General features: G+C 40.9%; 3 protein-coding genes and 1 long non-coding RNA gene across 6 annotated transcripts in view; 2 read left to right on the top strand and 2 right to left on the bottom strand.

Moving 5' to 3' along the window:
- Positions 1-27,234: 27,234 nt before the first annotated feature.
- Positions 27,235-53,404, top strand: LOC119736012 (monocarboxylate transporter 13-like). Its single transcript, XM_038209992.1, has 5 exons — positions 27,235-27,612; positions 30,008-30,277; positions 45,308-45,451; positions 46,163-47,095; positions 50,020-53,404. Exons 2-5 carry the CDS (start codon positions 30,079-30,081, stop codon positions 50,154-50,156), a joined length of 1,413 nt encoding a protein of 470 aa, XP_038065920.1. The 5' UTR covers positions 27,235-27,612; positions 30,008-30,078; the 3' UTR covers positions 50,157-53,404.
- Positions 53,405-56,355: 2,951 nt separating this feature from the next.
- LOC119735124 lies at positions 56,356-59,920 on the bottom strand. Its single transcript, XM_038208817.1, has 2 exons — positions 59,600-59,920; positions 56,356-58,162 (listed from the first exon to the last, which is right to left on the bottom strand). The coding sequence occupies exon 2, from the start codon at positions 58,148-58,150 to the stop codon at positions 56,645-56,647; it is 1,506 nt and encodes a 501-aa protein (XP_038064745.1). The 5' UTR covers positions 58,151-58,162; positions 59,600-59,920; the 3' UTR covers positions 56,356-56,644.
- A 3,648-nt stretch (positions 59,921-63,568) lies between these two features.
- LOC119735405 lies at positions 63,569-68,160 on the top strand. Its single transcript, XM_038209105.1, has 2 exons — positions 63,569-63,746; positions 64,796-68,160. Exon 2 carries the CDS (start codon positions 65,344-65,346, stop codon positions 66,316-66,318), a length of 975 nt encoding a protein of 324 aa, XP_038065033.1. The 5' UTR covers positions 63,569-63,746; positions 64,796-65,343; the 3' UTR covers positions 66,319-68,160.
- Positions 68,161-69,997: 1,837 nt separating this feature from the next.
- Positions 69,998-72,089, bottom strand: part of LOC119736061 — a 10,414-nt gene continuing 8,322 nt past the window's right edge. For 2 of the 3 annotated variants that reach the window (XR_005272266.1, XR_005272267.1), the window contains exons 2-3: positions 71,078-71,250; positions 69,998-70,960 (exon numbers count right to left, since the gene is read on the bottom strand). This is a non-coding gene — a long non-coding RNA (uncharacterized LOC119736061). Of the gene's footprint in view, positions 70,961-71,077; positions 71,813-72,089 lie in introns of those variants that run through there. The other variant, XR_005272265.1, reaches the window with a different exon arrangement.

The following is a 72,089-nucleotide window of genomic DNA, read 5'->3' as shown; positions in this document are numbered from 1 at the left end:
TTGTAAGCAATATACAGGGCGAGTCAAAAAAAGGAAACCCAAAATGGCAGGACCAATTATTTAACGAAGTTCTGCATGTAACACATTCAACATATAGGATATGAAAGCCCAATTAATAAGCTTTCTTTAAGTACAAGAATCATTCAAATCACTTATGTACTTTTCAAGTTACGGAATTGTAAACTTGAAAAGTGTTCTTTCAGCAAAACGAAAACAAATCACATAGGGAAGTATGTGAATTGTTTTCTTTTTGCCAAAGAACACTTATCGTTTCTGTGATCCGTGGACAGAATTTTAAAACGATGGTTGTGTTTCAAATCCCGTAACTTGACGAGTACACGAGTGATTTTAATGATGCTTGTACTACAAGAAAGCTTATTAATTGGGCTTTTATATCCTAGATTTTGAATGTGCTACATGCAGAACTTCATTAACAAATTGTCCTGCCATTTGTGTTGCCTGTTTTGTTTACTTACCCTGTACTTCGGATAACCTGGTTTTTTTGTATACCAAGTGTTTCTTGTGCTGAGCAGCACCATGAAATACACGGTAGCCATCTTAGGGGTTGTTGGTTAATTTACTTCAGTTATGGTGAATGCAGAAATGTCTACCTAGGCCTATGCGTATCTACAGGGCGTCCCAAAAAAATTGTACAAGCAGATGTCCTTTAATTTCTCGAAAACTACTTAACATGAGTATTTCATCTTGATGGAGCATGTTAATTATACTGTAAATCAGTAAAAATGCCATGGAAATCCATTCATGCAAACCAGAGATCTAACAGATTGTAAAAGGCTATGGGTTTTTCACCCATTCCAATGGGATGGGATTTACATACAGTTAACTTAAATTACATCAGAGTGAAAAGGCCCATGACAATCTGATGCACTGATATCACTGTGTAAATCCTATTTGAATGGATGAAGAACCCATAACCTTTTACAATCTATTAGATCTCTGGTTTGCATGAACGGATTTCCATGGCATTTTCAGATATTAAACACAAGAGTATCATTGATATGCTCCATCAATACTCAGTTTTAAGTATAGGTTTTCCCAGCTACTTTGAAAGATTTCATCCGAATTCACCAACTCTAACATTCAGTTACGTCCACGAAAAATTCACTCACTTTTATCAAAACCCACTCCGTCATTTACCATTCAATTTCAAAGTTTGGTCACCCTCTTTATTCACCGGATCGAGAATATTCGTCAGTACAGATCGAATTCGTCTTATATGAATCAAGTAGACGAATTTGATTTCTGAATAACACGGTACGTTTGGCGCAGATGAGACGAAATCGAATACTCCGTGACGAAAACGTGTGCTCATTGTTTGAAATTGCTTGAATTCAATTTGCAATTGTCGGAGAAAAGACGAAATTAAACATTGGGAGTGTACGAAATCGATGTCGATGGACGAATTTGAATACTAGAAACGGTGAATTCGAATGAAGAACGTTTTAAAATAGCCGGGAAAAACATAAAATTAGCATACAAATTCAAAAAAAAGAGTAGAACCCCCCCCCCGTGACACCCCCCAAAAAATTATACTGGTATAATGTCCGCCTGTTCAAAATACGGTACACCATTCTGTAATCTAGTGTTAATAATCGTCGAATTTGAACAGCACCCCCTATTGAAATATTATACCAGCCCCCCCCCCTTCCCAGTTTTTGATTTTACGGAGGCCAAGTGTCCGGAGAAAAAAACCTGTGTACATTTTCAGATTTGTTTGCTGATAAACCCCCCCTCCCCCCCCCCCCCCCCTGCGAAAATTCCTGGATCCACCCCTGAGGCCTATTTGGATCAAGACAATACATTCTCAAGATGGCTGACAGGCAGCTGTGGTCTGTTGCTTCCTTTAACTTGTCATGAGGTTCATAATGAACTCTTTCCAGCAAGCGAACCTTCAACTTGAAACAGCACAGGTGAAATAACCAATCTATCACCTGTAATGCAGACGGTGATTCATCATATTAATTTATACCGGACGGCAAAGCGAATCAAAGCACACAGTGCTGATTGTCACTCGACTCGGGGGACCGTTGAGGGGGAAAATAAAGATATCCACGGTACGGAAGTGGGCAGGAAAACCCCAACCGAACCTGAAGAATAAGTTTCCTCGCAATAAGGGAGAGAGACCTGGACCAGGAATTGAAGATAATAATTGCATCTGATCAGCTGTCGGCGAATCTTGTCAAACAGCGCACATTTGGGGCCGAAGTGTCACTGGGGAGGGACTTTTCCTCTGCTCTTCACAATTGTTGAGTCTATTACTTTTGCGTCAGCGACGTCTAGGTGGCATGCAACGTGTTTGCTCAGCACAGAATTGAGATATGTTTACACGTCAAACATCTCCCGAATGCAGGCCAAACCAGTAATTATGTCAACTCCTGTTCCGAAATTGCGAATTTGGTTGAGTACAAATTATTGTTACGAGGAATGGTACCGTAGGGGGACATTCCCATATAGGGTTGGGAACATTTTGTTTTTCCAACTTTAATTCCCCCTAACCCCAGTTTCCTTTATCCCACCCCCACGAATTCTCGAATTTTGGTTTGGACTACGAGCAATCGAATTAGCCAATTTGCGACAATACAATTTTGCCTCTAAATAGGAGTTGTGACATAAGGGGGACATTGAAATGTCTCCTTAATGTCCGGTGTCTCCCTAAGGTATACCTTATGACGGAAAATGTCTCCTGAAGGGTACATTAACATGAATTTACTTTCTTGCTGCTTGTAATAATGATAATAATGATAATTACCGAGAATGGGTCATTTGGGAGACATTCCCATAGACTTGTGCACAATTTTTTTTCAAACTTAAATGTGCCCTAGCCCAATATTCCCTTGTCCTTTTTCCACGAATTTCGGTATTTTTACTAATTAGACCACGAGCAACAAATATAACGTGATTGCGACTATAAAATTTTGCCTCTGAAGGGGGGCTGTGGAATTAGGGAGACATGAATGTGTGTCTCCCTATTGTCGAAGAAATTACGATAACGTGTGTCCCTAATGGTACATTAATTTAATTTGTGGGAATAATTAAATAATTATAATAATTACTCTGGATGCTGTACAAGGGCGACACTTCCGTAGACTTGTGCACAACATTTTTCCATCTTAACCCCAATTGTACCTTATCCTACCCCACGAATGTCGGTATATTTCAGTTTTGGGCCACGAGCAAAACCCCCTCTGGATCCGCACCTGGAAAGTCATGGCAATTTAAGTAGCAAATGACACATTCAAACGCAGGTTAGAAGTTATGTTACAACATGTGATATCCAAACACGTATAAGTTTTATATTGACGATTATGCCTATTAAGATTTAAAAAAATAGACAGCTCAAAACTGACCTATTTACAATTGGTGTGGATGGTTCGAACCCCCCTCCATTCCTACGCTTCCCAGACTACAGGCTGTGGCCTGTACACTCGGGATCGTTGTACCAATGCTCAATCAATAATCTGTGCGGGGAAACAATCCGTGCGTTGAAACTTCATTTACGACATAATTGTGAGAAACTTAATTTTTGATATGCATAAAGATAACGCAAATTCAATTACGAAAATATACTTAAAGCGTACACAATGTAACAGGTGCAACGACTTCTACTATGCATCAGTTCGCCTACGGGTTGTAGATAATGGTACGATAGGGAGTTCAAAATACACATTTTTCCAGCGGATAATTTTCTGTTAAAAAAGTCAGTTATCAACATGCCTTGCGTAGTACCTGATGCTGGAAATGTAACCGTGGGAAAAGACCCATCACGCGTATAGTGTAAACGATATCTGGCCCAGTCAGTAAGATCGAACTAGCTGCGGCCATGTTGTAGACATACAACAGCTTCATAAAATCATCCCTGCAAGGTAAAAGAATCATGTGGAAGTCCGTGAGAGGAAACACCAAGTGTAAGTTCAAACTCAATTCACATCAATTTTGCTTTCTGGCGTGACATACTGCTTAACTATTCTGTACAGCGGTGATCTGTTGCACGGTACCCTGTGGAGACATGTGCACAGACATGTATACGTCTCCACAGGGCAATTTCTATAGGTGGACACGTCTCCACAAGGTTAACACGAAATGGATATATGGAGTTTACTCAAAAACTAGGAATTTCCAAGGTGTGTTGATCCGTCGCAAATTGAAGTATTTTATGTAAGGGATATTAAGTCCGAATTTCAGCCCAGGAAATTAATTCTGGTTAAAATAGGATCATTTTGAAAGTACACTTTCAAACTCGAAAACTTTAGTACACAAGAACAAACAAGGATGTGCATTTCAGTATTGGTGGCCACTTTCGTTTACAAGAGAATGCCTGGACAATATTGCGTTTACGGGCGTGTTCTATAAATGGGAGTGTTCCTTGTCGAATAATAATAATAATAATAGTGGATATTTATAAAGCGCACGTATCCACCAGGACTGGTGCTCAAGGCGCTACATCATTATTACCCCTGCTCATTGGGCACATGAAACATTCCAAATACCATCTCAGCTCCCTGGGGAGTATACAGCTCGATGCAGCCTGTTAGGCGCAAGGAAGCTAATTCAATCACAATAACCATCTCTGCCCTCACAGGTACCCATTTACTCCTGGGTGGAGAGAAGCAATGAGTGACAAAGTGCCTTGCCCAAGGGCACACGCACCATGACCCCGCCGGGACTCGAACCCACAACCTGCAGCTTTACCCGCAAACCACGAATCAGTGCCCTTAACCACGAGGCCACAGTACTCCACTTCGAATGAACATATTGGATGACGAAGTATCGATGCTATCAGGTTGAGTCAGCAAAATATCCTGTCGGATACACGGTTACTTGCGCACTGCGTGTGGAAATAGACTAGCTCCAAAAGTTGTAATTGTATTATTGAAGATTGTTCACATGTCCCTTTAATTCAGCTAAGGTTGCGCTGTTCACAGCAGCCGAGGAGAGTGAGTTCTGGTGTTTAACAGTTGACACGAAGAATGAATCTTGGAAGGCCCTGGCTTTGTGACTGACTTGAATGAGTTTTTGGTTGTTTCCCCTTGTATCTCTGGTATTAGGCTGAACATACTTGTGAAGTGGACTGTCGACCAACTCATTTTTCATTTGATACAACATACATAATTTCTGTTGGTTTCTTCGGTTTTGAAGTGTGTCCCATCCCAAATCTTCCAGAAGTTTAGTAAGAGTTCCCGTATCTCTTTGGTAGTTTCCCGTGCAAAATCTAGCTGCTTGACGTTGAACTCTTTCAAGTGAATTAATGTTCTGCTTTGTTGAGGGGTCCCATGCGGATGCAGCATAGCGGCCTCACCAAACTCAAATAGACAGTTGCTTTCACTTCACTATTACAGCTCCACAAATTCCTGCGGATAACATTCTACACTCTTTGAGCTTTCTTGATTGTCTCTTGAATATGGATGTTCCAACTGAGGGTATTATATATGTGCACTCCCAGGTATGTTTGAGATGAAACGCTGTCCAAAACTTGATTGCAAAACTTATCTTCATGCTGAGGTGGGTTTCTTTTGCAACGCATTAAATGCTTCTTATCTGTAAAACTTCCGTGTCGCAGGTTTGAAGGCATATACATGTAGGATAATTTACTTTTCATGCATTTTGTTCGTTTCAAATAGTAACTACTAAAAAAATCAAAAGAAATATGTTGAAACCCCAACCTGTTGAAGTTTCAGCTCAGTGGATATTTCACTTTTTGAGAAAACAGTGAAAAACCATGCACAAACTTGTGATCATAAAACACGATTTCGTCAAGAGCACTCTGTATTTCCAAATGTGAGTAAATTGAATGATCGTTGGAAATCACCTACATTTCTTGATTTCTTGAAAACGACGGCACGCTAGACGGAATAATTTCAGGTAAGCGTTTACATAATAATTCGTTAGATTACTTTTGCTGGGATACATACAATGATTATAGCCCTCACTTTGATATCTACTTGGAGCTTCTGGTTCGCTGATATTATTGCAACTTTTTTGGCAGTGTTGATAGCTTTACCGGGGTGCGTACCTATGTTCCCCGGCCCCTATGTACCCCGGCCCCTATGTTCCCCAATCCCTATGTTCCCCACAGTGACTCCATTCATATATCCAGTTATATGGTCAATGTTCATCCAAAAGTTCACCCCAACCCCAACCCCAATCGCAGCCTTTTTCACAACATGCAGGATTCCACACAGCTTACACAAACACAGTACTGGAATTCATTAATGCAAGGAACTTGGCCACAGTGTCCAAAATGCCGTTGTGATTAATTGACCATTGTGCAGTGATGCTTTAGGGAAATTAAATTAAACCCATAGGGGTGTAGGCCAAGGATAAGCAGTATCTGCAGAACTACAAAAAAAACTCGTGGTTTTGTAGTTATTATAAAAAATATTCAGACGGACGCTTTTTCTAATCATAGAGCAATTTCATGGGCCACTTTCATCCAAATTTCACAGCTTCCAACTTTTTTTTTATTTTACAAACCCTGAAGTTCATGGCACACAAAATGCTCTCATTTCGAATAATTTGAGGGCATGCTCATCGTAGTTGGCCTAGGTAGGCAATTTCGGACTTATTTACTGGCCCACACAAACCCTGAAGTTCATGGCACACAAAATGCTCTCATTTCGAATAATTTGAGGGCATGCTCATCGTAGTTGGCCTAGGTAGGCAATTTCGGACTTATTTACTGGCCCACACCCGTAAGAGAACACCGGCCCAACCGTGCCTGATTGCACCAAAACCCCCAGCTTGTGAGTTGTTTCCATAATGTGCCATTGCTTAAACTGGACTTGAAAATAGTATTAACGCATTAATTATAGGCCGATCTTTTTCCCGATCCAATCTACCCGTGTAAATAAATATTGTTCAAACTTCATTTTCGTTCAAATGGTGGAACCATATTGAAGTAGTTTATTCCGCTTATTGGGATTATTACAATTTCCAAAATGGCTTTTCTCTTGTTCGTTTTCGTTTTGAATAATAATTATTATCGAGAAGTTCAAGCATGCATCTGCGTAAATGCATACCAGCAAGAGTTACCAGGAATTTCGGTATTTTAATTTGCAATTTCTTATGAGAAAAATCAATAAGGCAACGGTAATTACAGTTTTTTTAATGGTGATAAACTTGTTGGCTATTATGTACCTCGCGTTCTCACAACCAGCAGAATTTATATTTACCATGACATTTAATCTTCTGGTCGGAAAATTACAAGGCCTAGTACACAGAGTGTGCCAAAAAAGTGCAACATTCAGAAACGTTTAAATGTTTTTTCTTCAATGAAATTATAATGCTACATTAAAGCCTGACTGTTTCTCAATCCACTCCTTTTTACCCTGTTCCCTTATTTGGTCCCTAGATCCAGAAATACAACCAATTAAGTGAAAGGGTGTAAATTTGACTTGGGCCACTCTCACCTGTGATGTCACCAACTTCAATGCCTATCCAATGCTTAACCCAGATTCAGCATGTCCAGGTGAGAGTGACCAAGGTACATTAAATTTTAACAAGGAGTGACCCAAGAAAAAGGTGTGCGTTCTTTCAGCAAAACGAAAACAATTCACATACATCCCTATGTGAATTGTTTTCGTTTTGCTGAAACAACACTTACCTTTTTTTGTGATCCGTGGACAGAACTTTAAAACGGTGAACTTGAAAAGTAACGAGTGATTTGAATGATTCTTGTACTAAAACAAAGCATGTTAATTGGGCTTGCATATCCTAGATTTTGATAGTATTACATGCAGAACATCATTCAAAAATTGGTCCTGCCATTTGGGTGTTTTTGTTTTTTACTCACCGTGTAGAGGGCGCCGCGTAACTGAACTAGAGCTTGGAAGGTCCACATCGCTGGTGCACAAACGATGTGTACCGTTGACCCAAATGAAACCAGCGTCGACCTGGCAAAATGGCGTCCGATGGCCCTTCAATATTGGCGCTTAATGTCTCGATTAATATCATCGTTGAGGGGGTACTTTCGCGCAGAGTATGTACGGACTCGTCCGTCTTGTCCCCCGCTTCCTATTTAAAAACAAAAATATACCATCCTCTTATAATTTGTTACATAATCTAACTGATCTAATAGGGCCTGTTAGTTTCGCACAGTGATCCGGATTGCGATCAGTGATCCAGCGCGTCGATAGCTGCTCCGGATTACGTTTTAACGGATCCTGCGCGCGAGGTGGATTCGCAAGATCAAAGATGGCGACGTGCGCGACGGACGGGGGCGAGCTAGAGAAAAAGTGAACTTATGAATAATATGCGCGTTGTAACTTTACTGCATTACTTCAGTGTGTATACTGAATGTATGTCGACTGTGCTTAATATTATGCATGATGCAGCGGTATGAATATTATATAGCGTATATTAACGAGGCAGTATTGTGCATTATACCATTGAACCGTTATTACTAACGGGGGCAATAAACAGCCATATTGTCTCCGTATATGTGTGTACAATGCTATAACCACGTTATTAGAGAGAAGAAAGGGCACGATGTGATGTATGGAATTCCAGTAGCGCATCCAGGATTCTGCAGTTATTGTGTGTTGACGTCCAATTTTTTAAATGGAATCTGCTGATCTGTAGGCTGAACGACTGAGCAAAATATAACCAAATTAACCAATTTACTGAACTGGATATGTATCTCCGGTGGCCTTGTCACACTGTGTAACTTCCCGACCAACGCGGTTCGTGCCACTTCTTGATTGCACATGTTATAAAGGTTTGTACAAAGTGTGCCAAAAAAGTGCAACTTTCAGAAAACAAATAATTAAAACTGTTTCTTGTTTTATTTCTTCAATGAAATTGTATATTACATTAAAGCCTGAATATTTTCTCAATCCACTCCTTTTTACCCCATTCCATTTGGAAACTAGGTACATAAATACAATCAGTCAAGTGAAAGGGTGTACAGTTTACTTGGGCCACTCGCATTGAAGTTGGTGACAGGTGAGAGTTGCCCGAGAACAATTTACACCATTTCACTTAATTGATTGTATTTATGGATCTAGGGACCCAGGTGGAAGGGGGTACAAAGGAGTGGATTGAGGAATAGTCAGGCATGAATGTGATAATTGAAGAGAAAAAAACACATTGAACAGCTTTAGTTATTTGTTTTCTGAATGTTACACACTTTTGGGCAATTAACTCTGTAAGATCAGCGTGTTGTGCTAAAGTTTGCCAAAAAACCTGTATACCGGCCACAGTATGTCCCAACAAAGTGTCCGCCTGACTATTTTTGAAATAACTACAAAACCATGAAGTCAATTTAAAAAAAAAATGTTTGATTGTCCAGATACTCATTATCCTTGGCATAAAGACCCTATGAGTTTCATTTAATTTCAGTCACGCATCACTACACAATTGTCAATTGATCACAACTGTTTTGGACACCGTGACTAAGTTCCTTAATTGCCTTGACCAATTTCAGTGTTGTCTTATATAAGGTGTGTAAAATCCTGCATGTTGTGAAAGGGGCTGCAGTTGGGATTGGAATCATTTGCCTGGCTATCAGTCATCATGGCAAGACCTCAGTTTAATGCTCAAGGGCAAATGATTCCAATCCCAAACCACATCAGCCTTTTTTCCACAACACATGCAGGATTGTACACAGCTTATGTCACACAGCAATGAAATTGATTAAGGCAATTAAGCAACTTGGTCAGAGTGACCAAAAATGCTGTTGTGATCAATTGACCATTGTGCAGTGAGGCGTGATTGAAATTAAGTGAAACTCATAGGGGTTAAGGCTAAGGATATAAGGAGTATCTGCACAACCAACATTTTTTTTCAAAATTGACTTCATTGTTATAGTTATGTAGTTATTTTCAAAGCAGTCAGACGGACACTTTTTTGGGACATACTGTAAGATATAGCATGCTGACCTAATTATGTGCAGTCAAAATATGAAATGACCTGCATTTTTTTTAATAATTGGCTATTAGTTCAGTACTTCAGCATACTCATAGTTTCAAAAATATAATTACTAAGGTGTGGCTAAAGCAAACTCATTACGGGGGATGGAGGAATAAAACCTGACACGGGTACCGCCATAAATGAAGCGAAGGTAATTATTTCTAAATGTTACCGCGTGTCTGCGATCGGATTGCGTCAGTCGGGAATGGTATGCGATGCCTGTGTATCAGAGCTCCCTCGTATGTCTGCGACAGTCTGGAACTAATGCAAACGGCTGAGTTTGAACTTCTTTTACGAGCGAATTTGTTTTAAACACGGATCCTAGACACCAGGATAAACGACTGTTCTGATCTGAGCTCTAGTACAAAATGCACTCAGCGGACTTGCCTTAATTGGTTAGACGCGTGATAACGGGCATTAATACCCGTTGGCGCGTAATCGCGAATTTTCCAGGTTGCCATTGTGTTGGGTTTTTGCACGACATCTAAAACGGAAATATTCATAAAACTGTAAGTAAAACTACTTCTTATTTAAGATATAATTGTTCCAAATTATTTTAAAAATAAATACTTCAGGATATAACAGATGGTATTGTGCAGTTTTTTTTTAAAGATATAATTGTTCCAAATTATTTTTAAAATATATACTTCAGGATATAACAGATGGTATTGTGCAGGTTTTGTCGTCATAGATGAAGTATTTACCCGGGAAATAAACGTCGAATTCCGAGGAGAACACCGTTTACCCAAATTTCGTTTTTAATTAGGCGTTTATTAAAAAGTTTTAGAGAGATAGGATGCCGAACCGATGAAACAAAAGCGACATTTCATTGTTCATCTTAAAGCTAATTAAAGATATTGTGCTCGGCATTTACATGGTTATGTAGTTATCACTTATCAGAATTCAATAATAAAGACCAAAAACGTAGACTCATGAATATTCAAAAATATAATTCGCTGGCTTGACCGACTTCGAGGCCAGATCGGGCGAAGGATTTTTAAGGATTCAAACTGCGAAGTACAGCAGAGATTTATACAAATGTATAAATGTTAGGCTCTCATCAGTATCACAGTTACTCCAATGCTTTGGACGTTCTAGGTATTTCTAGCCTTGAAACTAGGAGAGACACCTTACTGTATAACTTTGGCACAAAACTATTACATTGCCCCAGATTTACAAATATGCTCCCCCCTCTTAAATTGAATAACACCACTACCAGAATACTCAGAGACAGTTCCACGTCTACGCTAGTTGTACCCAAGTGCAAGACTGATAGATACATGAAGTCTACAATTCCTGTCTTACCTAAACTTTTGTAATTCTTAATTGTTTACAATGTAGGTGCAAGTGAGTACTTCTTATTAGACCATCTTCCCTGAATGATCTGTCTTCAATTTTTAATTTTTAAAAAAGTTTATAAATCAGTTTTTTTTTTTAAATATTGTGCTGTTTTGTGCTGTATATACATGATCCTATACTTTGTTGTAATTTTATGCTTCTATTCCTTTTAACTGCTATTTAACAATTTTTAATTCCTGTAAAGTGTAAACGGGGTTATATCAGCGACTCTTTTGTGGCTGCCCTACCTCGTTTTTTTAATAAGAATAAACCAGAATAATAATAATAAAAAAAAAAAAATCTGAAAGCCACCGCGCGCAGTGGTCTTTGTTGAAAAGTATTCATGGTATGTGCCACCAGTACAGGCCGTTATCACGCGCCGTCTAACCAGGAGTTTTTTTAATTCCTGTAAAGTGTAAACGGGGTTATATCAGCGACTCTTTTGTGGCTGCCCTACCTCGTTTTTTTTATAAGAATAAACCAGAATAATAATAATAAAAAAAAAAATATCTGAAAGCCACCGCGCGCAGTGGTCTTTGTTGAAAAGTATTCATGGTATTTGCCACCAGTACAGGCCGTTATCACGCGCCGTCTAACCAGGAGTTTGGCCGAGTCGTTAATCCTTGTGTGTAGGATCCGTGTTTTAAAGGGATTATACAACATTTGGTTTTGCTCTAATTTTCAGAAATAAATGGATTTGGAGGATTAGTATGCAATAGAAAATATTGTCAAGCTGACTTGTTTCATCTTTTGGGCTTGTAAATGCTGGGAAAAGCAAGTAAACCAATTTTGTTCTTGTAGTCTGGCTCTCTGACCCCACTTAAGATGAAACGGAGCAATTTTTCAGACTTTGGGGAATTGTAAGGTCAGAGAATCAGTCTAGCAGCTTGTACCCCTTCACAGGTATGTAATCAATTGCAAAGAAAAATGCGGAATAACTAAATATAAAAAATTAAAAGCAATTTTTGAAAAAAAAGCCAGTTTTCTCCAACGATGGTCGGCCGACCAGCGTTGGAAAAATACAAGTTTTCTTGAAAATGTCAGCCTACCAGGAGCCACGATTTTACAGAATGCTTTAGAACGTCATTCGCTAACAATCCAGTAAGATATTTCGTTTATAATTTGATCATTTCGTTTTTTGATGTTTGCAAATGTTGTATTTTCCCTTTCAACAAGCACTTCATAGTGTCCAGCCGAGCGAGAAATTTGGCAATGGCGTATAAACGGAGTTTTGCCGTCGTGCATGCCTACCATGCAGCCCTGTTATTTCACTTGTTCTGCTTGCACGCACGTAGACGAAACTCGATTTCCTTTAGCGGATAACATTACCCTACGAACGAAAGCCATTATATGCCAGCGTTTCGAATAGTCAAGAGTGACAATGTTGAACTGAGCTCTACCCAACAGATAGGTGTTTAACAATTGTTTTCTTTTCCATCGATTATTTGTTAGAAATGATAAACTAAAGAGAGGGATAGATTTGTTGTTGCTTTTATTCTCAACTTCTCTGCATTTTCGGTGATAAATCGCTCCAGAGTTTTTGTAAAAAGTAAAGTCTGTCCCGAGCCAATGTGGCTCATCAGGCCGGCGTTTATCTCCGGTTTCAGTAGCATGAAACGACTGAGAATATTTCTACTCCCCCTGGATGGGATGCTAGTCCATCGCAGGTTATTCCCCAGCTAATACCGGTACCCATTTATACTCCTGGGTGGAGAGGGGCAAGTGGGGGTGAAGTGCCTTGCCCAAGGACACACATATATGACCAGCGGCTGGATTCGAACCCCGGACCCTCTGATCATGAGTCACGAACCCTAACCACTAGGCCACACACTCCCCCAGAGTTTTTGTGGCTTACATTAATTTTGTTGATGGTTCTCTCCATGTATCAACCTTTAGTATGCTTTTTTTTTGTTTTACTTGGTGACCCTATTATCAGAACTGATATACCATGGGTCCCAGTAACATTATTTGAACGTGATTTGAACCACTCACACCCACAACATTCACTTTGTGAAGGAGGATGTTGTGATTTACTGTATCAAATGCAGTCGAGAAAAAGTGTTCCAGTAAGTTTACCAGAATCCATTTGTTGCAGAAGAAAATCCGAAACATCAATTAAGGTAGCCTGGGTTGAGTGGAGTGGTCTGAAGCCGGACTGTTCCCGCGCCTTATTCCTGTCCTGGAGAAAAATTAAAAACAGGAAAACTTCTCATAAACAATACGTTCAAAACATTTCATTAACTGTGTTATAACAGTGATATAGGTCGGTAGTTATTAGGATCACTGGTTGAACCACTTTTTAAAATAGGTGACTTTGCCCAACACCTACTCCTCAGGTACAATCGCACTCTGTAGACTTAACTGAAAAAAATATGTGCAAGGGGTCTGGCAAGAATGGTGGCACCTCATGATTTAAACAAAACAAAAAACAAACGAACTTTTAGCATTGGATACTACTCGGAAAATGTATTTTACAATTGCTGTTGACTGTTCGGATGTGTATGATTTACGCTCAGCGGCCTGGCCTACACTGCGTTATGGGGAAGTTTTTTTTTTATTGTCAGGCAAATTAGGACCGAGTTATGGGGACTTCCTGCTGTCCCCAAAGCAATTTCGGTCCTCACAAATACCTCGTACAGACGAGTATTATGTTCCCACAACTACGGAACAAGAACTCGTGCTCGGCTGTGGGTACAAACTAAGTCCTACATATCCTCCCTCAACCGTTGTTTTGTGAAATTGTGCATTTAGATGCCATTTACCTCTGTAAAACCTGAAATAAATCGGCGGAGATTGAGTGAATTAAAACGATGTCCATTATATTGGTACATTTTACACGTAACCGTCCCCACCGAATCGAAGGTGCTGGATAACAATGCATATTTCACCATAGGTCGCGATGACAAATACAATTTGTCACAAAGCTCAGAAATATTTTTCAGGACAGCTAAATTTTACGTCTTGCATACTCGCACAGATGGCATTTTATTATCATAAAATGGTAATTTTTGTGGGGTGCTGTGGTCCAATGGTTATGGTGTTCGACTCTTGTGCCGTGGTACATGGGTTCGAATCCTGACCGTGGAAACATGGTGCTTGCGCTCCTGAGCAAGGCACTTTACCATTATTGCTTCGTCCTTCGGATGGGACGTGAAGCCGTAGGTCCCGTGTGTTGTGTAATGCACGTTAAAGAACCCTTTAACACTTATCGCTCAGAGAAGGGGTTTGCCCCGGTGTTTCTGGCAGTGGCTGCTTAATGCGCCGCAGCACCTTGTAAACCATTATAAAGGTGCTACATAATGTTTCTCATATTTCTCATGTACCTGTCTCTAATAATAGACATAATTTCCAGCGCCTTGAGTACCTAATTGTTGGTAGATACGTGCGCTATATAAGACTTCGTTATTATTATTTTTATTTTATCAAAACCTTTTTTTTTTGCGGAAACACATAATCTCATGACAATTTCAATCCCAAAGAGATGGGTAATTATGAGGGAATCGTATTTCCTCAGGATTTAAAACACAAAATTCCCGGGAGAGTATTCCTGGAGATCTGCCCGTCACGTCCAATCCGCATGGCAGGGTATTAGTCGTGTTGTGTCGTGTTCAAGATCTTGCCAGCTGCATCCAATTAAAGAATTAAAGTTAGAGGTGACACGGCAACCGATTCTAGATTCAGTTAACTCACGGCGTTTGTCTTTTTAGCAAGCACACAATGTACACTGTAAAGAAATAATGGGTAAAACACTGTTGGGAAATATAATTTTCCCAACACTGGTTTGAAATTACCCAATTTGGGTAAAATTTACCAACAATTGGAAAGAATTTGCCCAAGAGTTTAACCTGTTGATATGTTCACCAACGTTGGTCTACGTATCAACCGATTTTGCCCAACGTGTTTACAGCGTATAGGGAACGCGAAGATAATTATATACTCGGAGTTCCATTTACGGAGGAAATCTTGAGACCTATACCGAAATAGACCTTATTCATGAGAAAGTTATGTTTGATCGTGTTCCCCGAATGTATTTATTGTAAAGTATTGACTGTTTTATGCGTTCCCTGCCTCATTTTCCTTTTTTTTTTTTTTAAATGTGTCTTAAAACATTAGGGTATGTTTAATCACACATTTTAAATTATTCATAAGAGCAGACTGGTTTTAATGTGTAAATAATTTTATGTCATTGCTTAACATTTCTACTCATGAATAAAGCCTATAGAAATTGTTTATCAGAAAAAGAAAACATCTACAGATGGTTCTGATACTTTGCTGACTATGTTTACATGACCTAAAAAGATAGCCATATACAAAAACAATCAAACCAATATGTTCTTGTCTACCGGAGTGGGTAAGCTATATGTGTTATTTTGTCGATGACGTAGTCACATGGGTGGGCGGGGTTACAAAGAACTTTTGCGCATCAAGTTCCGTTACATTTCTGAAACGCAAAACTAATCCAAAATCTCCGTTTCTTATATCCCTTATTACTTCAGCATCATTTCTAGGTCTTTCCCTATTTCTTTTAGTTCATGGAATATCCTCTTGCAAAACAAAAGTCTGTGATATATGGGAGCAGATTCAGCAATTATTAATTATGCCAAAAGCTGCGTCTTGACCTCGAGATTCTGACGGTTACACCTCTATGTTCTGACACCCCTATGTTCCGACTGCCCATATTCCTATTCCTAACCCTAACCCTAACCGGGAGTAACACAATCGTATGTGCGGTTTGTCGGAACATAGGGGTGTCGGAACATAGAGCAGTCACCGATTCTGCCCATTCCGAGTCAGCGGGCGCCTTCTCTGTCGGGTCTTCCGTAACCCGTTGTTGAATTACAAAAAAAACCAAGAAAAACATGGCATCCAAATTGACCAATCCACAGCTAAGCCCACATTTCTGATCCAATAACGTCACAGTTTCTAAAGACCACTCCGATTGGCTGGCGTGCGGGCTCGTATAAAAGTTAAATGCTACGATATATCAGACCTTCGGACCGTGCCTCTGCCCACCTGAATATCTGATCCTCAGAATATGTCTCTTTCCGTAAACCTTTAAACTTTCAACGCCTTGTTTTCGAAAGAGAAACCAAAAGTCTACAAAAAAAAACACTACTCCATGATACCATGTTGTGGAGTTTCAATTGCTTTTATTTTAGTAAAATGATACTTTACGTTTATCTTAAGGTCTTCCGAGAGTGACAAATTTCAACTTGAGAGACATTTTCGATACTGCACAAGACATTTGGTTTTGTAATTTACACTGAACGTCCTTTATGTTAGCAACAGTGTGCCGCTATAATATCATATAATAACCGATAGCGTATTATATTAGTACTGATAACAACCGGACCTATCCCGTTCCAAAGCAGTGCACGTTGTTGCTTGAGTGAGTCAATATTTTGATACGGACGGCCTATATGAATCTTGGCCGTGCATGGCGTAAACCGCGAGACGGTAATATCCGCTCGTCTCTGCGGCCGGACTAGCTCTCCGCGATATCGGCGCTCTCGTAAACCAATACTGTCATGTTATACCGCTAGGTCGTGTGCCCAATTTCCTAAGCTGCATTCGGCGCTGTCTGATACCATGCCTAGAGCACCACAGACCACGTGGGAGCGTGCACGATAAACGGTACAGCCAAAACTGAAAAAAACCTTAGGCCTACTAATGGCAGTCGATTGCTGTAACCTTATAACACTAATAAACCTCGACAAAGTGTACCACTATGGTGGATAGGTAATCGTGTAGTTTAGGACACCCCTTACGTTTTACGTTTTGAGTTCTGTACGTAAATCAAAACCCTGCCCTTTTCAAAACTAATCTGGCAGATATTCAACATGGCATCTTAGCGAACTACGTAGATGATTCCAAACACACGCAAAAGTGATTTTCCTGCTTGTATCATCGCCAAATGTTTATGCATTAAGTCCCCAAACATAAAAGTGTCCTTTCGTGCTGTTATATTGGAACGGGGTCCCAAACTACACGATTACCGGTGGAAATATCATTTCTGACGGAATCTACTTCGAAATACTACAAAATATACCTCTGTCAATATACGGTATGTCTCGTCCAATTTAAGACTATCCTCAGTTTCATCATTCGGGGAAATTGTAACCAAATCCCATACGGGATAAGCCAGGATATTACACATATTAAACAGCAGTAGAAAGAACACACTCTGCGCTTCACTTTGCTACATAATTCAGTTTGGCATCTTGATTATGCAGATATTGAGCTAGATAAAACCACTCACAGTTTCCGTAGTGCAGGATTCGTAAGCAGATGTGCCTAAAGGTATTATAACTAAATAGATGAGTCTTTTCATTGACAAAAGCACAGCGTCCCTTCGTAACAGCAGTAATTGTCGTAAATGTATGTGAAGTTAAATAACGCATGACAAATTTTCCTTTCATGGAAATAGATGTGTAGTAAATATCAGTGTTGTACAATGTAGTCGAGTCCCCGGTTACACACCAATGTTCCAACACCCCTATGTTCCAACTGCTCATATTCCTATCCCTAATCCTAACGCTAACCCTAACTCTTACCCTAGTAACCCTAACCGGGAGTAACACAATCTTGTGTGCGGGATGTCGGAAAATAGGGGTGTCGGAGCATAGGGGTGTCGGAACATAGGGGTGTCGGAACACAGAGTTGTCAAAGGTACCGAGTCCACCACTAGTTCATCACAATTCTCATAACAAGTCCTTCGGACACAAGTCAAGTCACTAGCTATTCAAAATCATGAACTGTAACTGAAACATTCCTTAGATATCGTTCATCCCGTTACTTGCAACTGGACTTGTGAATGGACTTGTGAAAACCAAAGGTAAGTACCAAAATTTGGAAACAAGGAAAAGAAACAAATTTGAACGTCGAATTCAAAATGAGGTGCATATTGTAACGGTTTCCGAGCAGAAACCAATTATGCATAATTCTGTGCTACAGCTAGGAGACTATGCGCATAGTGCTCGCGTGTAGTAAGTATGTCGCTATACAGAAAGTGCGTTTCCATGGCAATCCGTGACGTCACGGACGAACACCTGTTGCATTCGAACGAAGTGAACGGGAAACGTCCCACGTCGAGTTGCCGGATCGTTGTGATTGACAATTGTCTTTTTTTGAGTAGACGACATTTAATAGACATATTACTGAGAGACTTTTTAATTAGGTCCCGTTTTTGGCCCACGCGTATATCAATCACACGCTATGAAGGCTTTCTTTGATCAACACGCAGGCCAACATAGCTGGTTTATATTATACCAATAATGCATCTCAGCGAAATGTGCAGGAAATTGGCGGCCGACAGGCGTGTGGTAACGTAGTTACTCATTGACATCTTCATTAAGTGTCCGGATATACGCAGGGAGCGAATGAAGGCAATTGTTCAACATCCAACAGTTTTACCTTAACGAAGGGGGGGGGGGGCTTAACCAGCCTAACAGGTTAAATCTATGTTCAACTGACAGCGTAGGGACAAATTCCAATAAAACGTCCCTGTCATTTTCAATAACATGTCGCTGTCATTTTCAACGTTAACCAACAGATAATGCGCCTTGTCATTAGTTAATTGGACATTTTAATAATAGCGGGTTTTAATGAGATAATAATCATTTATATACAATATTTTGTATAAACTTTGCCGTGTAGTGTTCATGTTAACGATATAATAGTTGCTCGTATGAGTTATATAGGCCTATACAAGGTTTAGTGTGACCGTAAGATTTAATGTATACCTTGTTGTCATCGTTAATTGGACATTTTAACAATGACAGATTCGAAATCGAATAAGATTATAATAATTTAATATAAAATTTTGCTATAAACCTTGCCGTCGCGACATATTATCTGAAGGAAGGATAACCCACTATGTTTACGGATCTTTTGTCTCTTTGTCAAGTGGAGTGCCGTGACCTCGTGGTCTTGAGCATTGAATTCGTGGTCTGTGGGTAATTCTGCAGGTTGTGGGTTCGAGTCCATCCTGGCGTTATGGTGCGTGTGTTCTTGGGCTAGGCACTTTGTCACTCATTGCTTTTCCCCAGCCAGGAGTAGATGGGTACCTGTGAGGACAAAGATATGGTATTGTGGTTGATTTTAGCTGCTTTGCGCCGAAATGGCAGCAAGGAGCTGTATACTCCTCAGGGAGCTGAGATTGTATTTGGTGTGTTTAATTGGCCCAATGATCAGGGCTAATAATAATGTAAAGCGCTTTGATCTCAGTTAAAGTTATAGTCCATCATTTGTAATTTGTGCATTTTGTTCGTTTGAAGCAACAAAAGTACTCAAAATCTAAAGAAGGGTGCTGAACAACTAACCTGATGAAGTTTCAGCTCAGCTTCAGCTGTATATTTGGAGAAAAACAGCATTCTAGGATCTCGATTTCAAATCAAAAGTTGCTGAATCATGTTTTGAATTGCGCCTGAATTCAGCGTCCGAGACACGTTCTCGCTGAGCCGAATGCAGCAACGCTATGTCGCGCACTGATCTGACGAATTGTAGCAACCGGGGGGTGCGTGTGCGTCGTGCCAATGCTTGCGCGCGCTTCGCCGAATAACATTGGAAAGGCCTTCTTTCGTTGATTACTTCAAAATGAAAGCTTGCAAGAAAGAATAATTTGGCAGGGAGTTTAGTCCTCTTACTATCTTTCAACCAAGTATGTTTTTCAACAATAATTACGCCAGCTACTTTTTGGATTACTGCAAATGATGGACTCGGGCTTTAAAAGCGCTATATAAGTACCAATTATTATTATTTTTGTATTATAAGCGACAGTATTTTGTTTCTGATTACTAGCTGAAACGTTTTGATTGATGCAAGATCCACTGCTTAGCTGTGTTATCCACCTAAAGCCTAAAGCGCTATACGGTAACTTTGCTCGCCAGTTCTGCCATGCATTAAACAGTGCGCTGTTATTGCTGAGATTTGGAAGTGACGTTTTATACCCGGCTGGGACTTGAGCCAGCGACCTTCTCAGCGGTTGTGCATTAGCGTAGTCTTGTGCACGTGCTGTCGGAAAGCACTGGGTAAACAGTGCTGATAAAAATACACCGCGCTCTAAATGAAAAATAAATCCCATTGTAAGCGCATTTTATGCTCGCTTGGAAATTAAAATAGATATGGCTTTGTGTAAAGTACTTATAGAGTTGAACCGAGATAAACGTTAACGCATCGATTAAACATCTCCAATTGTTGAGCTATTTGTTTTGGATTTGAATTCAATCAAGGGCATTTTCAATTAGCTTCTGTTATCAAAAGGCGCTCACGGCCCTAGCGTTGATTGTTCGCATCGACCGCGGTGAGTTGATTGTCACCGGACAAAGGGAGCGGTTTCCATTGATCAAGGGGTCATTGTTTCGAATTGAATGCCAGACATTGTACAAAGATGGAGCTAGCAAAAACATCCGTGGTCTCCCAGCATTGCATTATTTTTAACCACAGGAAACTGTTTCTGAATGCAACTGTTGTGGACAGTTGGCCTAATGAGCCGCGCGGTAAGTGCGTCTGTAATCAACTATATACCCAAGCTATTTTGGATACTAATTTGGCACGGCAAATTGGACGGATAAAAGATTAAATTAAATTAAGTGAATGTCTGCCGCGACATAGTATCTGTTCGACAGTGTTTCTCATGCTGTTTAAATATATGGAAATGAATGAAATGTAACATGCAACGTTAAGCTTTTGCTGTAATTTTCAGAAATGGATGGATTTGGGGGGTAAGTATTTTTATAGCAAATATCGGATTTGGGGGTAAGTATTTTTATAGCAAATATTGTTACACTGGCCCGTTTAAGTTATGTGTTCATGGATGATGGAAGAACGAAGAAAAAAATGCAGTTCTTGTTGTCTGGTTCACTGGCCATACTTCAGGCGAAACGGACCAATATATAGATGTCGGGGATATTGTCAGGTCAAGGAACCAGACTAGCTGGCTTACACCCGTTCACAGATGTGTAACCGATTGCAAACAAAATGGGGGCTAACTAAATTTGGAGATTGGGACAGTATTTGAAAAAAAGTCCGTTTTTTTTCCAACAATGGTCGGCCGGCCATCGTTGGAAATTGAAATAAAAATCCCACCTTTCTTGAAAACGACAGCACACCAGGTGCCATGATTTCACAGGAAGCTTGAGACTATTTACATACAGTCAAGTCAAATATTTCATATTTCATAATAATTTGGTAGTTTTTTTATGTTTGCAAATGTTGTATATTCCCTTTAAACTACTGCATGCTTTTGTGTCACCTACATGGTCGTTTCTTGTTCCTCATGTCAATTGCCTCTGAAGAAGGCCTTGCTAAGGCTGAGAGTGCTACTGACGAAATCTTGTTTTGTGATCAAAAAGGTCGATGAGCATGGTTTTCACTATTTTCTCGAAAAGTGTAATATCCACTAAGCTAGCTGTGAAACTTCAACTTGTTTGGTTTTGAACATTCTTCGTTGGATTTTGAGTGGTGTTATTATTGGAAACGAACTAAATGCACGACAAGCAAATGGTCCCCTATGTCTTTCAGTTACGCCATTGGTTAACAATTTTATGATTATCAAATTAGATTAAAAACATGATTGTTACCTATGGGGCGCCTATTACAACATACAGGCTTATCTGCCAATTCATGCGTGTTACATGAAAGGGAACTGCATGCAATAAAACAGATACACACTTGAAAACTAACCGAGAAGAGATTATTTTCAATAATGGTAAACAAAAGTGGCATAATTGTCTCAATGGGCGCCCCATAGAGCACATGTCGTTGTCGATACACAAGACACTCCAACTTCCAAAAACAGATCCCCGGTGTTGTCAAGTGCCTTTTTGACCTTTACATTGAGCTGCTCGATATTTTTCAATGACAAACGTTGAATGTTGTGGCAGTGACTGCTGTCGCGGGATCGGACCGTGATCTCGGGGCAAAGCTGCCCCAAGGGCAATGGGCAAGGCAAAACTTATTCATTTCCTCGTATCGAAAAACAACAAGTGACTATTTTTCCCCAAATTTGTTTTAAATATTAAAGTTTGTATTTGGACGGTTTTGAGAGATTTTACTCGCACAATTAAAAAGAATATCCTCTTTAACCTCTACAGGCTGATGCAAAAAGAAGGAAGCCCACCTTTGACAGCAATTTTGACCTACTTGTTGAGCATATCAAAAATTCAGTTAAATGATAGTTTAACAATTTCATGTGCCAAACCTGTTTGTCCACAGACGGCTTTATTCCATCCGCTTGACTGAACTTCGGAGCTTGATTTGAAGACCAAAAAAACGACTACACCTGAAATAATGATTGTTACTTTTTTTTTCCATGCGTTTCTTTAGTATCGTAAAAGCATAAGTTAAAAGTAAATTATGATAACTTTCTACCTTTCCATGTTCCAAGGGAATGTTTCCTGTAATTAAAAATATGAGGTGCATTTTTACATTGATCAACTTTCTAAATATTCGTAAACTACGAAACATCCGATTTACATAGACGCACGCGTGGACAACAATGATTTTGGTGACTTTGTATTCAACTTAGCATAATGACACTATTCTTGCGATTTTTAAAAAAATATTTTTTTTCACCATGTATGGTTGAAAAGCTAGGCCTATACATGTACTTCACTACATTATAAAAAAAAACAGTTCAAATAAGTTAATCAAATAGGTTAACATTCCTGACAAAAGTGGGTTCCTTCTTTTTGCACCACCCTGTATACATTTATATTCGTTTAGAGTTGCCATGAGTTGATTATTTTGTTTTGAGAATTTTTATTTTTTTTTTACGAAAACTGGATAATGTTAATTTTATGACCATTTGTTCTGAAGTCTCTATCAGAAAATAAGTTGAACTTTCAGGGGTTTCGTTTACACCATTCAAAACCTTCATTTATCAGGCAGACAAGCCATACGGCTTTCATTTAATTGGTTTGCACAGCTCTGGGTTTGAAACAAAAAATACCAATATTTCTTGTTGCTGGTTGGAACTATGTCTTTATTTCTTCCAGTATTATTAATTAAATAAACCCTGCACCCGATTTCATCAAACTCTTCGTATAACTTAAGATGCTCGGCGTAAGTGCGACGCGTCGTAGGTGTATTTATAGCACAACTCGGTGAATGTGTTATGTATTTAGTCAGCGTACAGTGAATAGTCGTCTGATATTCAACAAAGAGTCGTCGGATCTCAGCTCGAAATTTGTTAAAACGTAAAACAAAATGGCGGCCATGCGATGCAATTTTGAAGGAAAACAAGCTGCCATAGGACTGTATAGCTACTTTAAAATTTCAATTCTAATATTCCGGTCTCATTCACAATTATTCAATAAACTTTCTATTTACAACTTTACACACATTGTCTCGGTATTAAATTCTGGTTGATGTAATGTTTATGGCATAAAACTGGCTTAGAAATGACTCTTATTTTGCGACGACCACTAGACACGTCTTAACTTGCGACGTGTTTTAAGCCGTTGTCAAAGAACTTACGACGCGTTCAACACATCGCAACCTTCGTGAAATGGAAGATACGACGCGTCGCGAGTTGCGACGTGTTTACTCGAGTTGCGACGCGTCGCAGCGCTTCGTGAAATCGGGTGCTGGACATCAACCATGATTGATACAACCCATAATATAATCTTACATGCAAAGGTATTCAAGGATAGGGGAAGTGCGCCGCCAACGTCGATCCCATTCCTTTTCGTTTGCTTAATACTTCAATAATAGCGTTCCGGCAGACGTGCTTTATTGTCAAAGTGCAGTTTGCCTTAGAAAGTACTGTCCTTGGCATTAAATATAATTTTTTTTTCCGGTAGTTGAATAAATGGGTCGTTATTGGTGCTCGTAAAGTTGTTTTTAGCTGCGGGATAGCAGCCCAACAAATCATCAAGTCTCTACGTTAGTTAGTGAGTTGGTAACAAACGTTAACATTGCCTATTGCTCCTACCTATTTTGACCGATTTCAACCAATTTTTGTCAAAAGTATCAACAGCCCAGCCCCAACATGCCACATGACCAAACTGGGGTTAAAGTTTATCATGGGGTCACTGGGGTCAAAAACCTTATTTTGCTTTTACTCACTAAAACACCACCCCTTCCCGTTCCAGAAATTACATGGCACAAACACGTACGTGACTCATTCGTGAACACGAATTCGTTGGCCCCAGCTTCCGAGAAATTTCCAATGCAGCTTGTTTAGAAATTACACACAAAATTGTTAATGAGGACTTCTCAAACTTCTTTACCCTGTAAGACCCCCTTTACACAGGGCTGCGACCTTTGGGCCTTCCTTGTGCGACCATAAAACTGGCCAGGTCGCCGTTGGAGGCTCAACGGAGGCCGAATGGTTGCCCTAGGTCGTTCAAAGGTGGTACACAGGATGTTCAGACATCGCATATGGTCGCCGTATATTTTTAAACATGCTCAAAACAGTCGCACAAAGGTCGCCGAGGAGGTCGGTTGCTCAAAGGTGGCTCCAATGAGGCAGAAAACAGGAACAAGCATTGCCGTGGTTGCAGAATGGATGCCCAATGGTCGGCCAATGTTAATTTGCCTATTTATTCGACCCATTTTGTGCGATAAAAGCATGAAACTTCGCATGTCGGTTCTTCATGCCTTGATTTTTTTCCAGATATGGAGGCATTTCATATTTGATCTCTGGTGACCTTTGAGGGGTCAACGACCTTTACATACTATATTTATAACAATTATTCTTCGAAACTTCACTTTTCTACGTCATAGGTTTTCATACAATGAAGATAATAAATAGATGTGGGAGCAATTCATATCTGATCTCTGGTGACCTTTAAGAGGTCGATAACCTTTGTAAACCTTATTTGTAGCTATTTGTGAGATTTGCTATTTAAACCCCAACATTTTCACGATCCAAGTGTAAAATGCTATGAAGAAAATGTTCTATATATAGAACATTACAGATGTAGCCTCTAGTAACCAAATCGGAGAGGTCATAACCTTTGTAAACCCTATCATATTAATGAGCTTGTAAATGCCACTTTCTCATGACCCGAGTCTAAAAGTTAACACTTTGTGCCATTAATAGAATTTTTAAGACGTGGGGACATTATATCTGACGTCTGATACCCTTGGAGAGGTCAATCAACTTTGCATACCTTAGTTGTCGCTATTTATCATCACTGTATCTTTCTAACGCGTTGGTACGGTGCAGAAAGACCCTATTTTGGCGTGATTCGTGACGGAGTTCTTCATCGCCGTTAGCGAACCTTTTGCGAAGAGATTGCCCCTGGCCTCCCAAACTTTTCGAAAAATAACAATTGTCTCTCAGATTTGCAAGGCACCAGACTGTTTCGTACCTTACAATTTTTGGATAGCAAATATGCAATGCTAGGCCAAGAGAGCAGCTTGTGGTAATGTATAATACCAACGCCCTGGGAACGAGTTTGTGGAATGCGTTGATTTCAACATGTAAAGCAACAAATACTGCATGCGAACCAGCGAAGGTATAATTAGCGACCTCCGTCTCGGGTGTAGAACAGCGACCTCCTCATGCCGAGCCTCTACACAATAGTCTATGTCCCAGACGTCAGAAGCTAAACAGACATGTCCACTACCGGTATAATATTTGGATATTATAGATTCCTGCTTGCATTATTGTCAAATGAAAATACGCCACCAGATGCGAGTTTCAATATTAGCTAGGCTTGATGTCCAAACTTTGCTTTCCGACTTGAATTCTGCATGTTGATCAGGGAGACCAGTTTAGCAGAAAATCTGCTGGGGGGGGGGGGGGAATCGAAACCAGCCAAAAAAGAGAGAATTTTATACGAAGTCTACAAGAGTAACTTTATAGAATTCCTTTAAATGGGTGTTCTTAGAATCCTCGAGCCCCGCGCCTGTCAATATATCCGTGTTCAATTTAACACTTACAATAAGCTGATGCAGAATCGGTTTCCTGCCGTTTTGTCCAAAACATAACAGACATAAAAAGGTATTCCTTCCAATTAAATTAATAAACAGGTAACCACCTTTTCTTAAAATTAAAAACGGTTTGGAAATCGCACGTGGTGTGGCTTTCAATAATCCATGCTGACGTCATTGCCGGGGCAAGTACAAGTTCCCTTCATTATCCCGCGTAAATGAAGCGGACGGGTATCGAAATTGGACGAACAGCATCCAGTCTTCATCCACCTGTCCTGTGGTGCTGAGCTAATTAAATATGCGCTAGAAGTTCATGTCAACGGTTGTTTCATCTTCGGAAAAAAAGCTGCCATTTGTATTACCCCGGCTATCCCCGATTCATTTGAGGAGAAGCATCGCGTATGTTAGTTGCAGAATCATAAAAAAAAACCAAATTTTCCTTAAGGGAGGCAGTTGAGGATAAATGTGTAAATGAGTGATCGCTGTATTTCTCGGAGCATGAAACGGTCGTCTATGTAGCTACAAGTCCATCGGCGGGATGCGTATTTTTTTGTGCAGCACACATCGTATTTTAACCAATCACATCACGCACCCTAACATTAATCAATGTATTTTTGACGCTGTGTGGATGGATGACACTTAAATTCTCGTAGTGTTTTCCCTTCAATCAAACTAATTAACCCAACCAACAGAAATTACATGTACATGATGAAAACGGACATGGGTCGAACCACAGATCTTGTGATTCATAGCAGTGGCGTATCCATTGGGGGGGGGGGGAATTGGCGAATTTTTTTGACTTTTTTGTTTTTACAGCGATGATTGAAAGTGTGCGCCGTGAAAATGTCCATATAATAATATAGTATACATAACAATGGTCAGTTTTGAAGAGCGCCCCCATTTGAAAGATGGGTACCAGCCCCCCCCCCCCCCCCCCCCCCCCCCCCCGCTTTTAGATTTTACGGAGGGCAAGTGTCCGAAGAAAAACATGTCTAGGCGGATGTGCGGTTGCCCCCCCCCCCCCCCCCCCGACATTAAAAGCTGGATACGCTGCTGATTCATAGTTCATTTCACTATCCACTAGGCCACTGTGGCAGCTCGACGAAAGCTGTTCTTTGAAATGCTGTAATGTTCATGCATGACAGAGTTATAGCAATGGTGTGACGTCGTTGTCACTTTCTTATGAATATACGTCGAACTAGCTGAAAATTCATGATCCATTGACGAAATGTGCTCCAAATAAAAACACCGCGTCCAGCCAGCGGTGGGGTAAAACCACAGAGTACGGATAAATGCGCATCATACATGCGCAGCGAATACTCGGCGTCGATATTTCATTTCTACCTCCCACTCCTGGGATTGATCGTCACTTGTCAATCTCGAGGACTCGAGATACACATACGCTGTTTCACAACGGACCTCTGACAAGAGCGCTAAATCACTGACGGTCACTCTTTGAAACAGGTATTTTGGACTACCACTTTTCATGTTGTCAATATATCGTCAAATTGACGGTTGTCGATTTCTTTTTTTGTTGTTGGCGTTGTGTCACTTTAGCAGTGTTGTACATGTAGTCAAGTCCATCACAAGTCCGGTCACACGTAAGAGTGGACGGTTAGGAACGCCTTAGTCACAGTTCCTTTGAATTGTGACTTGTGTTGGGACTGGATGGCTTGTTTCTGGACTTGGGAGGTATACTTGCATGAGCTTGTGATGTACCTAACTATAACACGGCACTAAACTGTTTCTATAGTTTGTGTTAATTTAAGCTGTTGCTAATAGTCTGTCCCAGGCATCTTATCAGTCTGTACCATGTCATGTCTGAAATCATTCAAGATGCAAGTTAAACAGCCAACGACTCGTCAAAGTCATAGCGGATGCCATTTCTCCGGGCGTGCGATACGGTTATACACTGAAGAATTGCCTGGGTTAATTTAACCCAAGAAAGGGTGAAAACTGCAACTACCCAAACTTGGGTTGTTCTATAACCAATTGTTTGGGTTATAATTGGCCTTATAATTTCTGTTAAATTCAACCAAAAGTTGTAGTCATACAAGACCAAATTAAATTTGGTCATGTATGACCACAAGTTTTGGTTGAATTTATCAGAAATTACAACCCAAACAATTGGGTAAAGAACAACCCAGTTTGGGGTAGTTGCAGGTTTCACCCTTTCTTGGGTTAAATTAACCTAGGTAATTTTTTTAGTGTAAATGCCACACCCGGGATTCTTCCCCACTCTAAAACATCTTTGGGGAAAAAAAATTGTTGCAACCTGACGCCACTTTGTTCTTCATATATCATCTCGATGAAGGTCATTAATTGCAAAGATGATGATAAGACATGTATATGGGACTGAGAAACATGTCCAATTTTGTTAGGAAATACTCACCATATCATTTAACCAAATACCAATAGCAGGGAGAAATATGATACCTGAGTTTACTAGTGCTGCGAAAGGTTTGCAAATATGTATGGAAACTGTTTTGGAGCAATAGCCTAAATGTCTAAACTCGAAACAAGTTTTGTTGTCGAATTTTAGCCATTCTCAGACATTACAGGGGAAAATATATTACAGGAGCAAAATGAGACATTTCAGAATTTTTCAGAATTATAGCGTTTTTGTATTGTTACTGGTTTCGACTACGATAAATCTGTTTTTGATCGCGACGCCAACGTTCTTCACGAACCAGAATCAAACGGCCAATTTCGTGGCTGTGCTTATACGCTAGAAAGCAAAGAAAGACCGCTAACTTTATGGACATAATTCCGCACTAATGTTGATGCGTATGTCACAGGCGTAAAAAGTATTCCCCCTTATTCTTTATTCACCCCGCAAACCTTTATTCTGATTCAAAGCATCGTCTTGAATATTCATTTTCATTGACCAATCACTTTCGCCGTTACCACAATAGAGATTCGGAATACGGGGCGCAGCCCGCGTTAGCGCCATTCCAATGCTAACCGGAGCCGAGGGAACACCTTGTCCTAAACTGAAACTGGGCCAACATGTGGATTAGGTTTTCAGACCCTGCCTAGTTCCGTGGGTTTTCCCCAAGAATAGTCTTCTGGGGGATTCCTCCCACCTCTAAAACCGTTATTTCTTCTCATTGTCTCATCTATGTTTCTTCAGGGCTGCTAGCTACATTGCGGTGCTTTTGAGGAATCGTTGATTTTATTACAAGAAACAATTAGTAATATAAGTTTACCAGGCTATTTTAAACATTTATTATTCGAATTCACCTTTTTTAATATTCAAATTCGTCCATCAGCAGCGCTTTAGTGTGCTCCCAATGTTAATTTCGTCTTTTGTCAGACAATTTCAAAATCAGTTCAAGCAGAGTCAAACAATGAGCACACGTTTTCGTCCCGAGGTGTTTTCGATTGTCTACGCCAAACCTTGCTATTCAGAAATCAAATGCGTCTAATTGATTTATATAATAAGACGAATCTGATTTTTTGGAATAAGAAGAATTTGATCTGTAAGGACGAATATTCTCGACCCGGTGACTAAAAGAGGTTGACCAAACTTGTATTGGTTAATGACTAAATTGGTTTTGTTTAAGAGTGTGACAATTTTCTCGGACGACATTGAATGTTAGATATGGTGAATTTGAAAGAAAAACGTTTTAAAATAGCCGGGAAAACCTATAACACTACATGTAGTTACCTTGGCAATGATGGCGACCAGACAGTTAAGGGGAAAGACAAGTCCTGAAAGTTACTTAAAAGCTCAACTAAAAAAGAGCAGGGTGTTTTATTTTTTTATAGGTGTGCATACCTTAGTATCTCTCGCCTGGGCTTGTAGTATTGTTTAATCTTTGTAAAATTGAAATACGTTTCTGTCTTTCTCCAACAGATTATGCCTCACTTGAGACGCCGCGGGCGCCCTTGTGCAGAAAATCTTTGACGTCACGGAGGCGGGGTGTCATGACGTCACCAGGAGCGGCCCCGGATGGTGGGTGGGGCTGGTTCGTCCTCCTTGCCGCCCACTCCACTCTGATCTTCCGGGAAGGCATCGCCAAGTGCCTGGGCGTCTTCCTGCCCACCTTCCGGGACGTCTTCGGCACGAGCACGTCCCTGATTGGCTGGATCAGCTCCCTGTGCGTGACCTTTGCTGATTTCACAGGTGAGTGTTTCCCTTACGCGTGCTCTGATTGGATGTTTTCCGTGCTTTAAATACGCAGAAGCCTTTGGCTGAATCAGGTCTCTGCGCTTGACATTTGCTTATTTCACGTCAGGGTTTTTCTTCGTGTCTGCTGATTGGATTTGCTGCAGAACTCATTGAGCCTGGAATGTTTTGAGAAAAAGAAATCGTCTGATTGGTTTACTAAAAGTATTTGCGCGTGACTTTTTATTATTGCAAAAGCGCGTTTCTTTACAGCGTGTGTTCTGATGGGTAATACTCAGTATCTCATGTAAAACAGCTAGACCCTGCTACTACCTGTCATTGGTTCAATCAAATTTATAACACGTCCTGATTGATTTAAAACCTCGCAACCTCGGGGTATCACTTCTTTTGGAAAAATTGCTTCGAAGATAAGACAAGCTTTTGGAAGTAGCAAATACTTTATTGGCGTTTTAGTCTGGCCTTATTTCAAAACTGATTTGCTTACCTTATCGTAGGGACGTCTGCCCACATCATATAAACAAACCCAATTTACCGTACTTCTTATTTTGCTGACTGTGCTGGTTGACATTGTCGCTCTTTGGATCCTTTCACATTGTTGTGGAATAATTGATAAACTGTTTCAACTAAAGTCGAATCCCTTACTTAGCTCACCGTGGTAAAAAAAAATATCAGTAGCTCAACACTTTAATCAGAAGTTCATTTAGAAAGGAAAATTAAACGAAATCACCTGCCGTGTGTTACAGAAAGTCTCATTATCACCGAATGACGGGGGCAGGTGGTATTTTGTAGTTATAAATAGCTTTTTAATCAGAAATCACAATAATGCAACACAATGCATGCGGCAACTGAATACGTATAGCCTTCAAGAGAGAACAAAAGCTAAATGGAGTGCCGACACCTATGAGCAGGATGGAGACGAGTTTGATCATGGATTCGTGTTAATTTCCGCACGGCATTACATAATTCGATTGAAGAAGATGAGCTGAGACGTCGATCTCTTTTAAAGAATCCCCGAACAGTTAAAAAGTATGTGTTTTCGCTCGCCCCCACCGCCCGGACATATTTGTTTGCATCAAAGTAAAGTCATTGATCATAATACGCATGCGTGAAGCATATCCCGTGGTGCCATCTTATTCGAAATAAGTTCTTATAGTTGATAGTCCACTGCGGTCAGTGTGGCTTGGAGCATGCTGCGTTGAATCGGTGGTCTGAATACTGCAGGTTCCGGGTGCAAATCATTGAGGAATATCACTTTTTTCGTTTTCATTTTTTTCCCCGAAAGTGCATTGTCTTCCCTAAGCTGCGTTCAATCAGGTCATTATCGGTTGTTTAGTTGGTTACTATAGGTTTTCAATGTACACTATGAAAAAATACTGAAATTTGCTCAATCCGTTCAGAGAATATCAACATTTTAACACAATGACCCCAAAACCTGTTTCGTCACACACACAAAAAGACAGTTTATTGTGTATTCTGACTGTTTGGAACAACAAAGAAATTGACTCAGAATACTTGTTCCAACAACTGCCAACAACTGTGGCATACAATGTCTTTATTTACAGCCCTTGTTAGGCAAACAATACGATTTATAAAATCTTTTTTTCTTGTTTTAAAGACGGTCCTTTAAAGGACTTTGTTTCGGAATATGTTTAACTTTTAAATTGGGGGGGGGGGGGAGTCAAAATGAGCTTTATATAGTCAACAGAAATTTGCTCCCTTATTGGGAAGGCGAATCAATATAGGCCCCCTAACTTTAAAAATCCGCCCCCAATTTTTGGAGGGCGAATCAAAGTATACTCCTAAGTTTAATTGTCATCAGAAATCCGCCACCTTAAATGGGACGATGAATTTAACCTCTAAGTCGTCCACAGAAATCCGCACCTTATTATTCACAGGGTGAATCAAAGAGTGCTCTAAATTGGCAACAGAAATCCGTCCCTTTGTTGAGAGGGCGAATCCAAGGAATTAAGCCCTAAATTGTCAACATTTTAAATCCGCCCCTTATGAAGAGCGCCGATTAAAATATGCTTTAAATTGTCAACGCAATTTCTCCCCTTATGGTGGGAAGGTGAATCGAAGCATTGCGCTATGATCAAAGTAAACTCTAATTTACTTTTCAACAGAAATCCGATGACTAAATCACTCTGGAAATATGCAACACTTCACAGGGTTTAGGTAAAAATAAAATCTGGACAAATATCCAATAGTTTGGTGATTTGTCATCCTTTTTACAGAGTGTTTTGAATATTCAGAAATAGGTGTACTCAAAACAATTTTTGTACTCATTTCTATAATCGCCACTCAATTCAGTCGACGAAAAACTACAACCCATACAAGTCAGTTCATTTTCTCTTGGCTGGTTGATTGATCATTCATACAATTTCTTTTCCGCAGTACAAAACAGTAGTCTTCGCATAAAAAAAACCGATTAAAAAGGAATGTAATGTCAGCCTAATAGTGCTCAAACATATAATTATACAAATTGCATCTATGACTTAGAGAAGTTTATACCCAATATGAGATGTATGTGTTTATTAGTCATACTAGTCATTAGTTTTTTATCACATCAGTTCGGTTTTTTTTAGAACGTCAATAATTATTTCACCTTGCAGACGCACATTTGTGGATTTAACTTCTTTTCGTTAAGTACACACGATGAAGCTGTTTTTGAATAACAAATAGAAAATAATGTATTTAAGCTCAATTTTGTGGAACAGTTCTCCCACTTATTTTCTGTTACTTTGACATGCTTCTGAAAATATGTAACAAAATGGCACTTGGGCCACTAGGCCGACTTCCATAAAAAAAACCTCTGGCCAATGGTTTTTACTGACCATGTTGTTTTCCATAATCACCCGTATGGGCATAGCCTAATGCTTCTTCTGGAAGCATGGATTAATTTCTGAATAATGAACAATCAAGTTTCAAGCCCCCGGGAACGGGGGTGCTGTGGATGCATCTACCACTGCATGATCATGATCACACCTGCAAAAGAAACACACAGAAAAAATCTTTCTTTATTTTTTCTCCTCGTTTTTTTTTTTTATTCAAAATTTAATGTCCATATTTCAAAATCAACAAAATCATGGAATGTTCTTAATCATGTAAAGTTCCCCTCCTATCTTTAGTATATTTAGTTTAGGAATTGGCACATGTATTGTTTGGCACAACAAACTCACTAGGGTGTTGCAAAGAAATTGCACAACGACATGGCTGATACGTATCTATTAGGCCTACCGCATACGTTTTTGCAGCATAAAGATGTGCCTAAGTACAAACATAAATTTTTGTAAGAGTCTCACTCGGTATCTATAGGCTACAGCTTATTCTTACTGATTCAACCTACTTCCCTCACAACCGTACTCTCATTTCATAACTCATGTCAATTAACAACTTCATACGAAATAGTTTTCCTACCTTCGTCATGGTTGAAATGGAGGAAGGAAGATGTCCGTTTAATGGCTGCCTGACAAACTGAGTGTAACATATCCGTATACACGTACGCCTAACATTATACTTGAAGCATTCCGTGTAGCTTGTCATTTAAATGAAATCAAGAAATAATACAGATGATTTTGAACGATCAGTCAAATGAAAGAGTGCTATTGACGAATTCGTATTTCGTCGTCAAAAGGTCATGTGCAGAGTTTCCACTATTTTCTCGAAAAGTGTAGTGCGCATTGAGAGCTGAAACTTCAACAGGTTGGGTTTTAAATATTTTAGTGGATTTTAAGTGTCGTTATTATTATTGAAAACCGATACAAATGCATGAAAAACAAATGAAAGAAATAAAATTGAAAGTTTACGACGATGAGAAAAAGTCTTGCCCACTGAAAGACAATTCAGCCTTGAAATGACATTGTTTCTGTTATCATGATTACTTATAAAAAATGTTCAAGTAGGGATCATAACGCACCTCTCAATTAAGCAATTACACGGTTTAAAAACAGCTAGCCTAGGATTAAAGTTAAAATCCAATTAATGAACCGTTTACCCCCCCAAAAAAGAAGTCATCTTTGAGCCATTTAGAGAGTCAGTAAGCAAATATGCCGGGTAACAGAGCAACTCAATTAAATTTAATTTATATCCTCGATATACAAGAAATTTTATTTGCGCAGACGATTGACCTAATCGTGAAGTAGTCCCTTCAGTCATGTGGTTGCGAAGGGCGAAGATATAGGTGTCTTCACACATACATGTACATGGGCGTCGCGAGGGGGGGGGGGGCGAGGGGGGCGCTCCCCCCCCCCCCGAAAAGCAAAACAAAAACAAAAACAAAAAAAGAAGGGGAAAAAAAAGAGAAAAAAAGAAAAGAAAAAGAGGCGCGAAGTCATAGTGGTGTAAATTTCATGAGGGGGGGGGGGGGAATGTCCCTGCCCTCTCTAAAACTGATAAATCGAGAGAAATAAAAAGAATTTTTTGGGAAAAATATTATTTGCCCCCCTCTAGAAAAAATCCTGGCGACGCCCATGCTAACATAGCATCATCGATCGAGTCCCGCTTTTTTTAAAACACATCAACGGCGGGAAAATAACAAACTTCATTAGTCAGAAGGAATATATATACTAATTTAGACAAGTATTCGATCTTTCTTCAGAGACATTGACTGCGCGTCATTTGTCAAAACCAGCACTGATGGCTAATTTGGGTTAGTCAATGACTTTCTACACGTAACTAATGTACATTAGTCAAAATGACAACTTATTTTAGTCATCACTGACGGCAAATTAGTCTTCCATAACAGATAATTAGTCATTCAGCAATTTATTACCAAACAAAGTTATTCATTTTGACAAACAAAGAGGCCTCAATGACGAATTAATTTTTAGAGTGTAGCATTCTGTACTCAAGATACACTTTCCCGCTGGCATTAAACAATTAACGTGTAGGCTTATACAAAACATGTTGTGCTAATATCTGTCTTTCGTGTATCGGTCGGCTCATTACCCATTATTACACGTGAACCGTGGTCATTGTTACTTTGGAACAAGCTGAAGAAATTGAATAATGACCAGAGATAAAAATACAGCATTCACGACTTTGCAGTATAACAGTAGAAACGTTATAAGAGCAACAGTATATACAAAATAATGAAATTAATTGTCCTTATCTCAAAAAAAGAACACATTTGCTAAAAAGTCAGACGAAAGTGGCCTGGAATCGCCGCAGATTGCACCACAGAGCATCCAGAATGGAAACTTTTGTTAGGCAAGCCCGCGGGAACGGGGGTGCTTTGATGGAAGCTTTGAGCGGAAAGCAATAACCTCGGCCATGACAATGGTGGCAAAGTTGATTATGCGTGCCAGGATTTTTTTCATTCGATCTTTCAATAGAGTCAAATGTTCATACCTTTCCTCTGAATGTTTTTCATTTCACAGTTTTATTGACGTGTCTAGCATTCTGTACTCAAGATTAACAAATAGAAAGGTTCACCGTGACACAACCCCTAAAAGGAGTGGGACGGGCTTTTATTGAAACTAGTCATGCTTAGAGCCAATTCCAGGGTAGTTTCGTTTCAATAAAAACGCTATTCATGCTTTAGTCCCCCCCCCCAAAAAAAAGTCTCCAATTTCTGGTATGGAGCTTGCCCAAAAAGTGGTGCGGCGACGCGGCTGTTTTTTTTTTTTTTACCTGAATTTTTTTGCTTCAAATGTCGGCTGATGACTGCAAATGGTGCCCGACTAATAGTGCAAATATATGGGAGTCCAGAGAGGCCACATAAAGCTTATTCTCGACCATAACCCAATCTAAAAACACGTTAAAATTGTGCAGCAGCAGGATTCCAGTCAAACCAGTGAGTTTGGCGGTTTTGAGACATCATCTTTCATTGAAAAAAAACCTTTTTAATGTTAACGACGCGCATGGCTACGGCGACGCGCGCGCATACCAGAAACCGGAGACTTTTCTTTTTGGTCTTAGTCAAAATGACAACTTATTTTAGTCATCACTGACGGCAAATTAGTCTTCCATAACAGATAATTAGTCATTCAGCAGTTACTAAACAAAGTTATTCATTTTGACAAACAAAGAGGCCTCAATGACGAATTAATTTTTAGAGTGTAGCATTCTGTACTCAAGATACACTTTCCCGCTGGCGAAATAATGAAATAAATTGTCCTTATCTCAAAAAAAGAACACATTTGCTAAAAAGTCAGACGAAAGTGGCCTGGAATTGCCGCAGATTGCACCACAGAGCATCCAGAATGGAAACTTTTGTTAGGCAAGCCCGCGGGAACGGGGGTGCTTTGATGGAAGCTTTGACCGGAAAATAACCTCGGCCATGACAATGGTGGCAAAGTTGATTATGCGTGCCAGGATTTTTTTTCATTCGATCTTTCAATAGGGTAAAATGTTCATACCTTTCCCCTGAAGGTTTTTTTTTCATTTAAAAGTTTCATGGACGTTGCTAGCATTCTGTACTCAAGATTAACAAATATCAAGGTTCACCATGACACAACCCCTAAAGGGAGTGGGACGGGCTTTTATTGAAACTAGTCATGCTTAACGCCGATTCCAGGGTAGTTTCGTTTCAATAAAAACGCTATTAATGCTTTAGGCCCCCCCCCCCCCAAAAAAAGTCTCCAATTCTTTTTTTTTTTTTTTTACCTGATTTTTTTTTTGCTTCAAATGTCGGCTGATGACTGCAAATGGTGCCCGACTAAACTTATTGCAAATATATGGGAGTCCAAAGAAGGCCACAAAAAGCTTATTCTCGACCATAACCCAATCTAAAAACACGTTAAAATTGTGCAGCTGCAGGATTCCAGTCAAACCAGTGAGTTTGGCGGTTTTGAGACATCATCTTTCATTGAAAACAATTTTTTTAACGACGCGCATGGCTACGGCGATGCGCGCGCATACCAGAAACCGGAGACTTTTCTTTTTGGCCTTAGTCAAAATGAAAACTTTTTTTTTTTTTTTCATTTAACAGTTTCATTGACGTTGCTAGCATTCTGTATGCAAGATTAACAAATAGCAAGGTTCACCGTGACACAAGCCCAACCTAAAAGGAGTGGGACGGGCTTTTATTGAAACTAGTCATGCTTAACGCCAATTCCAGTGTAGTTTCGTTTTAATAAAAAAGCTATTCATGGTTTACCCTTTGCCCCAGACTTGCCATCTACCGATCATAAATATAAAGATGTATTAGGTCTGTAAGTCTTTTTTTTTTTGCCATTCCCTGTAACAAACAAATAACACTGCAAATATATCGAGAGCTATACATCGTTTGGTGAGATAGAACTAAAGCGGCCCCTGGCCCTGTGGCCCCACGCCGTAATAAAACAAAGCATACACGAAGGAATTTACTATGCCCATATGTTTGTACAGCAAATGTCCATATTTTTTAAACTCCGGGAGGAGGCGTAGTTTAGATGCCCCCTGCCGTGAATCGCACCGTCGGATCCCACCAGACGCCCTGCTCCGTTTGTCTAGTCCATGTTTTACATGGATATTGGACATTGGACAGCCCAATAGGTTTGTATAGCGAACGTCCACATTTTTAAAGTCCATAAAAAAGGCGTGATTGTGATGCCCCCCTGGCTGCCGTAAATCGCATCGACGACTCCCACAAGACGCGCTGCTAAGTTTGTCTGGTAATACACAGACATTTGAAATGCCCATATGTTTGTACAGCAAATGTCCATATTTTTTAAACTCCGGGAGGAGGCGTAATTGAGATGCCCCCTGCCGTGAATCGCACCGTCGGATCCCACCAGACGCCCTGCTCCGTTTGTCTGGTGATACACGGACATTGTATATACCCATGACTTTGCATGGCGAATGTCCATGTTTTACATGGATATTGGACATTGGACAGCCCAATAGGTTTGTATAGCGAATGTACATAGTTTTAAAGTACAGGGGAGGCGTAATTGTGATGCGCCCCCTGCCGTGAATCGCGCCGACTGATCCCTGGAGACGCCCTGACTATTTTGTCTGGTGTTACACGGACATTAGACATGGCCCTAGCTTTGCATGGCGAATGTTCCATGTTTTACATGGATATTGGACTTTTGAAATGCACGTAGGTTTGTATAGCGAATGTCCATATTGTTAAAGTCCGGGAGGAGGCGTGATTGTGATGCGCCCGCTGCCGTGAATCGCGCCGAAGGATCCCAGGGGACGCCCTGACAAGTTGGTCATGTAAGACACGGACACTGGAAATGCTTGTAGGATTGTACAGCGAATGTATCTATTTTTTAAAGTCTAGGAGGAGGCGTAATTGTGATGCGCCCTCTGCTGTAAATCGCGTCAACGACTCCCACGAGGGGAGCTATAGTGGAGCTGCTAATAAATAATAAAAAAAAAAAAAAGTGAGATTTGGTATTAGACCGGGAGCTAAGTTGAGGTTAATTAACAATTGTTTGAGCTCACATGGTTTGATGGAGCCAGGCCATTGCCAGTCAGGGGGTTACTGACATGGCCATTCTAAAGTTGCCCTAGGTCGGTTGGGGGTCAAGGTCACTGTCCAAAATTTAATAAGATGTCGCGCACGAGTGCCGTTTTTGGATTAAAGTGTTGAGATTGACCACATGATACCAAAAATGCTACTTTAAGCACGGAAAAAATCGGATAAAGTTACATTTCAAGAATGATTTAAAGATTGTATTTATATTTCATATATATATATATATATGCTGCTTAGGCCCCGTATGTTTGCCCAAACCGTGCCCAAATTTGTGATAAGAGCATGAAATTCGGCGTGCAGAGCCAAAACTTTTTGAAAACTCATTTTAAGAGGTCGACCCACAATCAATCTTGCCGATTTGGGGGCGGAGCTTGATTTTTTAAAAAGGGGTGAAAGGAATTTAAAAAAAAAAACCTCAGAAGAACTGTATTAAACATTCATTTTTCTTCTTTTTGCGTGCCTTGAAGTAAACTTGGACATTACATAAAACATTCTAGCATTTTACCAACGTCATTCAGTCCCTACCTGATTCCGTGGGTTTTCCCCAGAATATTCTTCTGGGCTTTTCCTCCCACCTCTAAAACTGTAATTTCTTCTCATTGTCAACTCTCTACAGGTTTCGTCAGGGTTTCGGGCTACTGTGCCTAGTGCACGTTTGAGGAATCCTTGGTTTCATTACCAGAAAGAAATAAAATAAAATAAAAAATAATAAAATTTGTGGACGTTGCCTAAATGTGTAAAGGGCTGGCGTATACGAGAGGATTGATCCAATTGTCACAAATGTCATGCATTTTCGTGGCAAAACCATGAAAAGTGGCAGGCCTGGTTGAACTTAAAATGGGCTGAACATATTTTTTAAAAAGGGATCCACTTAGAAATTTTCCCAATGTGGGCTTTATTTATTTAAGGGAGCTGCTAACCATATCACTTCCTTCCATAGTAAAAACGCTCCTTTCAAAACTGCTATGCCTGCACTCTTATCTCTTAACCTTTTGGCCTTGTGTAAAAACAACGTCCCCCACACAACCACGCACGAGCGCGGAAGTGGCCCATTGCATTGTGCATAGTTGTCCATGGATAAAAGAGCTTACTTTATTGGGTGGATATTCTTCGTCTCATTTTGGACGGGTGTTAACATTGCCCAATCATGATGAATTTTACATTGATAGTGAGCTTATGAATCACCAAGTCTACTGTGCGATTAACAAAGTCAAAGGAGGGCGCTAGCGGAAATTATGGCGAGTTGAAGATGGTCAGTGCAGCATAAACTCAGCGAAAAAGCGACTTTACACACACATTTGAACCAAAAACTGGGGAGAGCTGTGAAGTTTATCCCAAAAATAACGGAGTTTAATCGGCTTCTTATTAATATAAATCACATTAACTGGAAGCATATAATATAGCCTTCATAATACTCGATTAACGACGAAAACTTTTACCGCGTTTGTTAGTTATGACATAAAAACTGAAAATACCCCGCTGATTCCATGTATTGTTCCAATGGGGGATGTTCGAGCGGTCGTGTGGTGCATTGAAAAGGAGCGAAAAGGAATTGATATGAATTTAATTCTGATTAAAAAAGACATTGACAAATTTAGATACCGCCAACATTTGCTGGATAGCTCTGTAGATTGAGCACTAGAACAATAATCTGGGGGTCGCAGGTTCAAACCTAGTTCTAGTTCGTTTATTTGTTTAACTTTGAAGAAAAAAAACACACAAAATATCAGTGCAAAACTTGAAAGAATTTGAACAAATTCTAGCAATTATTCAGTTTTTTAAAACCACCTTCAACGTTTTCTCACTAGTAAATTATACAAGTTCGTAAACATATGTTTTTTTAATCAGAAGGCACTTGATAGTCCATCATTTTAAGACCGTAAAAATATGGACATTCGCTATACAAACCTAAGTGCATTTCCAAAGTCCAATATCCATGTAAAACATGGACATTCGCCGTGCAAAGCTATGGGCATTTCCAATGTACGTATAACACCAGACAAAATTGTAAGGGCGTCTCGTGGGAACCGTCGGTGCGATTCACGGCAGCGGGCGCATCACAATTACGCCTTACGTTTTTAAAACTATTGACATTCGCTATGCAAACTAATTGTAATGTCCAATATCCAATCTAAGTTAACTATGGACATACGGGGGCATCATGCAAAGCCATGGCCTGTACAAGCGAATGTGAATGTCCAATGTCCAATATCAAACTAACTTTATTGTCTTCTGTTCGAGCCCCAGTGAGTCATAGACACACATTATTCTCGCTTGTGAGATCGTTTCATTCGGTCACGCACGCGGCCCAAAACGATATTGATTTCGCCCCGGGCTGGCGCGGCAGCGTAATATGCCGTTGCGCACGTAGCTGTCTCTCTGCACGGAATCTGGAAAGAAATCAGGTACAATCTGGGCGGGAAGGGAAAAGCCATCTTGAAAAGACGACAGTGGGCAATGTGGAAATAGCACAGCATTGGGAGTATACAGTCGACTCCCGTTAGTACGAAATCCGCGGGACCCTATATCCGAATTTCGTATTATCCGATCAATGGTTTTCAACTCATTGTTAACTAATTGTGTAAGCCCTATGAACGTGCACGATGTTCACGTGCGTAATCAAAATGAAAAAGAACATCGTTTCAGGTGTGTAGAACTATCAAACAAAATAATTATTTAAAAAGTGTTTGTGAAAATATGTAAAATGTAAAATGTAATTATATTCTTATTGTGATATGTAAATAAAAAAAAACGAAAATGAAAATAAAGTTATGCTTTGGAATAAGTATAGTGCATTATCTTCAGGACCATATGCCGAAGCCAGGCGGGTGTATGATGTGGAACAGAATGACAAAGAAGCTACCTTTCAAGTGACCTTATAATAATAATTTTGAAAAAAATGGTGGGCGGGGGAGAGGGGGGTTCGCAAATGTATCAAACTTTCCATTATGCCGGGACCACACATGTCGTTCCCCAAGCATATTCGAATAAAATATAGTAGCCTACATGACTTTTGATTCTATAGCTTAGAATAGCTGATTCAATGGCTCCAAACTCGAAAATGATTTTTGAAAATGGTGATCTTTTGCTAAAAACAAAATTGGTTAAGTTGGTCAGAAATTGTCTCAAATCGCACCACAGAGCATCTAGAATCCAGCCCCCCCCCTACCTGGGGCCCTTAAGAGGGCCCCGAACCCCACGCCGTTTAATATGCTTTGCATTCAGTTCTGATCGAAATTACCCGTGAACAACTGAAACCAATTTAACGCCACGATCTTGAGAAAAAAATGAATAGTTAATAGGTTTTCAACTCGAACATAACTGTAGCTGGTAAAATAGCCTATTGGTTAAATTGCTGACCGTGATTGGCCTACCCTGAACCCACAAGCACGCTAGCACACATTTGAACAACTGACGCTGTACAGCATGTAGGCTTACGTGCAGCCCCTACGTATACAATTAAGTGTAAAGTCTGTCATTTTGAAGCACGGTGCCAACCATGGATGTCGATCGATGGGGAACGGGGGGACATGTCGTTTTTCTCAACTATTTTCGTTCCCGAATAAACAAGTGTGGCCTACATTCGATTCTATAGCTCAGAATAACGTATTCAATTACTACCAAATTACTCGAAAATGATGTTTAAAGTAGTGATCTTTTGGATAAAGTGGTCAGAACGGGCAACGGGGGCAATGACCCCCCACCAAGAAATAGCGAACCCCTCTTTTTAAGTTAAAGTGACGTCGCAATAAAGGCAGGCACTGCATACACCACCATGTTTTCCTTAACAAATTGGTTAAAGTGGTGAGAAATTGCCTCAGATCGCACCACAGTGCTTATACAATTCAAGAAATTGTCGGGGCCCATATTTATAAGCGGGAGCCGAACACCACGACGTCAGTTTTGGACCCACTATTTGGGGGACCACATTTTTTTGGGCCCCCAAAAGTGTTCTGGATCCGCCCTTGCAGCAACTTCGTGGTATGTGCATGGTGAAAACGGTGCTGAAATTAAAGCCTCAATAAATAAATGGCGATGGTTTAAGAAAAGTGGTGAAACACCTTTGTCCACGTGCAAGTCTTTGCCATGGTCAAGTCAGGTCAACACAATAACACCGCGCTCTTAAAGAACTGCGATAATTTTAATTATACGTCTACATGACTGCCATAGAAGCGGACAAATTAGTTTTTGACTATTTTCTGTAAACGGCCGCTATTTCCTAACTCGAGTTTTATTTGCGACGCCGTTCTCACCATATACGACCAACATTTGGCAGTTTAGGAATATCTGACAAACAATTTCAACATGTCTCTTCTATTTTGAAAAATCTGCCTCTGAAAGTGTGTAAACTTGTGTTTTTGGACCACCCTGCATACCCATGCGTATTGATAACGTAGATGAATTCCAGAAACTGATATATATATAATCATATTTTAAATTCACTTAGGGCCCTATGGAATGGTATCAGTGGCTGTCTTTGGCTGTCACAAAGTTACTGTCACAAAGTTACTGTCAAAACATTATTTGGGTCATCATATCTACAATATTTCATTCCAATGCCTTTGGAATTCTCAAAGCTTTTGCTGTTTATTTACATGTATTTCAGCCAAGGGCGTGAATCGCTTCTCAAAAGTAGGGGGGGGGACATAACTTGATGAGCACTAATAGCGCAAAACCATAACGGCGTGGCGTTCGGGGCCCGCGTTTCAGGGCCCGAAACATTTTGGATTGTAGATGCTCTGTGGTGCGATCTGAGGCAATTTTTGACTATTAAAACCATTTTTTTTATAGCAAAAGATCATCTTTTAAACATCGTTTTCGACTACATTATAGCCATTTCGACTACTTTATAGTAATTGAATCAGCTATTCTGAGCTATGGACTCATTATAGTGCGCTACAATTTTGATTCGGGGACGAAAAAAGTGGGGGGGGGGGACAAACGATATGATATCACCACCCCCCCGCCCCACACACACACACACTTTAAAAAGTGTGGGGGGGGGGGGGGCGTCCCCCACCGATTGACGCCCATGTTTCCAGCATTCGGGGTCATTGCTACTGGGGCGACGGGTTACCTTTTTTCAATTTTGTAAAGTGACGATTTTGGTCATTAGATTCTGATGCCATTTTGTGGTAGTCGATTTAAAACAAAAAAATATCCCGAACCCTCCGAGCAGTTAGACTGTTGATGAAAATCCCCGGCGATATTTTAAGAGGATATACCAAAAAAGAGTTTCAGGGGAAATTTCGCCATGTTTCCCCGGAAATCGAATCCGCTGCCCGCCCCGTGGTCATCTCCGATACGTCAATGGGGAGAGGTAGTGGCTCATGCACGTAGACCCTAGAACCAGACGAGCGGATACTTTATAATACGAGAGACGATCGCCTCACACAGAGCGGATCGATGGCAGTCTATACGAAGCACCTGTCCGCGGCACCAGACAAAAATACTATAGCCGGGGGATAGCAGGGAGTAAGGATAGTCGGGGCGGTTTCACTGCAGATCGTTCAGATGAGTGGAATAATCTGGCCACAGGGATTGTGCACTAGTCTTCGAAAACTTTAGTGGATTAAAGCTGCAGCTCTCTCGGACAAAAGAGTGCAAGATTGTCTGGTGACATCACTGCGTTCTAACAGTGGATGATACAAGCTCGCCTTGCCTATGATTTGATGTTATCCCATTTCTACCCACGAGTTGGCGAGAGACATAATAATAGGAAGGCGAGAAGCTGTCTACTGAAGATGATGAGCATGTTAGTCTGGTCTCAATAAAATATCAAGACGTGTTTGGGACCAAAGCACCGAGTCAAGTTTTGATGATTTCAACATATTCCTGTGGACCATCTCACAATTTACTTTTGAAAATTGCCTGTTATGCTCACGTGAAGCAGACTATCATTAGAGAGAAAAAAAACACTTCACTCTATAAAACTACATGCTTATCAATGTAAATATGATTTTCATATCGAAATTACACTAGATATGTGAAAGCATATGACGCACTTACCCGGAATCTTTGCCTTTCAGTATTAAACAAAAGGCATGACGTCGTAGAATCACTGGCCAATCAATGACATCCAAGATAGTGGGGACCGAAGGGGGGGGGGGAGAAAGGGCGGATCTAGAGCACCATTTTGTTGGGGGGGGGGGGAATTTAGTCCCCCCCCCCCCCAAAAAAAAAAAAAAAATGGGACCCCAAAATGACGGCGTGGTTTTTTTTAATTCTAGATGCTCTGTAGTACGATCTGAGGCAGTCTCTTACCATTTTTTGTTTGAGGAAAAGATGGTAGTGTACGTCACTTAAAAAAAGGTTTCTTTTTTGGGGGGGGGGGCAACTGGCTCCGTTCCCCCTCCCCCCCCCCGAGCTGCCCTTCACGGGGGCCATCCCTCCGAGGTCGATTTTGTAAGTTTCAAACAAGAGCATGTGTGATGTCGGCTGTTTCAAATCGATGGATTTAGACTATCCATCTACTTTTCAGTAGCGTATCAGTGGAAAGTTAAACAATCCTTCCAGATGCACTGGCAGTGTTGAAGTTCCTAATTTTAACATACTTCTTTCGAATACTTTTCTTTCCCACTTTGATAAACCCCGTACAACTGCTTTCTTTATTCCAGGTCTAATAAGTGGACCGCTCTGTCAGCGGTTCGGCTGCCGGCCTGTCGCCGTGGTGGGCGGGATCTTTGCCAGCTCTGGGCTGATCACTGCCGCCTTCTTCGCTCAGACGATGTTGCAGTTGTCCTGGCTCCTGGCCGTTGCAGGTAACTGGCCATTCTATACCTTGTGAGGGCGCTGTACATGTATAACGCTTTGCACAGAATTGCCATTTTACAACTTTAGGTCGTGAGACAGTTCGAGCGAGCAGTAGGCCTATGGTTTAACTTTAGTTTGACTAAAAAGAAGAAAGGCCTCCCAAAAAACAAATCAAAAGATGTTTAGATAGTTGTCATCCCGTACGACGCACAGTTTACCGTTTGTCATGAGCTGTGCCATGTGTCCCCCTCCTAGGCCTAAGTGTTTGAAACATCAGGCACAAAATAGATGAACAGTAGCATCAGGCGCGTCGTAATCATTCGTCATACAGCGCCGCTTGGTAAAATCAATCCACGTTACCTCGTGGTGGTTCTGGAACCATATGGAATTTGAAATTCTATGGAATCCGGCTTCTTTTTCTTATTGTGGACTCCTGGCTCGCGTCCCACTTCTCTGTCAAGATATCCTGTGTAGGTCTTTGACCATTATTACTACGTGGGAACACACTGAATATAGACGTAACCCCAGCTCCAGAAGCCCGGTTCAGACATTGCGTAGGCGTGTTAGTTAGTTCACCCACTTTGTGAGTGCACAGGCCGGAAACTCCGCATTCCACGTACTCCAAACTTTAAAATATACCGGTTTATGCTGATCTAAAATCTAAATTATACAATTTACTATTTTGTTTTATTGTGTATTTCTTCAATTTCTCTCGGCAGGAATTGGATTAGGGCTGGCCCTAACTCCCAGCCTAGTTATGATCAGCCGCTACTTCGACAAACGGTACAGCATGGCCAACGGCCTGGCCTACTCCGGGTCCGGGGTGGGGATTCTAACCCTGGCCCCTCTCTCGCAGGTGCTGATCGACGCCTACGGGTGGCGTGGGGCGCTGTCCATTATAGGTGCTATGTCCTTGCACGTGACTGCCTGTGGAGCCTTACTGAGACCGCTCCGCGGCTACGGCCGCGAGAAAAAGGACGTAGAGAAGCAGGCCGTCGGGCGTCGGTACCAGCGGCTCCCGTCCAACTTCGACGAGAACGGTATCGATTCTTGCAACGATACCGACGACGACTCCAATAACGCACCGGCACCGGCTCGGATGGGGATCTCAGAACCGGAAAAAGAGTGCAAGCGATCCTGCTGCAGCTCCTGCTGCAGTACGTGCTGGCGGTCCAGCGAGGGCGTCCTAGGCCTGTCGCTGTTCACAGAGCCGCCGTTCGTGCTGCTGATGATCGTGCAGTTCTGCGGGCGGTTTACCTACATGGGCTGGCTGATCTACCTGATCCCGCACGCCATCGAGAAGGGCATCTCGCCCATCGATGCCACCTTCCTGGCCTCGGTGGCGGGCGTGACGAACATCATCGCCCGGGCCAGTCACGGGGTGCTGGTGGACCGCAAGTGCCTGACAGCGACCCAGCTCCTGGCCATGGCCGCCATCTTGGCCTCGGTGTCCTTGCTGCTGGACCCCGTCCTGAACTCCTTCGAGACTCTCACAGCCGCCTCGCTGGCCTACGGTCTGGCCAGTGGCATCTATTTCCCCATCTCGGTTGTGGTGGTCAAGGACGCGGTCCACCCTTCCAAATTCGCCAATGCCTTGGGGTGGTCGTACGGCTTCGCCGGAGTGGGACGAATGCTGGCGGGTTTTTTAACAGGTAAAACGGGAGATGTTTTTTTATTAGTTTCTTCCCCCTCACATGTTAGATGGCGGCACATTGAAGCCGCGTGGGATCTTTTTTTCCAATTACCCAGAAAATACCTACTGATCGAATGACACAAGCCTTGCTCCAAGTGAAGAAATGACTGATATCAAATTCCCCGCGAAATTAGTCTGCCTGAAATGGTATAGGGTGCCGACCCTCGGGCACACTTGTTTACGTGCATTAGCAACGGAATCAAGTTCCGAGATCAAGACATGTTTAGGATTGTTCCTTTTTTTCCTGAATTTTAATGCTTAGTTTGTAGCGACTGAGCTAACACTTCAATACGTTAGTTCTTATGCATGTACCCCGTACTTACAACGTTTAACTTTCTTACATTTAATTCGACCACTTTTGCTCTTTCAAACGACCCAAAAAATGCACGAAAAAGCAAAAACAATATGTAATCCTATGCACCATTAAATGTTACCTATAGGTTGAGTTAACATAGAGAATTGAAAGTATTTCATGCCAACTAGCCGCGGTTTTTCTTATAAAAACTGTTTGCCCCCGAACTGGGCAAGAAACCTGCTAAAAATATATTTTGCAACAGTCGTAATAATGGGGCATATATGGAATAATTTGGGGAATTGTGCCATTGATGATACAAGCATGGCATTTGGCACACAGTCAGAGTATGTCTTAAGAAAGATATATTTGGTTAAAGGGCCATTGCAGATTTGTCCTTTGAAAAAAAAATATAGGTAGAATAACAAGCAACTTTTAAAAATTTCAAATTAGCTGCCATTGCTTGTTATTCGACGTGTAAGTTTGTAAAGGACACATCTGCGGTGACCCTATATAGCCAAATATCTTTCTCATGACATACTGTGACGACCTCTATATTTCAATATTTGGGAATACAGCTGAAAATGTACCAGAGTCAGGAACAATAACAATCAATCAAACTCTGATGTGGAAAGTGAAGTTCTTCCTCTGCGAAAATTGGTTAAAATCTGTACACATGCATGCGCGTCCAAAAAATTAAGATTTTACCCTACCAAAAAAACCCTATCAACCATCAGGTATGATCGGGCAGACTGAAGCGTCAGGTTAGGCATTTGTATCTGACGAAATCGCATGTAAGGACCTATATACACTTTTTGATAATTGCATTGGTTTTGATTTCAAACGCCGGTTTACCAAAGATCCGTTGAATTTCACAACCTTTGGCTGCTTGGTGTTATACTCGCTGTTTTCACAGTGCTAGGCTATGCGAAACCTGATTTTATTTAATGTGTACATAAATAGAATGTGTCACATATTCAAAAGTTTATGAAGCAACAATGACTACAAGCGAAAAAGTTTTTTTTTCATAAGAGTTTTCGTTTTTGAACACGGCTGTGGGCGTAAGGCAAGAAAGCCATTAGCTAAATGTGTTATTTTGCCTATATGACATTACTGACAGACGGGCTACAATCGACGATTGTTCTGTCCCAAATGTACCGAAACACGACAATCATGATCTCATATCTCCTATTCGTCATTGTTTTGGAACCGTTGTATAACTTTTTTATTTTGTCTTCTTCAATTATTCTTCAATAATGAAACTGCTACAGGGTGAGTCAAAACAACTGCAATGATGCCAAGGCGCCATTTTTTTTTTTTCAAAAGCAAGTTGAAGTTGTGTTATACCCCTGTCACACCGGAGGTGCGGTGCCACTGCGGTGCTTGTACGGCATAAACCGCAGTGGCACCGCCATGATCGCCGTGGTTCCGCAGTGGTTCCGTCATTGATCACCGTAGCACCGCGGAAAACTGTCAAAACCGCGGACCTTCGCGGTGGCACGGCGTAAACTTTGAACATGTTCAAAACTTCCGCAGTGCCACCGCGGGTTGGGCCAATCCGCAGTGGGATCGCCGCGGCACCGCCATGACCGCCGTGGCACCGTACAAGGACCGCAGTAGGACCTCTATCACCGCCGTGCCTCCGCAGTACAACCGCCGTGCAATCGCGAAGGTCCGCGGTTTTGACAGTTTTCCGCGGTGCTACGGCGATCAATGACGGAACCACTGCGGAACCACGGCGATCATGGCGGTGCCACTGCGGTTTATGCCGTACAATCACCGCAGTGGCACCGCACCTCCGGTGTGACGGGGGTATATGACGGGTAGGGGAAAACTATGAAAAACTACTGCCGGTGTCACTACGGTGATGGCGGTTTTGACCAAAAACCGTAGTGGCACCGCGCCTCCGGTGTGACGGGGGTATAAGAATGACATATGTGTTAGTGACCCTGTGTGAAAAAAATGAGGCTAGTCGCATTTACCGTTTGTCTTTATACAGCGGTACCCAATTTACGTTTTTGTTCACGAGACGTCTATAACAGCACAATAATTATGTGTCCCCAAAGCCGTTCTTTCCATGAGGTCTAGAGCTGAGACATGCACTCATTTGCCTTGCAGGGTTGCCAAGTAGAGGGCAGAGCTCCAATTGTGTGAACAATGAAGGACACAGTAACTATAGTATAGCCCATGAGAAACTTTGCATAAACATAAAGAAGTGAAACAGAAAAATAAAGCTTGAGCTAAGATTCAGTCAGTTTGAAATCTGTGTTGTCCATAATGTCTTTATTGTACCGTTTCCGCTCTTATGCAAAATTCTGATGGCTCGCAGACAAAAACGTAAATCGGATACCGCTGTAAAAAGTTTCGCAAAAGACAAACGGTAAATGCAATTAACTTCATTTTTTTTCACACACGGTTACTAACGAATATGTCATTCTTACACGGTTTAAAAAGTTCAAAACTTCCAGTTGGTTTTGAAAAAAAGAAAGATGGCCCATTTTCATTATTGCGTTTTTTTACTTACCCTGTGTATATAAAGCTGATGACGTCATTTGGTATAAATCTTTCTGTCATTTCTTGTCTTTGTGCAGGTTGGTTGTTCGACTATTTTGGTAACTACGATGTTTCTTTTATTGTACTGGGAAGCATCCAGCTAGTCGCCGTATTTCTACTGCTCGTAAGCTGTGTGCTAGAATACTGCCGCAAATCACGCAAAGTAGGCCTATAGCCGTCGACTGGGACACTAACAATACGATCGTCAGAGTGTGCAGTGAAATTGCGTATTCGGCCGTCAATTCAAACTCATCGCGCGCATTGACTTTTATCCTAAAGAGTTGTAAAGTGTCATCTCGTACGTAAAGTGCCCTTACACTTCACAGTCTGTTATGATGGATGCAGAACCCTGAAAGTGGAAGGAACTTTGCGAAGGTGGACTGACTGACATTGACCGACCTCCACTCGCAATCTAGACTTGGCTCAGGTCGGGTCCAGTGCCTCGACTTGTCCTGAAATGCGACCGTTACAGAGTTCACGGTACTGAACATTGGTGATGCAAAACCAGCTATACCAGCATGCAGCTCGTGTAATTAGCAAGATGCATGTCAAAATTGTGTTTTTGTCCTGATCTTAAAAAAACCCGTGATTTTGAAAGAAAGATGCATGTCAAAATTGTGTTTCTGTCCTGATCTTTAAAAAATGTGATTTTGAAGGGTAATCAAAGGGATCTTGTCACATGAAATTATGAATGCAGGCTTTTACCACCTGGTCTCATTAATTAATCAATCAATATTAACAAATATTAACAGGTGCTGATTATTAACAAAACTAATGTTAAAGGCTACAGCGCTTTGATTGTATTCAATCACAGTGAAGAAAAACTATGGAAGATTCTTGAAACTGAAATTATTAAGGATGTTTTATTGTGTTATAAAAAGGCAAAACTTTTTCTCATCGCCTTTAACTTCTACATAGAGGGTTAAAATTTAAAAACCATTGTGGGGATAAGCTTCGTTTACGGCCGGACGAGACGCGGAAACATTGAGCAGTGCAATCCTTACCTTAACTGAAATGATGTCATTTTAAACCTCATATTTTGGTGGGTTTTTAGCCGACTGTTTTCCATCAGTTAAAAAGTAAAGTTTCGCCCATTGTAAATACACGTTCACGTAGACCGACATTGCAGTTTCAGAGGGGTGCATACCTATGGTCCCCAATACCTACCTATGTTCCCCAAACCACAACCCTAAACCTAACCATCTAACTGAAAGCCTGGCGCGCACTAGAGCTATCTGCTTCGCCAAATGTCCATCGTGGCCGATGCGTCAGCAGATAGCTCCCGTGTGCGGTCAGTTTTACCAAAGATTTTGGTCATTCGTGACGCTGCGCCAAATATCTAACATGTTTGATAATTCTAGTCTCTCGTGCCCAAAGTCACTTACTGTGTGCGGTGAACGAAAGCTATCTGCTTTCGGCTTGTGTGTTGAGCGCATGCGTGCTTCTGTCATATGACGTAAAAAGGCAAAATGGCTGCGCCCAGTGAATTTGTGGCGACTGCAATCTTGGACGACAAAAACTGACCGCACACGGGAGCTATATCTGCTTACGCCATCGGCCACGAATGAATTTTGGCGAAGTAGATAGCTCTCGTGTGCGCCAGGCTTAACTCTAACCCTAACCCTAAGGATTTTGGGGAACATCGGGTAGACCACGTTTCAGAGCCCAGTGCAATAATTGCTTTCAGGTGCTCTTCCAGTGTTGAAACATCTTATAGGCCTAACACCACAAAAGAGAAGCTGGCGTGGTGCATAACATATGTAGCGCGTTATGTGACAGAGGGAACCCCCTCCCCCTCTTTTGTGTTGGTCATTAATATTGTGCTACCAGAATCTCAGTACATGTAATTCTTTTCAGATATCTAGGGGGATTGTTAGATAACAATACTTTGGGGTATGCATAGGGTATAGGTAGATTGGGGGTGGGGTGACCCAATGTCACATATCGTGCTGGGAATATTGCATAATGTTCAACAAAGAAAATTACTGGAACGATTTTGACTAGTCCTTTGATGTTTTCTCCAAATTTGTTAATCTTATTTATTTTAGTGGCCGCTGTTCAGGGATTTCACGAACCGTTCACGAACCTATATCAATTATTTAGCAATGCTTCAAGCCTGGGCAATGGTACACGGGGATCACTCAGAGAGGATATGAATTTTTGTAAATTACATATCGATTAAACCACAAAGAAAAAAACTGACAAGAGCGTCAGCTGCTCAGACCCCGTTGCCGTCAATTGCTTTATAAAACCTTCTAAAAAGCCAATTCGGTATTCTAACTGCGCCTGCGTAAATATAATGGGTCATAGGTCATTCGAGTAAAAAAAAAATCTCCAGAAGGACGAGCCATATTGGTTCTTTGTGGTACTTTTCTGCAAGTTGGCTTAGGTTTAATGAAATATTCAACCAGTTTAAAGTTGGCAGCAACCTTTTGTAATTATTCTTCGTCAGACGTTAGTATCCGTAATGGCCTTTGACCTAAACTACTTCATTACGAGGGAATAAAATATGCTTATTATACTAAAACAAATCCTGGGAAATCAAACCGGGTCTATACACAAATTTGCAGGGCGAGTCAAAGAAAGTGACCGAATTAGATTAAAGATAAAAACATGTGGCTCGCTCCATTTCATAAAAAAACACCTACTTAAAGTATACATGTCATTGACTAGTAACCGTGAAAAAGTCACGTAATTTGCGTGGTTTATTCCCAAGTTAAGTTTATCTTATAATGAGGATTACAACATTCAGCTGTTCACCACTGATCATTTACCGTTCTACGAACTGATGAATACCCATTAAATACAATTAAAATATCCTCTGTTCCCTCCTCGGTGAATGTAGGAGAACTTGCAAAGGAAAACATACCAACATCGCCATTAATATTTCAGAAAATACAAATGACTTGTTCCTCATATTCAAAACACAAACTCTGACAGTAAAAATAAAGTTTAAGACTTGATGTAAATGATACACAGGGAGACTCCCTATTTCCACATGCTCCCAAAGGTATATCTTACGACGCCAAAGGTAGTATTTGTGGTTGTAATCGTTATCGTAAATGAAAGGTGCAAGCCAACAAGGCTTCAGTATTAATGTGTGGAGTTCGAATCCTACCTTTCATGACAGTTATAGTAAATAAATGCTGCAGAGGCCTACTGTGGAAAGAAAAAATTATGGTATCACGATGTCGCCATTTCATAAGCATATTTGTGGGAACTTGGACTCTATGCTATGATCGGAGTTGGAGTAAAGTGTCACGTACGCAATTAACGCAGAGACAACTGTGAAATATGTGCAACGAGCAATTTCTACAATCTTGTAAAAATAAAAACACCGTAAGCTCCATCTAAAAGCAATTGAGTGTTTTAAAATATGCAAGTATTCTTAAACGCAATAAATTTGCAAGTCTAACCATGTCATTCTGAGCCTGAGCGTGTCTATTATTTGTGTCTCTGTTTTCCTCCAGAGCTTTAGCTTTAAGATAGATTAATAAGTTGTTAATTACAACTATTATGAAATATTTTGTTTTATACAAATCTTCGAAAACAAGGAAGTTCCTACCCGAATCTGAATCCTGACAATGAGACAGGGTGGCGGCCATTTTCTTCTTTTCGACCTATTTGGACGACTCTCAAATCAGCGACGGTGCCGAGGGCCACAGTGTTCCCCTTTAGTGAGAGGATTTTAAAAAAAGGCAAAGGTCCTCAACTCATGGCTCCGTGCGCCAACAAAAGAGGACGCCCTTTTACCTAGCAAAGACGTCCCATGGGCGGGACATTTAGCTGGTTGACGCGCACCGTTCCTTGTGTGTGACGCACGTACACCAGGGGATTTGTACTATGTACACGCAGTGGTACGGCCGGGCCGCGCGTCGCGGCAAAATTGCAGTCAGACAAGATGGCGTCGGTCGGTCACCCCCAACTGTACTTTCTTTGCCGGTGAGGGGGTACTCGTGAACGGAGCGGATAGGAGGCGCCAATTTTGTTTTCTGCTTCGGTAGGGATATAGGGACGAGTTCAAAAGAGCAGCCTGGGCGCTGCGCATATTAGCTTGACTGCAGGCAACTGAGCCACGCTTCAATGATTCTTCCAGTGAAATGTTCCCCTAATTTTTATTATTTTATGGAGGCAAAATGACCGGTGAAAAAAACCCTGTCTACCTTTCATCACACATGGGCGAGTGTCCTTTCCAAGTCTACCCCGCCCCCTCCCCAATTTAAGTGACCTTGCTACGCCACTGGACCCAATGTAGAGGTCGGCCCTGCTGCATAAGTCCTAGGCCTGTGTGCTGATGATGTCACACTTTGTTTACTATGGTGCTCAGTGGACCGTGGGCCCCATTGTCTCCATAGGAAAGTGTAGATGTAAACAAAGTGTGACATCATCAGCACACAGGCTTGTTGGGAGACCTGCCTGCTACTCAGTTATGGAAAGAAAACTTAAAATACTCATTTCCCGGAGTGGCTCATAATCAGATTATTTATTAAACCACTATCAGATCCAGAACATGCATGTAAAAGGTGAAGCTAAAGAATAACAAAAAAGAAAACCATAATAAGAGAACAGTAATATTATAACATACTTTGAATGGAATCAGAGCCCGCCCATACATAGTACATGCACAGTTGATTCTTTTCATGGTCAAAATGACACTGTGCCTAGGTTTCCGAGTCAAGTTGACGGGGAAAATGACCAAGAGACGTGTAATTTTGACCAGAACCCGGAATCCTGATCAAATCGCGGACCCTAGAATTTTCAGAGTCAAGGAAACTTGTCCTGCGGGTGATGTTGTAAGTAAACATTGTCATGTTACAAAGTCGGTCAAAATAATTATGCAAAATAATCAATATGCCTGAATCATCATGTCACACATTGCTCACAAGTATTGTTATACCTCTGTCTTAAATACTGTATTTCCATTGGCCTAGAATGATCAAGTGTTAAGTTTATAAAAAGTTATGGCACACTCCCTGTGGGGTATCGCGTATCCCACAGGGAGTGTGCTTTGAGTTTGCACGCACGGTACGCACGGTGTACAACGCTGGTATCGTTGGTACCCTCGCTATTTTCCAACATGTTTTCACGCATGAGTGGGAGCAGCGAACTAGCAGACGACCAGCTGTTTCGAGCACGCGACAAGCATATAAGTTAACGTTCGACTGTTTTCGTGATTTTTACATCACAACTCCAACGAATCCAAGACAGAGGTATAACAACACATTCTTTCTTATGGAAGCCATGTTTCTCTTGTCCCAACCTGGCTTCCATGCATGGGAAGTGCACATGTAAACTACTATGCGTGACCTCATTAGGATTCAGGTCTGTATTTACTCCAGACCTGGTCATCACAGCAAACCAAAGGTCTTCCTATTTCTCAGAGACAAGTATGGAATGCGTCTCCAAACACGGTCTCAAGTATTAGTATCGTCGAGAAAGCGTTATCTAATTCTACACGTGCATGGCAACATCGGGTTAAAAAAGAAAATGACCGCCCAAGCCCCTTTTAGGATGATCTCAAATGCAAAAACTTATTTCTTCTGTTAATTGCGTACATGTATACATTGAGATCACTGTTGAACATTAAAATGGAATCCATGTGCAAGTACCCCCTCAACGGTTACAAAGGGAGAGAGACCACAGGGGGAGGGGCATTCGAACGCATTCGAACTCCGGTTGGAGGAAACGATACTGTTCAAAATGTCTTTGAGAATAATGAAAGGCGATGTATCCATGGAACAAGAAGAAGTGATGTACTCCGTCGAGTCCATCAGGTCGTCATAATATACCTCTACAATGTGTCACGTGAACAGTTCTCAACCAATACAATGTCAAAGTCCTATACCATAGAATAACGGGGTCCATTCGGTAAAAGGAACACAAAAGTGTAACTATTATGACAGCAGGCTGTGGACTGAAATAGTATACAAATAATGAATGTTTGTGAGTGCAATGGTAAGGATAATTTCATGAGGTGACAGATGAAATGTTCCATTTCACGAGACGAAGCCGAGTGGAATGGAACATTTCATCTGTCACCGAATGAAATTATTATTTCCATTGCACGAACGTGAAACATTCATTATTTGTTTTATATAACACCTGAATAAATCCTTGTCATCTGATTGGTTGACTTTTAATAGCTAATTTATTAAGGTAAAAACTGTTAAAAAGGTTCGACAAGTTCATCACATTTTATTAATGCAAACTGTTCAACAGGTTGAGAACAATCATATTCAATTTATCTCGATTTAAAACAGCGCCACTACCAGCAGCAGTGACACAGTGCAATGGAAGTTCTATTCACCGTGCAATATAACTTCCATTGCACTGTGCGCTGCGCGCCACTCGCGCTTCGTGCGTTGGTACGAATAATTCAATGGCATGTGATCAACGATCCACCAATCAGATGACGGGGATATATTCAGGTGTTGTATAAACAATCATAGTGCACTCGACCTGTCTAGTAACGAGTGTTTTGTTTCCACTGCAGAGGATATAGTTACGCTTGGAGTCCATAACGAGTTATATATAATTTGGTGAAAAAGATGGAGACCAGATCTGACCTATTGTCAGTATTTCTGACATGTCTGACAATGTCGATGTTCATTATTAGTCATGATCATCGAGAGTGCATTCATTTGGTCAGGTGCCATCACTGGTTCACCAGTAATGATGGATGAGGAGTCTCTTATGACGTGTGTCATAGCGAAGCATTCTGATTTCGTCCATCCAGATGATTTCAACATCGCGTAGGTCACGACTAAAAGCACCAAGTCGCAGCAAGCCCATGGGAGTGGCTTCAAAGATGAACTCTTTGTACCGTCTTTCCTCTTCGTCAAACACACTAAAGGAGAACTTGCTTCCATTGTCATGATCCGTGTAAGTGGGATGGAGTATCGACCCCTTCAGTGTTTTTCTAGTGACTGATATTCCACGAAGATCATAAGCGAACATCGAATTGAAAACCCGCCCTTTTTTTACTATCATTATCAAACTATTCGTCAAGTACGGATCCCACGTATTGGCAGACAGGAAGGATATCTCCTTTTGGCACTCCCCCGTGTCCAGACTGAAAATGCAAATAATGTTCATCAGAGCATTGTTTTGGTCGGCGCTAAAACCAACGATAACGTTATCCCCAAGTTTAACACCGAAGGCGCCCTGTGGGCATTTTAGTTTATGCAAACGCTCTCCGCTCCTCGCATCCCACACGCGAATGTAGTTATCAGAGTGGGCAGCCGCGAGCAGCTTATTCCGGTAATCTATTTCGCGCCATCCGTCAATCTCTGTCGCATCATCCATTGTCAGCAGGCGTCGTCTTCCGTCTTGGACACCCCACACGTAAATGTAACGACTGTCCCGTCTGACGTATCTCCAAATGTCGTAGGTACTCACGATGACCAATTCACCGTCAAAGAACGATGATATGAATTCCCCTTGCCCGGCTGTCTCCATCACTTGCAGCATCTGTCCTGTTCTTGCATCGAATGCACGGACCGTCCCACTGGAACAAGACACCACGGCTACGCCATCTTTGATCTTGATGATTCCCCTCTTGTTGGGAGCGTCCTCACGGATCACACACTCAAGGGTGTCCTTCCGAATGTCAAAGACATGGACTGTCTTATCGGAGGTACGCATTGCTAGCAGATCCCCATCTACAAAAGCTTGGTCTGAGAAGACATCATGGGGCCTGTACATATTTATATCTAATTCCTTGACATTAGAACAATTCGTAGCCCAGTTTCTATTCAGATGGTAAGCCCTCATGTAGGCGCTTTTCCACCTGCATGTGCTGGTTAAACCCGCTGTGTTGTCATCCGTCACGATCCTATCATTCTGGAAGGTGACGCTGCAGTGACTTGCTTCAGTAGCGCCAGTTGCTTGCTTGGAAGGTCCGTAGGACGCTATCTTGGCCAGGTCTGTGGTGGTGCCGTAGTGCTCCCATCCTCTGCTTTGACAAAGAGGGCGCCATAAAGAATCCTGATTGGTTGCATCACGTAGCCAACGGCTGCAACATGCCACGTGACACAGGTCAGACGCACTAAGACGTCGGAAAATTATCTGTAACAAGTTGTTAGGCACGGCGTACATAGAAGATCCAAGCGATGCCAAAGAACTGCAGAGACTGTCGCTGTCACTTTCAGAAATCTCGTTTGTGGCCATCGTAAAAGATATCTGTAACAAATGAACGTGTCTTCGTTTATTTTATATTTACCACGGACTCAGCTCAGCTGGTATAACCTGTTTCACTTGACAGTTAATTCGTGTGCCTAGATTATTTAGTGTTCTACAATGCTTAAATGAATCCCTCTCATCTGATTGGTGGGTAGTTGATCACGTGTCATTAAATACACTACCTACGGCCCGGCCGCACCGCCAAAAAGTTCTTTCCACGGTACACAGAAGTACTAGAGATGGCTCCGACCAATCAAAAGATGATTTATTCACTTTAATTATGAATGTTTCACATTCGTGCAACCAAGAAAATTGCAACCGAATACCACTGAGTCCCGTTCCAATGAATTTTGAGTGCGCATGGAATATATCACAATGGAACACAGTGAGAATCAATGGGGACAACATTTGGATCCCACCTTTAATGGAATGCGATTTGAATTTCTCCTGGGATTGAAAATAGAATTCATTCGGTGAAAGGAGGAATGCACCTTTCCACTCGACCTTGCGTGAGTGGAGCATAACATCCGAATTATGTTTACCATTGCACTCACAGACATTCATTATTGGCAGTGTTTATTTAGCCCGCGCCGGCTCAATTTTAAGTAAACAATATTTTGCCGGCTAAGCACTGAACATTTGCACAGCGACTTTTTTTTTGGGGGGGGGGGGAGGGACTTGGAAATTATTACCGTGACAAATCTTAGTCTGGTTCCGCGCCAACATTGTCGTTGTGACAGTGACTTCGTATTCACGAGATGGGAATCAAACCATTTTACGACTTTATTATTTCGGACTTCATTTCCCTTAAAAAAAACCCTCCAGGGACAAGAATCACAAAAAGAAAATGTCATATTCTGTAATTAAATGTTGGAGTCAATTTAAATAATAAAAGACAAATATTCTTAATTTTGGGGATGAAAAAAAATTCGAATATGTCGCTATGGCTGAGAATTGAACCCGGTTCTCCATCCATGACTTACACGCGGACTTCCACATCCCACTATGGTAACTTTTATAATGTGGAGGGCGTTGTTCAACCTGCACGGAACAATAGCGTTTACCTACATTTAGCCGGCGCTGGCTAAATATACATTATTTGTACACTGTATTACCATGTACTGAAGTCAGCTATGTTTCTCGTACAGGGAAACTCTTGGCTATTTTGACGGGATCACATGGCATAGCCTGTAGACTTACATATAATGAGATCCTCGGGAAATGAAAATTAGATAAGGAAAAATGATTCGCCATAAGCAGCAGGGTAGGGACTCGGAGTTTACGCTCGGAACGAGATAGCTCACTAAAAAGCCATTTGAAACAAATTAGCTCTACTGAGTGGAGCCGTTGAACTACGGTACCCTCCGTATGGAGGGTACCGTATGGAGGGTACCGTAGTTCAACGGCTCCACTCAGTAGAGCTAATTTGAAACGTACCTTTCAGAACGGAATGCAGACTTCACAGATCTTCTTTATATAACGCGGATATGGCAGTAAAAACAATCCACACACAGGTCGTATTTCCAGTGATATGCTGATCATAATGCACAGTTAAGTCATAGTTAAATTAACTACTAAGTGTACGTAAACTGTAGCTGTGTACAAGCCAGCCTGGTCATGCCATGCCTCTGCATAGAGCATGCGAAATTCAGTACAGTTGTTTTCAATTGCACGTGTACAGCATGTACAGTACATGTACATGTACATGCACGTGCAACTGCAGAGTGCATTGCTTGTGTGCAGTAAGGCATTATCCCTACATACATGGCAACAACAATAGCTTGAAGGTCAAACGGTCAAGTACAAAATGCGCAAGCAATGAGCCTGGGTGCACGCGCTTTTATGTTTGACTGGAGTAAACCCATGAGAAAACTGAGATACACTTAAATTATTTTCCCGGTAAAAATAGATTTGCTTTGAAAAAAGGTTTGCTTTGATGCAGCTAGGTTTCTCACTCTGCGTCATATTCTATTTCTGAATGTGACGGCTGTCTGGCTATACGAAAGAGTCAGAATTATCCGTTCGTCTGGACTCCAGACTTTATTGCCTGTATCTCTCCGAACGAGACAGTGAGCAATGTCGCCCTCTTGTGTTTGCTAAATTATTTGGTTAATAGCACAGAGCCGCGCCTTGACGTTGTGACCGTTAACACATGCTGATAAAATCTCTGAACCCACACTAGACTGAAAAAAATTGCCTGTGTTAATGTTACCCAAGGAAGGCTGAAAACTGGAACTACCCAAACTTGGGTTGTTCTTTAACCAGTTGTTTGGGTTAGAATTTCTGCTAATTTCAACCAAAACTTGTGGTCATTCAAGACCAAATTTAATTTGGTCTTGTATGACTACAACTTTTGGTTGAATTTAACATAAAATCCAACCCAAACAATTGGTTATAGAACAACCCAAGTTTGGGTAGTTCCAGTTTTCACCCTTTCTTGGGTAAAATTAACACAGGCAATTTTTCAGTGGCATGCAAATTGCAATGCATTTTTGAAGACCAATATACTCGAAATAGAGGGTCTATTGTGGAATTGTTGTAAAGTTTTGATTTTGAATTACAGCATGAACTCAAACGGACAATTACCTTGAGGTCAATGGATTTCTTGTGATGACGAAGCTATATACTGCTGCACTTGCGGTCGTCATCATGGTCCTAAGCTATTACGTCATGATAAACTACAGTCGCTACTAACAATTAGCACATTGACATAAATTATCATGTTGCTGTCGACATCTTCCTCTTCTCCAATTTTTTCCTTCCCCCATCACCATTCTTAAGCATATAAAGTAGCCTATACATGGACGGCTTGTTTGCAAAGTGAGTGTGTCGTCACTGACAATTTGTTGCCGTGGTCAGAGGCGTGTTCGCGGTGCACTTGAAACATTTTTTTTCCCTGTGGTGGCTGTGACGTCAGAAATATGTTTCAGGTTAAGAGCGCCAAAACGCGGCCAGTGATCTCCATGTTTAAAGGGAATATACATCATTTGCTTTTGCTGTAACTTTCAGAAATGGATGGAATTGGGGGGTTGGAAATATATAGTAGCAAATATAGTTACACTGACTTTTTTGAGGTTTTGGGTTCGAAAATGCTATAAAAACCAAGAAAAACGATCATTTTCCTGTAGTCTGGTTCCCTGACTCCATATAAGAAGAAACAGAGCAGTTTACATACATTGGGTTTGCAATCGATTGCAAACAAGTGCGATGGTCAATTGGGGCCAGTATTTGAAAAAAAACCAGTTGTTTCCAACGCTGATCGGCCGATCAGCGTTGGAAATTGATACAGAAATACCACTTTTCTTGAAAATGATAGTATACCATGCAGGTGCCATGATTTTACAGGATGCTTTACACTGTCATATAACAGTCCAGCAAGGTATTTCAAAATGATTTGGTAGTTTTATTTTTTGATGTTTGCAAATGTTGTATTTTCCCTTTAAAAAGACTTTACTTATTACCTCCGCCAATTTGGAGGTTATGTTTTCATCGTGTTGGTTGGCTGGTTGGTTTGTCTGTTAACAAGATAACTCGATCAAAAGATTATGGACGGATTTGCATGAAAATGTGTTTTTGGGTGGTCCTTGGTAAAAGTAGAAATCCATTAGACTTTGGAAGTGATGACGGATCTAGATCCAGGATTTTTTTAAGGATTCTGCATTATTTACGCGTGAATTTGCTTTATAGATGGCGCTCTCCAACACTCGCGGTCAGAGCCGTATGGAGAGAGTTGCGACATTGCGACATAAGGTTGCAGACCAGTAAGTATATTTCCATAGACCCCAATGATAAATGCCCCTACTTAAGCAATTCAGGAAACATACTCAAAACTCTCAAGACGTACACGAAGGCTTATTTCATCATCTTTCATTTTCTGTTCAATTTTATGGGGGTTAAACAAGTGACGTTTGGGAGAAAATTCCATCCACAAAAATTCCATCCAAAAAATCTCTGAATTCGATGTCTTGCCTGAAAACAAACCCTCTGTTTGTGGCTGCCTTGCTGTGGGGCGCCCCCAACGGGTTTTAATTGAGTTATGCTCCTTCCAACCCCAAATCACCCCTCCCCTTTTTCGCTTGAAATTGCTGTGATCGGATGACGGTATGCGTAATTTTTATTCCTAGGAGGGTTAGGGGCAATGTCATGAATAATTCATGTTTATCCATGAGAACGGACAATGACATCAACAGCATTGTTGTTAGTTACTCAACTAGTTACAATACATTAAAGCATTTTAAAGAACGGTTGTCGTTGAGCTGCCACACAGTAGCCTAGTGGATAGTGAGATGAGCTATGGATACAAAGATCCCTGGTTCGAATCCACGTCGTCGCTGCTCATTTTCATCAGCTATTTTTCTTCTCCAAATTTATCACTGAGATAATTTTAAATTAAGGGGAAAATAGAACGAGAACCTAAGTCTTGCAATGATTCAAAGAAAAAACTGAATTATTCATGACATTGCCCCTAACCCTCCTAGGAAAAAAAAATACGCTGACGGTATCGGACCGGCCTTCAGATTTGGAAGCATTTGTTGCGGAACCACCATTGGTGACCCCTTTTTTTAAACGCGCCCCAAGGTCACGCCCCCTGAAAAAAAAACACTGTCGTGAAATATAGCGCATGCGCACCGCAACGACGGACGACGTCATGTTGAAACTAAAGCAGACCAGAACATAAATTTCCATAGACCCCAATGTTAAATTCCCCCACTTCAGAAATTCAGGAAAAATACGTGTTAAGACGTATATCAAATTAAAGATTATTTCATCATCTTTTATTTTCTGCTCTATTTTCTGGGGGTTAATCATGACCTTTGAGAGAAAATTCCATAAAAGCAGTCATGAAGCCCATCGCTATTTTGAAAATGGAAGCCTACGCTCCATTGCAAAATAGAGCCATTTTTGGGCCTAATGATCATCCACATTTCACAGATATACGAGCTCGCAGTCCTCTGCACGGCTTCCAACCTTTTTTTTTTAATCATCAAGTTCACGGCCTTCAAAATGCTCTAATACTGAAGAATTTGCGGGCATGCAAAAATGATCGTGATTTGGCCGGCGTAGGCAAGTTCGGATCGATTTACTGGTCTGCACCCATAAGGGTCGCACTGTTTGGAACCAAAATGCCGTCATATTCAAAAATAGAACATGACGCAGCGAAACCTGTCAAAGAGAAACTGATTTCAAAGCAAAGCTTTTCTTTACCATTTTCATTGAAGTGTGCCTCAGTTTACTCCAGTCACACTTACAATGTGCATGCGCCCAGGCTGATCGCTTGACCACTCAACTTGAGCGTTTAACCTTAAAGCTATTGTTATGTATAGGGGTAGGCCTATATTCCACTATACACCGAAGCAATTACACCGGAACTCGCAGTGTTCACGTATGCGTGCAGGGAAAAAAAACAGTTCCGAATTGTACATGTCGTATGCAGTGACTGGCTTATGCACAGCTATACAGCTACGTACCCTTACAGTTAACTGTTCATTTTGATCAGCATATCGCTGGAATTGCGACCTGTGAGTGGATGTTTTAACTGGTATATCTGTAAAGGAGATATGTGAACTGCATTCCTTTCTGAAAGGTACGTTTCAAATGGCTTTTAGCTGCGGGATAGCAGCTCAACAAATCACCATGTCTCTCCGTTTTAGTAACAAACGTTGACATTGTCTATATTGCTCCTACATATTGTGACCGATTTCAACCAAACTTTGTCAAGTAACAGTAGCCCAGCCCCGACATGCCACATGACCAAACTGGGATCAAAGGTCATCATGGGGTCACTGGAGTCAAAAAGCTGATTTTGTTTGTACTCAAACCACTACTTTCAGAAATCACAACCACGTGACTCGATCCTCATGAGCACGCAGCTCCCAGAAATTTCTGATCGAGCATGTCAGTGAGAGTACATGTCATTCTAGCTTGGAAAACTCCACCACCCTACCACTTATAATTAATGACGAATTATCATTTCCTTGTTAACATTTCACATAAGGGGTTTGCCGATCTAATACTCTTTTTCTGATGATTTCATACGTATGACGACAGGCTATGCCAGGACTAATGCCTGATAGCTGATACCGCAAAAATAGCCGAGAGTACGTGTCCCTATAAAACATATATAGCCGAATTCATTACATGGTAATACAGTATACAAATAAAGAATATGGGGAATTCAGTGGTAAAAATAATGTCATGAGGTGACCGATGTAATGTTCCATTCCCGATGAACTTCGAAGGGAAATGAACATTCCACCTTGCACCGAGTGAAATTATGTTTTCCATTGCACGAATGCGAAACATTCATTCTATTTTTATACAAGCAAATAAATCAACTTCATCTGATTGGTCAGAGATCAATAGTTTGACCGCGGGCGGCATAATGATACGTCTATTTATCGCGGATAAGAGATTTTATTTTCTTGCGGTGCGGCCGGGCGTGGCCTTTTGTATCGAATAATTCAATGGCATGTGTTCAACTACTCATTAATCAGATGACGGGGATTTATTTAGGCGTTGTATAAAACGAAATAATCTAGGCACACGAACTAAATGTCAAGTGAAAACAGGTTACCAGCTGAGCTGATTCTTTGATCACTATAAAATAAACGGAAACAGTTTCATTTGTTACAGATATCTTCTACGATGGCTACCAACGAAATTTCTGAAGGTGAAAGCGAGAGTCACTGCAGTTCTGTGGCGTCGATTGGATCTTCTATCTACGCCGTGCCTGACGACATATTAAAGACTATTGTCCAACATCTTAATTCATCTGACCTGTGTCACGTGGCATCATGCAGCCGTCGGCTACGCGATGCAACCAACCATGATTCATTATGGCGCCCTCTTTGCCAAAGCAGAGGATGGGAGCACTACGGCATCACTACAGACCTGGCCAAGAAAGTTTCCTACGGACCTTCCGATCAAGCAACTGACGCTAGCGAAATCGAAGCAAGTCGCCTTCCAGACAGCGTCACCTTCCAAAATGATAGGATCGTTACTGATGACAACACTTCGGGTTTAACCAGCACTTGCAGATGGAAAGGCGTTTACATGAGAGCTCACCATCTAATAGAAACTGGGCTACGAATTGCTCTCATTTCAAGGAATAAGATCTAGATCGAAACACATTCTCAAGTACCTTCCCAAAAGATGCTTTTGTCGATGAGGATCTTCTGGCAATGTGTACCTCCAGTGAGACAGTCCACGTCTTCGACATTCGAAAGGAAACCCATCAGTGTGTCATACGTACGACTTTAGCCAACTCGATGGGAATGATCAAGATCAAAGATGGCGTAATGGGGGCGGGTTGTCTAGATGGGAGAGTCCGTGTGTTCGATGCCAGGACAGGACAGATGCTACATGTGACGGAGGAATGCTGGCCAGGGAATATCAAGTCATTGTTCTTTGACGGTGAATTGATCATCGCTAGTACGCACGAGAGGGCGAGTTTCTTCACGGAAAGTTGCTACATTCACTTGTGGGGTGTCCCAGACGGAAAACGACGCCGGCTTACAATGGATGATGCAACAGGGGACGACAGACGGTGTGACTTCGATTACCGGAATAAGCTGCTGGCTGCTGCTCACTCTAATAACTACATTCACGTATGGGATGCGAGTAGCGGAAAGCGTTTGCATAAACTAAAATACTTTGGAGAAAAGTCACAAGTCAGACTTGGGGATAATGTTGTCGTTGGTTTTAGCGCCGACCGCAATAGTGATATGTACGTCATTAGCATTTGGAGTCTGGACACCGGAGAGTGTCAAAAGGAGACATCGTTTCTGTGTGTTCGACGGTGGACTCCATACTTGGTGAATAATTTGATAATAATACATGAACATTTGGACACCCGTTCGTCTAGCGTGATGTTCGCTTTTGATCTTCTTGGAACATTAGTAACTAAAAACACAATGATCAAGTCCAAATATTATCAAACTGGAGGAAATGGAAGTAAGTGCTCCTTCTATGTATTAATCGGCCAAGATAAAAGATATTACAAAGAGGCCATCTTTGAAGCCACTGCCAGTGGCTTGGTACGACTCTTTGATGTTGATCCTGACCAAAGTCATGGTGAGATCATCTGGATGGACGAAATCCGAATAATTCGCTATGCAGGCTTACATAGCAGACTCTTCATCCATCACTTCTGGTGAACCAGTGATCGACACCCTTCAAACAATAATGCACTGGTGATGATCATGACTTAATAAAGTTCGGCCAGAAATAATGACACTAGCTTAAATCCAGGTCTGACTTGCACCCTTTTCACCACAATATAGAAGTGGTAGCTATGGAATCCAAGCATACCTACATCCTCTGCGGTAAAAAGAAAACAGAACATAACGTTGGAGAACTGATGGTTTTCAACCGCTTGTCTATTCCAGTCCAGAGAGCTGTTATATAGTCCGAGTGCTCTCTTGGTCATTTTTTTTTCCGAATGGACCCTGTTGTTCCATGTATAGGATTTTGGAAATTGTATTAGTTGAGAACTGTTCATGTGACATAACTGTATAGTGTCAGTAATGACGACCTGATGGACTACCCAGTTCATCACTCATGTTCCCCGGGAACATTGTCTTGGATCATTCCGCCCGACTCTTTCGTCCCCCCGGAGTTCAGTGCGTTGGAATGCCTCTCCCGGTGGTCTCACTTTATTTGCAGGTGTTGAAGGGGTACTTTTGCATGGTGTCTATGGGGCCTATCATACGTTCCCCAATATCTATGTTCCCCAACACCTATGTTCCTCCAAATCCTTATAGGGTTAGGGTTGGGGTTGGGGAGCATAGGTATTGGGGAACATACCCGGTTTGTATTGGGTAACATAGGTATGCACCCGTGTCCATTATGAATGTACATGTACACCACGGTCTCAATACTGACAGATAGTCCTACATGTACACGCCAGTAAATTTCGGGATACAGTTTTGGATTCTGCTATGCTGTTGCAGCACGTTTTTGGAGACACTTCCCACGCTTGACTCTGAGAATGTTGAAGGCCTTTTGCTGCGACGACCACTTCCGAAGTTCAAAGACCGTAAGCATAACGGTGTGTGCACGATGAGTAGTTTACACTGTAAAAACTTCTGGGTCAAGCTAACCAGAAACCCAGGTCCAAATTTGCCTAACCCTTTCCGGGTTAAAAATGACACATTTCTCTGTCAATGATGACCTGGAAAAAGATAAGGCAAATTTGGACCCCAATTCCGAGTCCATCTGACCCGAGAGTTTATTAAGAGTTGTAGGCCACATGTACGTTTTCTCATAGGAGCCAGATGGGGATGCATTGAAAGCTACCAATTAGTTTTCATAAGAAACCGTATGAGTGAGACATATGGGTCCGATCATTGTAAGATTGTGGCCGGGGTCATAGCATATATTCCCAATGTATTTAATAAACAAAGTATACGAAAAGGTTTGGGTTATTCTACACTTAAAAAAAAAGTCCCAGGTAAGATTTGATCGGGTATAAGGATTCTATTTGACCTGCTATTTTTTCAGGTCTATTATGACACTTTTGGTGGTCAATTTTGTATTGATAATTTTTGCCGGGTCAATTTGACTCGGAAACCTTGGCATCAGCCGAGCATTTTATGCTGAGCATTCTATGCGTGCACTGCGACTCAAAATAGAATTAATTTTCTTTTTTATTCTTTGTGATAGGTTTTTATTGTTAAAGGCATCACCACTTGAATTTTACACGGGAACATATCGAAATGTATATATGTATATTCAAGAAATATATCTTGTGCAACTTTCTATTCCAGTTAGATGTACGATAACTATTTGACATCATTTTTGCTTAATTTGTTTGAAAAGTGCACTTGTACAAATATTTTAAATGTTCCACGTTTTTTTCCTGACAAGTGAGGGGGTTGTTGTAGTGACATTTCATGAACACACGCTTCATGTGGTTTTTTGTTCTCATGTGAACCAACAATTTAAAGTATTGTCATTAAAACAAATGTGACAAACCGTTCCGTACATTGTGTAGCCTACACACAAGCTCAGATGAGTCGTTTATCCTTGTGTAGAGGATCCGTTGTTCAGTCCAGAGCTTGCTGGCACCTGTTTGTCCAGAGCTAATTAATTGCACCAAACAGACAGTTTTGTGGCAAGTTATTTGCAAAACAAAACAAATGGCTAGGCTATACAATTAAATCAATTTACCATCCTTTAAGTATCAACATAATTAAAAGATTACAATTCAATTTTAAGTTGTCTTTCAGACAAGTTTGATGGTGCCGACCACAGGCCTATTGAACATGCTGAAAGATACGTGTACATGACAATATAATGGCTCTAACAATGCCAGTTATGCATACTGATGGATAATATTCCCTTATCAAGTCTTAAACTTGCACTGTTTGTACATTGATTGCACACAACGCGATTGTATGCAAATTATGAGCAACTTGTGATGTAGGCCCTATGGATTCTAATACTGTTCAGATTTATTTTAGTGTACCACAAATACTAGTCTGCAGCAATAAAGATTTCTAGCGGCTTACATTATTTGTTCTGTTAAAATAAAATCAGTCAATCAGTTAATCAAAAGTCATAATTTGATTGGAAACTGATTGGATGTTTCCAAAGTGTCTTTCCCATTTGCAAAAGTTCTTTTTAAAAGCCCATCAGCCGGGTTGAAGCCTGCCGGTAATGCTGAGCCTGCATACTGCCAAAGTTACCAATGGCATCCCTACATTTTCTCGTGCAAATAGGAACCTATTTTGGACCCTAATTTTATCATATCTGCTTTTAGATAATAGTCCAAAAGCTAGGAAGATGATCCTCGGCTATATTCGCACGATTCCACCGTTTTTTAAACTAGACGGTCTCGTTTACAAAAAATTGTGGGGGAACTGTTTATGCAAATTAACTACTCGCGTAGAAAGTTTTGAAACCGCTGTCGGTTTTATTGCGCCACTTCTGATGTATCTTCTGCCTAGTCCCCCCCAGCCACCCCCCCCCCCACCACCACATCGAAAAATAATAGTAATTAAATAACGTTTAAAAATGTGCTCGATTATTCAGAAATTCATAAAGCATATTCAAACTGATTGGATGTTTCCAAAGTGTCTTTCCCATTTGCAAAAGTTCTTTTAAAAGCCCATAGGGGCATGCAAATTATGATTTGGCCGGCGTATGCAAATTCGGGTCTTTTTATTGGACAATCTTAAAAGGTAGAACCTAGGAGCCTAGGAGATTTTGTTTATTTCCGTTCAAGAGTAAAGATTTCCCTCACAAAAAACACCTAATTATTTTATATTTCCCTGACGTGCCCTTATGTGCGCACCCCGCCCCCAATCACCCATAAATAATAAAACGTCATTTCAGCTTGGTTTTGTTACTTTTGTAGTAGCTTGACCTCCCCCGCCAACAACTAATTTAAAAACAAAAATAGGCAAAATACTGACAAACTTCCAACATCTTTCAAGTTTTATTTATTTTGTTTAATTCCTAAGTCTTATTGACATACAAATATTTAAACCAATTCATACAAACAAATACAAAATATTCCAAATGAGGAAAAAGTTCGGCAGAAGGCCAATAAATTTGAGAAATGAATTATCACTTTGTAATATCATAGATGATTTTTACGTAAGCAACGACGACACGACTGTACACGGTAAAGCCAGGTTTTTGTATTTCGCCATTTTGTGAATAAGATTTTAAAATGGGAAGATACAATTTGGGAATGCCCCCCCCCCTCCAAAAATTTCCTAGATTATTTTGAAACATTTCAGGAAAATTTTGTGTCTAATTTAGCTATAATGTGAAAAAAATATTTGATGCGAGGCAAGTTCAACACTCGATATATATTTTGCGTTCATCCTTTTGTGAGGTTAGTTAATTATTAATAAGAAAATGAAAAGACATGCAAAACCACCAAGAAAAACAATTGTGCATACGAAGTACAAAATATAACAAGTAAAAAAAGTGCAATGAAATAAATCACAAAAGGACAAACACAAATGTAATTTGAGTGTCACTTACACCTGTTGCAATACATTTTGATGGATAGAAGTTCCTGAACAGTTTCTTTAAATTTTCCTAAAAATTAAACGTTCTGGTGTTTTCTAATAAATATACAATGGAAAGAAAGTCACGTTTTAGTTAACCGACGTCTTGTTAAAGACGTTAAATTTAAATAAAGTTTGTTACATTTCTTCAGTTTTTAAACAATAAATTAATCCTTTTTGAAATCTTTCAAAACTCTTATGACTTAAATTGGTTTTCTTAAAAATGCACTTTCAATATCAAATTAAATTTATAGAGCAAAATTCTCCATTGTCAACTGAACAAAAAGCAAATAGAAAGCCTTAGGCAAAACCTCGTTTATAATTTACCGAGAAGATCCAATTGAATGCATTAAGGTAAGGAGTATGAAATATTAACTTATTGGTGCAATAATTTTGGATGACCAAGGACAGATCAAAGGAACATCCCTTCTCTCAGACAGGTCACTGCTAAAAAGCCAGTGACAAATTATTACCCTTACAATAATTGTTCAGCAAGTTTCCATTATTGTCCATTGTTAACTGTCTGTTGCAGTATCCGGTTTAAGATTATTTTAGAGGCATAAATAATTTAATGAAATCAAAATTACTTTTCATTTTATTTTATTGTTGTTGCCTTAGTGTATAACATTAATGACGTTGCATTATGCAGTCGATTTATCATTTCATATTGTACAGGCTAGTTTTTTTTAACTCAAGTTTCCAATGAGGGCATCCTTGTCCAGTAGAGCAGCTTCGTCATTGTCCAGTCTCGTCCAAGCTTGGTGGTCCTCATGTCCTAAACATGACAAAATAAGCAAGCAAATTTAAAAAAAATACATTTATTAGGAAATCAAGCACTGTGGATTTTGTAGGAGGGACAAACTACAATCACACGTTTTCAAAGTAAACTCACCTCAAGAATCAGTAATGGCCAGGCCAGCGGGCGGTGTCAGTCCATCGTCGGTTCATTTTCGTCCAGACAAAGCAGCCTAGCTCATCCAGTCTGTCTCAACTTTTAGATCATCAGTTTCTTTGATGAAAGCTGCAACTCTTTCCTAAGTGGACAGTGGTACGAAAACACTGGGCCTAGCCCATTTGTTACCGAAGTGAAGCATTGCAAATGTAGCCAATAATTATGTCTAAGCCTACCTATAACCAGGTCATGGGTAGGACCCAATGGAAACCAAACGATTCTACCCATGTTTCCATTATTTCCTTTTTAAAACAGACACGATTACTTTGTCATAATGTGCCGACGCTGATAATGGCAGGTTGCTTTGGAAACTACATATTACTCGCACACTATAAACAACCATTAAAAGAAATTCACGTGACATTAAGATGACAAAATGCCATCTTAATCCTTGCCGATCCCTTCCAAATTGGACTTACATTGAACATAGAACTATACGGAAGGAGGGTTACACGTAGGCTAAAATCAACAAGAAAATAGTAGTTTTCTATGTTACTCTAAACCTGTCGCATATCTTGAAATGCTTTCTTTTGAAATTTACGTTAAGTACGGTATACTCGTAGCCCACACGTAGCCCATACTCGTGAAAGTCTATATCAGACCGATCTCTTTAACTACTGCAACGCTTTTTTCCGTTATGGTTTTCGTGTTCTCCCCTCAATAAAACAGCACTGTCGGCCTTATACGTTATCAAAGGTCAAATGACAACCAAATGAGTAACTCAAAGGAGAAATATATACTTGATGAAAACATGTATCCCTGCCGATCTTTCCAAATCGGACTCACACAAATGATGTAGATTAAGTTTAAACCTTAAAAAAAACACGGAGAAATGTCGCATGCGATAGTAAATATGTCGCATGTCTTATACAGCCATTTTCCCTATCGCTTTGTTGATTACACTTAAGTTGTACCCTTTCACATGCATAACCTGGCTATTTCTGGCCTTTTT

Source organism: Patiria miniata, unplaced genomic scaffold (genome assembly GCF_015706575.1).
Source record: "Patiria miniata isolate m_02_andy unplaced genomic scaffold, ASM1570657v1 HiC_scaffold_29, whole genome shotgun sequence".
Classification (NCBI taxonomy): domain Eukaryota; kingdom Metazoa; phylum Echinodermata; class Asteroidea; order Valvatida; family Asterinidae; genus Patiria; species Patiria miniata.
The sequence above is the reverse complement of the archived record's forward strand: the minus strand, read 5'-3'. Positions and strand labels throughout refer to the sequence as shown.

Bases quoted from the DNA above. Each gene is read 5' to 3' on its own strand.
- LOC119735124 (XM_038208817.1), bottom strand. From the start codon at position 58,150: ATGGCCACAAACGAGATTTCTGAAAGTGACAGCGACAGTCTCTGCAGT.
- LOC119735405 (XM_038209105.1), top strand. From the start codon at position 65,344: ATGTGTACCTCCAGTGAGACAGTCCACGTCTTCGACATTCGAAAGGAA.
- LOC119736012 (XM_038209992.1), top strand. From the start codon at position 30,079: ATGACGTCACCAGGAGCGGCCCCGGATGGTGGGTGGGGCTGGTTCGTC. The intron at 30,278-45,307 runs GTGAGTGTTTCC...TCTTTATTCCAG, and splicing joins GACCTTTGCTGATTTCACAG to GTCTAATAAGTGGACCGCTC. The intron at 45,452-46,162 runs GTAACTGGCCAT...TTCTCTCGGCAG, and splicing joins CTGGCTCCTGGCCGTTGCAG to GAATTGGATTAGGGCTGGCC.